Source organism: Jaculus jaculus, chromosome 1 (genome assembly GCF_020740685.1).
Source record: "Jaculus jaculus isolate mJacJac1 chromosome 1, mJacJac1.mat.Y.cur, whole genome shotgun sequence".
NCBI lineage: Eukaryota > Metazoa > Chordata > Mammalia > Rodentia > Dipodidae > Jaculus > Jaculus jaculus.
The window spans coordinates 197,483,137-197,555,225 of record NC_059102.1 but is presented as its reverse complement, the minus strand read 5'-3'; the positions used below and the strand labels follow the sequence as shown (position 1 = coordinate 197,555,225).

General features: G+C 36.1%; 2 non-coding genes across 2 annotated transcripts; one reads left to right on the top strand and one right to left on the bottom strand.

The window, feature by feature from the left end:
• The first annotated feature begins 54,649 nt into the window (after nucleotides 1-54,649).
• Nucleotides 54,650-54,775, top strand: LOC123457936. Its single transcript, XR_006635287.1, has one exon. It is a non-coding gene; the product is annotated as a U6atac minor spliceosomal RNA (small nuclear RNA).
• Nucleotides 54,776-64,550: 9,775 nt separating this feature from the next.
• On the bottom strand, nucleotides 64,551-64,657 carry LOC123458340. The gene has a single exon (XR_006635615.1). It is a non-coding gene; the product is annotated as a U6 spliceosomal RNA (small nuclear RNA).
• Between the last annotated feature and the right edge of the window lie 7,432 nt (nucleotides 64,658-72,089).

The window sequence follows — 72,089 nt, the reverse complement described above, 5'->3', positions numbered from 1 at the left end:
GCCTGCTACCTCCACGTGGCAATTGTAATTACCATTTCAATAGTTACAGTTTACTATTGGCCCTTACCTCTTTCCCCGTCCTAAAATCCCCGCCTTCATCCCCAACATGATATAGGTAACTGGTCAGAATAATAAAGCATTTTTTTTTTCTGTCAGTTCCTGCATCAAAAAGACTCCAGACTCAGTGTGGTTTTTCTCCAGTGGCCAGGAGAGGTTTCTGAGTCGTCCGACGCTCATCATCCTTCTCAACCCCTAGGGAGGAACCAGCAGGCCTGGTTCTTCCCTTGGCACTACCTACCTGACCAGGAAGGTGCCCTGCATGTTCTAATGACACACTTTACAACTGAACAAAAATAGCTCTGCAATGTCAATAGATTCCTGCTGAACAAAGTAGGGGAGTGGCAGTAGAGAAAATGAGCTTCTGTATGGGGGTGCACAGAGTGTGAGACTCCCAGAGACACCCAAGTGGGACAGGCAAGCTAATAGCACACTGAGTGCTTGAACTAGATACCACCTTCAAGGTATCCTTAGTCAGTGATTCATGACCCTCAAACCCAACTGGCCTCATGTTTTCCTGTGAGCATGTTTCCTCCCACACCTGTTCCATGCTAAAGATAGTTTTCTGAAATGGGACCAAACAGGCTTAGTTGTGAATGAGTCAGATTTGTTTGTTTCTTCAATGAAAGGTTGAGCATCTTCCCTGGGTATTTACTAATAAATTAGAAGAGCTGTATAAATACCTCTGTGAATCCAAATAACAAACAACTGTGGAATCTCTCCCTCCCTCCCTCTCTTTCTCTCTCTCTCTCTCTCCCTGGCTGCTTCCTTTCCCACAGCTTTGTTTCAGTAGCAATTGGTGCATCCTTGAAGATGGTATGGATGCAGTCACACTGGCTTTAGCCTCCCTCCTTGAATCACAAGGTGTACCAAATCATGGTTCTATATCTGTGTGGAAGCTTGAGGAACTATAGGAGCACAAGCTCTCCAGAGCAGACTTTTCTGGCTTGCAAGAGATAGAAAGTCATGGACAGGAATAGGCAAAGCTGAGGAGAAAATGCCTGGAGGGCAGAACATCTTCTTCCCCTCTTCATTGCTGCTTGTTCTGCTGGTTACAGGTAGACAAGCTATGGTATTGCTGATTCTGTTTCAAGAACCATCCATGTTTGAAAATAAGACTAACAGAACCGGGAAAAAAAAAAAAGTGACAAATGATAGAAAGGAAACAAAATGTGAGGCTAACAATAGCCAGAAAGGCATTCTAGCATGGCAGTGCAGCCAAGGGCTCCTCAGGTCTGTGAACATGGAATGGGACAGGAAGGAGGGTCCTCTGGTGTCAGCATCAACGTCAATGCCATGGTGAGAGAGTGCGTTGTGACATAACTCAGCCAAAAAGCCCCTGCCTGCAACTCTTAAAATTATTTTTGAAGATGAAATTAGAAACTCAGGTTCAGAACCATGTGCACTGTTTTAGGGGATTTAGAAAGCAATAAAAAATTCCACATGTACAAGGTATAGTTTATATACATAAGAAGTCCATAACCCTTGGCTTTTCCTCTGGGGTGGCAGCTAGAAGATTTTTGGATGCCCGGGGGGAGTACTGGCCAGGGAGCCGCTCTGTAGAGTGGCCTCTGCTCAGGGCCAAAAGGTATTCAGAAGTTGCCTGTTGGTCTGACCAGAATACGGTTCTCTCTCAAGTTTCTGGACTTTCTTGCAGCTGGAGGGTATTTTATTCTATGGGACAACTAGAGCTGGGGTGCTCCTCACATTGAAGAGCAGAGGCTTTGGTAGGAGTGGGACATTGAACTTCCAAGTCCTTCTCTGCATTAAATGGTTTCTGCTTCAGAAAAAAGTCCCTCTGCATCCTGGAACTTGGATCTGTACAACTTTGGACATCAACATTCCATTGTGATATGTCACATTTGACATCCATTATATGTTGTCTTCATTTTGAATAATGCCATTTTCTGATTGAATAGGTCCTAGAGGTCATGGTTCTCAGACTCTGCTTTCATGTCCTATATCCTCCTGCACTAGGGCAGAACTGTCTGGTTATTTTTCTCTACATGGAGCCTTCTAGCAGGCTTTCTTTCTGCACAGTTTATTTCTTCTGGCATGCTGAAGTTACATTTGATAGATATCAAATTTTCTGCTTTCTTTTCAGGACCTAGACATCTGTTGAGTAAACTTTAGCAGCTGTGCCCTGAGTATTCCTGTTACTTGGGTTAACCTCTAGTGGGTCCTTCTGGGGACATAGCACATTTACAAACTTCTAGGTCTCCCAGTGACACTCTGGAAGATCTTTCTCAGAGACATGTTGGATTTCCACACTTCCAGGTCTTCCATTGGACTTTCAGTTCTTACTCTGCAACTTTATTTTACTGTCCACTGGGGAGATGAGGTGATGCTCAGAACTGTTCTCCTTGGCACTGGATTGGGACCCTGCTATGAGCTAACCCCACCCCCGACTTCTGAGACCAGCCTTTTAACCATATCAGGCACACTGTTCCAGGGAAGGGAAGTATGCTTTGGTCCAGAATCTCAGTGTGGAATGAAATAGCTCCTCTTCATTTTCTCTCTTCTAAATGTTTCCTTCACTGTCCTCTTCATCAGCAAGAAAGACTTTGTGTCCTCTGTCCTATTACAAAGCAGCTTACTTTAAATGTCTCCTTTTTCCTTGCTTAAACATTTGACCATTATTTACAGTGGAAATGTCAGTAAAACTGAATTGAGATCTATTGCTTTCAGGGAGCTCCCAGAAATTTATGATTCCTTTGCAGAGAAACTTCCAGTTGCAGATATGTTCTTCCTAGTGGTTACTTGTAGAAGTTTATATGCAGTGAACATAACATCAAATGGAGAAGTATTCTTGTGTTCTTGAAGGCTGCATAGATACTTCTTTCTCTGGCATCACAGATTCCATTGTTGTTGTAGTCTGGTTCACATTGCTGGTAGAAATCACCCAACCAAGAGTAGCTTCTGGGAAAAAGAAATTTATTTTGGCATACAGGCTCGAGGAGAAGCTTCACGATAGCAGGGGAAAACGGTGACATGAGCAGAGGGTGGACATCACCCCCTGGCCAACAGAAGGTGGACCACAGCAACAGGAGGGTGTGCCAAACACTGGCATGGGGAAACTGGCTATAAAGCCCATGAGCCCGCCCCCAACAATACACTCCCTCCAGGAGGCATTAATTCCCAAATATCCATCAGCTGGGGAGCTAGCATTCACAACACCTAAGTTTATGGGGGACACCTGACTCAAACCACCACAATTGTAGAGCTATTCACCCAGTGACTTCTATTTTGGCCTAGGCTCTCTAACTGGTGATGTCACCATCATCCATTTTGGTTTTCTGCTCTTCCACAGTCTTTCAGGTAAAAAAATAGTTGATATACAGTCACTTCAAAAATGCCCTCAATGTGGTCTGTACCATTGTGTGGTCCTTAGTCTTCCCAGCAATTTTGCAGAATGAATCAATAAATTTGAAGTCCTTATCTGGTAAAATTCTCTCCCTCTCAAGATGAAAAGCTAATATAGCTGAATACCAATGAAATGGAATCCCATTCCTTTAGGAGACAGACTCTCAGGACGATAAGCTCTTTCATCAGAACAAGGAGGAGAAGCTTGATGTGGCTTTCTTCCCAACCATTCTATTTTAAAACTTGATGGGGGGGTTGGAGATATGGCTTAGCTGTTAAGCGCTTGCCTGTGAAGCCTAAGGAACCCGGTTCAAGGTTCGACTCCCCAGGACCCATGTTAGCCAGATGCACAAGGGGCACATTTTTTCAGTGGCTGGAGACCCTAGCATGCCCATTCTCTCTCTCTCTCTCTCACTGCCTCTTTCTTTGTCTGTCGTTCTCAAGTAAATAAATAAAAATGAACAAAAAAAGTTAAAAAAAAAAACTTGATGGGACTGCCTCATGACCAGAGCGATCAGCATTTACTCCTGCCATTCTCCATTCATATTTTGGTAGGAGGTCTGAATGAAGATGTGCTGAGCCATGGAACTGTTGGTGGCATGGATGTTAGGAAAGAGTGTTCTCTAGTTCCTGTTGCTGAAGAGCTCATCCTGAGCTCACGTGCACTAGAAGAGTCTTTTGTATATTTTTAGGAATTCTTCTTGAATGAATGCTCTATCTCCCTCGGAACTTTGATATTAGGTACACCTTTCTCACAGATGGGTAGAAAATGCTCTTGCTATTGGCAGCCAGAAAATGAGAAAACTAAATTTCTGTGGGCTGACTGAGTGTAGAACATCAACATACATGCTCTGTATCCTCAGCTATGTGGTGTTGCTCCTCATCTGATTTTTAATATTTAATTATATATAAAATATGGATAGGCCTCATGTATATATTTAGATATTCATTCCAGATTTAGAAATATAATTTTTTTGGTGTGTGTCATGTTAATACATGTGGGACCACACAAGTATGTAGATTTCATGCACTTGTGTGGAGGCCATAGGACAACCTGAGATACTAACTTAAGGAAAGCTATCTACCTCATTTTGAGACAGAATACCTCATTGACCTGGAGCTCAGAAATTAGACTACAGTTCAAAATCTTCATATCTCAATCTCCCTAGTTCTGGGTTTACCTGAGCAGGCCTGAAATATTACAAGATACTGGGACTTGAACTCAGGTCCTCATGCTTTTGTGACGCAAACATGTTACCCATTGAGCTATCTACTCAGCCTATTTATTTATTTAAATAATATTTATTTATTTATTTATTTACTTGTTTTTTTCTTATTATAGTGGCACAAACTGGTCTCAAATTAGTGATCTTTCTGCCTTATAGTCCAGAGTGATAGCATTATAGGAGCGCACCACTAACGTAAACTGTTTAATTTTTTTTAATTTTTTTTTTGTTATTTTTATTTATTTATTTGAGAGCAACAGACAAAGAGGCAGAGAGAGAATGAGAGATAGAGGGAGAGAGAGAGAATGGGCGCGCCAGGGCTTCCAGCCTCTGCAAACGAACTCCAGACACGTGCACCCCCTTGTGCATCTGGCTAACGTGGGACCTGGGGAACCGAGCCTTGAACCGGGGTCCTTAGGCTTCACAGTCAAGTGCTTAACCTCTAAGCCATCTCTCCAGCCCATGTTTAATTTTTTAATTAAACGTTTGTTAAACATTTAAACAGTGTTTTAAAGATTATCATATCTAATATAATTTAAATGTAGCTACTTATATTAATAGATTTAAATAAAATATGGCTAATAGAATAGCAATGACTAGCTAGTAATATCCTATGAATATCAATCTACCCCCAAATTAATTATTTTACCCGGAGGGAGTGTTTTTGTCAATAAGGAGTCAATATATAAATTTCCATTCTGAACTGATTTGTTCTCTTTTCTGCCTGTTTAATACAATACTGAAAGATCTTTGTAGATAGTGTTTCCCTCCTTCACTACAAATACACACATGTATAACACACTTATAAAAACACAATGGAAAGCCAGGCGTGGTGGTGCACGCCTCTAATCCCAGCACTTGGGAGGTAGAGGTAGGAGGATCGCTGCTAGTTTGAGGCCACCCTCAGACTCTATAGTGAGTTCCAGGTCAGTCTGGGCTAGAGTGAGACCCTACCTCGAAAAAAAAAAAAAAAAGAAAGAAAGAAAAAGAAAAAACACAATGGAAGCCAAAGCCCATTTTAGTCGGTCTAGTAGGAAATCTTTCTTTATTCATTCTAAAATAATTCCATATACATTCAAAGTGTAATGACTTAATTTTACTAAAACTTGTTAAATAACTTAGTCCCATACAAAATAGCCCAACTATGGGGTTTACAGAAATAAATCCTTATGGATGTACCTGATAATGTTTCAAAATCCCTGTCACATTAAATTGTAGTAGCATTAATAACTGTGTTTATAAAATCCATGACTTTTTTTAAAAAGAATGAAAAAGTACATTCTAAGTGAGTCTTATATCTACTTGATAACAATAGACCACACTTTTTACTTTCTTCTGAAATCTATTCAAATATATATATATAAAGTTTTTTGAATTAACACCCAACACACTTATGTATAGCCAACATACCATATTCCAGTATAATACCTAAAAATTGCCATAATGTTGGGTGGGCTTACTTGGGAGATTTTTCTGTCTTTAACATTCCCATTTGTGACTCTCACAATACATAACTTCAATATTGAATTTTCAAGAAATGTTCATAGAATACTTTTAGTTACTTGACATATATTATTTATGTGTTCTACAAATAAGCAGAAAGTTTGCCTAACAATCACAGACTCCTATGGACCCTTATTTCATTTACTTTAGTTTATTCTGCACTCACAATACAAGTCATTATTATTTAACTTTGACAATTAACACATGTTTTTAATAAGTGATAGTCAAATATTTGGTAATAGACTGTAGTAGTTTTTGCACCTCTATCTCTTACCCTCCTTATGTAAAATATGACATTTAAATTAAATATTTTTTCATAAGGTAAAATTTATTGTGAATTTCAACTCAATTGTTGATTATTTGCTGATTTAATGCTTGTTGGTTTTGAGATTAATCACAATAGAGAAATGTCATGGCAGCTATCTACAAGCCTTCATAATTTAAAAGTATGTGAACAATTTACTACGATTTCCAAATATTTATAAAAATACATTTACATAGATATGTATAGCTGACTTCTCTTTCATAATCAAATAATGCCTTATTTCTTTTCACTGTCAAATATAAAATGCATAAATTTATGGTGTACTTAAAACATTATAATAGTTCAGTTTTTAAATGCTATTTACTTCTACACCATTGATTTTAACGATGCCACAGATGATAAATAATAGTTTGATGATGCACCCATAGTCACTGAAAGTCATGGAATTTAAGATAAGTGGTGTGGAAATATTGCACATTTCAAAAAATCAATTTATATTTATCAAATTAAAAATTAAATATTTATCTTGACTTTAGGGTACTACTATAAACTGGCAAAATCGACTTGTCCTTTTAAATGTTATTTAATCTAGATTTTATGATTCAGCAATATTATTTTTTGTGTACATGTTTATATAAATTGCAGTATTTTTAAAATCATTTTACTGACTTCTTTTTCAGAGCCACAGGAAATTTAATACTTATGTAACAACAAAGTAGCAAATTGAAGTAAATATGTCAGAACAGAAAACTTACAGTTCTCATGGTAACATTATGTTATCAGCATTATACAGCCTGCACAATAAAATATGTATTTAGATCCCTAACTGGTAATTTAACATGCTGCATGTTATATATATTAAATGAGGATAAGTTACCATCCCTAGGAGAACCTTAACTTATCTGCATTTGAATTAGTATGCCTTAAATTAATAACAGTTACTATTAGCAAGTTTCAACATGCAGCTGCAGTCACGGTATGTTTGCATTCTTCAGCTCCTTCAATCTTTTTCATGGAATGGGTCCTACACTGAGTAAGTATGCTGTGACATGTGTGGATTAGCTTCAGTATTTTTGTAGTATAATGTTCTCTTGTTAAGATATTTTATGATAATATGGTAACACCATTTGATAGAAATAGAAATGACATGGGAAGCCATGCCATTCAGAAACAAAGCTTCTATTCTGGAATTTAAGTGAAATATGTATGCACTTATTTGAATAATAATAAGGTGGAATCTTCACAGCACCATCATTTAGTGATTATGGCACATATGTAATACTAGAGAAACTTTTCATTGCAGGAGGTCTAGGTTTCCAACTGAGACTGGTTCCATGTCATGTAGCTACAACCAACTAACTTGATTGCCAGAAATATTGTGATAAACATAACTCACTTCCACTTTATGACAGTGTTTGTTATGCAAAACCTTTTTGAAAAACTACAACACTTACAAGTATGACAATATTTCAATTCTTAGGTGATTTTTACAAATCTGACACTATTAGAACCAATTTAAAATACCATTTTAAACATACACATAATAAGGTATCACACATAAATCTGCATAGTTGAACTAAATAGAAGTTATAGGGAACTGTTTATCTTTTTGACAACTATGAATTCACATAATTTTATTTTTAGTTTTTACAAGTCGATTCAATACTCAGCATGGCATGTAAGGAAGTATGGCATATAGGAAGTAATAAAAATATCACATTTTATTTTCCACTACATTTAAGGCTGAAATTCAGACTTATTATTTTGACCAACTATGTCCTTTAGATAAGAACCTGACTACCTGTTTGTGTTCTTAGCCTTCATTTCTATACTGAGTGAACAGGTTATAAAAGGTAACGTGAATATATTTATTTATATTATTATTATTATCATTTTCTTTTTTGTTGTTGTTTTCTCAAGGTAGGGTTTCGCTGTAGCACAGGCTGACTTAAAATTCACTATGCAGTCTCAGGCTGGCCTCGAATTCATGGTGATCTGCCTAACTTTGCCTCCCGAGTGCTGGGATTAAAAGCATGTACTACCACATCTGGCTGAATTTGTGTTTTGAAAGAGTATGTGAACTAAAGTTCCTAGAAGAGTGCTGCCTTGTGCTGGAAAGATGGCTTAGTGATTAACGTGCTTGACTGCAAAGCCAAAGGACCCAGGTTTGATTCACCAGGACCCACATAAGCCAAATGCACAAGGTGGTACACGTGTATAGTTATTCACAGTGGTTTTAGGCAATGGGATGCCCATTCTCTCACTTTCTGTCTATCTTCTTTTCTCTTTTCCACTCTCAAAAGTAAGTAAGTAAGTAAATAAATAAGTAATATTTTTTTAATGTGCTATATCTGCTGCACATTCGTCTAGCAAGTTTGAATTGACTGATAAAGCTCCTATTATCACAGAGCGATGGGATATTAGAACATGAAAGCAAAATTACCTTGGACTATATTTAGCCCCTCAGTAGCCATTATCATTCATCTTTGTGTCTGACCTAGCATCCATGTGACTATCAGTTGATCAGGTGCAACTTTTTTGGAATGTGCTGACAGACCACAAGCTTCCACCAGTCCAAGGGCTAAGAATGTTATCAGACAGTATCAGAGGCCTATGGCGGAGATTTCTTTGCTTTGCTGTAACCCACCTACCTGATGGTCAGCCAATGTATTTGAAAGGTGCTTTGATTTATGACTTTCTTTTGTTCTGTAACTATAAAACTTGCATAAAATTAGTAATAAAACTGAACAAGGAATTTATGGTAACCTAAATCTGTGTTCCCTGCCCATGGTCACTCATTTTGCTCCAAAATAAATTATCTTTATCCACTTGAGGTGAGAGTTGTGTCTTTTGTATCAACAAGTAAAGTGCACCAAAGTTCAATTTTAGATACTAGAAATATTCAAGTATTTACAAATCTTCATTGAATAGTGTGATGGTCATGATTCTGAGTATGGATAGTAATACCATCATTCCAATTGTATATATATTTAGTTTTTCAAGGAAGGGCTTCATTCTGGTCCAGGCTGACCTGGAATTCACTATGTATTCTCAGGGTATCCTCAAACTTAGGTGATCCTTCTAACTCTGCCTCCCAAGTGCTTGGATTAAAGGTGTGTGCCACCATGCCCAGCTCATTTATATATTAAATTGAAAGTGCTGATAATGAGTAAATAAGAAAAAGAAATACCAAGCTAGGTTCCACTTCATTAACAAATACAAATATTTAATAGAATAAATATTTGTGAACTCTTAGAATAGTGTCAATAGCATTTAAATAATCAAAGCAGGGCTGAAGAGGTGACACAGTGGTTAAAGACACATGTATGCAAAGCCTGAGGGCCCAGGTTCAATTCCTCAGTACCCATGTAAAGCATATGAATAAAGGGGCACATACATCTGGAGTTTGTTTTTAATGGTAGGAGGCCCTAGCATGCCAGTTCTCTCTCTCCTCTATCTCATAACTAAATGAATGCATAAAAATAAATAGAAAATGAAAACAACTTGTTTTATATATATACATTTAAAAATGCCTAGTACTGAAACCATAGATGAATTGGGGAAATGAGCAAGAGTACTTCTTTCTTGGTGAACCTGATATCAGCATAAGGGTGAAGGAGATAGATGCTGAAGACACTCAACTCCTACCAAACCAGAGATCCAGATGCTCATAAGAGCCCATCACTAAAGTTAACTTGAAAACAAACTCAACATGGCTCAGAAAATTTCAAGGAAGAGGGAGGTGTAAAGACTGTTAGATCCACAAGTTGGGACATGTACAGAGACAGTGCCTCTTACACATAACTGATGGAAACCCCACAACTATGACCCACAATTCCCATGGGAACAACAGGCCTCCCCAATGAGGAGGATCCCTTTGGAGAGGGGCAGAGATGAGGTTAAGGATAGTAACAATATGTGCTGTTTACATAGTGAGTATGTTGATAACTAATAAAAATATTTTTAAAAGTGTAATAATTTTTATACAATGGAGCTCTACTCAGCAGTAAAGAAAAATGAAGTTATGAAATTTGCATGAAAATGGATGGACCCGGAAAGGATTATACTAAGTGAGGTAACCCAGGCCCAGAAACCCAAGTGTCACATGTTCTCTTTCATATGTGCATCCTAGCTACAGATGACTGGGCTTCTGTGTGAGTAGGAAGAAAACTCAGTAGCAAAGGCCAGTAAGCTAGAAAAAAGATATAAAGGGAAGAGAAAGGAAGGGAGGGGGGTACTTAATAGGATGGTATTGTATATATGTAAGTAGAAGAATGCATTAATGGGGGTAAAAAGGTCTAAGTGAGGTCAGGAGATGAGATTGAATAAAGGAAAGGCCGAGGAGGGCTAATCAAATAAATAAATCATATGAAAACCCACTTTTTTAGACAATGGAACACACAGGAGCCATAAACTATTAGTAGAAAATTTTCAGTGCCAGGGACAGGGTACCTTCCAGTGAGTTGTTGGCCAGGGATGTCCCCGATGACCCCAAAACATTACAGGCTATTGCTGAAACTCTTGGTTTCCCACCAGGAATAGATGGTAAGATCCTACTGCTGAAGACTTCACATACTTGGGCTGCAAGGCCACTGAGAAATCCTGTTGGAACTGAGCTGATAACCTCCTCCATGTAGACCAGCTGATAGAAAGCTAGAAGAAGCATGTAATTCAATGGGAGAGAGAGAAATCACCAGTGAAGATACTCAACAGTGGACACTGCAGGCCTTACGTTTGGCCAGCCAGGCCATGAGCCAATGGGTACAATAGTGACACACCTGTCAAGGGGGAAACCAACTACCCTCCAATTGGATTGGAGGCCCGCTCCACGGTAGGAATTACATCCTTGATACTGCAAACCTACAACAGGGGTAGTCATGAACCCTAGGGTTGTAATGTCTGCTTTTACTGGCTAAATGTATATACTATGCTCATCAAACTTCCCAGCAAGCACTTCTGTTAATGTTCATATATATATTTTAAATGTTACTCTCACTTTTGGCAGAGAACCTTCTCTTTTCAGATGGCAGTGACCTTGGGATGACTTAGAAGGCATCATGCTGCTGGGAAGAAGTGACAGGAGTGCTCAGCACGGCAGTATCTCTATCACACCTTCCAAGGCTAGGAGTCCATTGCGGAAGAGGTAGTGGAAAGAATGTAAAAGCCAAAGGAAGGGTAGGACTCCTTACAACATGATCCTCCAGACACAAAATAGCCTGGATATCCATGGCCTCACAGTTCCTGATACTACCTACACAAGATCATCATAACAGGAGGAAAAGATCATGACATCAAAATAAAATAGAGACTGATTGAGAGGAGGAGGGGATATAATGGAGAATGGTGTTTCAAAGGGGAAAGTGGGGGGAGGGAGGGAATTATCATGGAATATTGTTTATAATCATTGAAATTGTTAATAAAAAATAACTTTAAAAAGTATAGTACTTTTAAGTATGCAATGTATGTTTAGTATATGCTGTTATATAAAAAAGTTGTTATGAAATTGATTAATTGATATTGCTTTTCATTCTCTAATAAAATGAATGATATTTTACATAAAATGTCTTTTAAATATTATCAATATTATTATTATTAATAATGTTAATAAATATTAAATATTATTATGCATAATATAAATAAATAACTATAATCTTTATCATCACATTTCTAAGACATTAATTATTAATGTTACTATCAACATCTACATATAAAAGAGGATCCTGTGACAACTAACAACTACACCAAAATAACTTTCAAGAGTATATTAGTTTTCTAAAGGTGTTTTAATATTTTTACAAATTTAGTAGTGATAGAAAGGTGACAAGTTCCCCTTTCTTCTTTTACTTTGTATATACTTTTGACAATTTTTGGCTGATGATCCTTGGTTCCTTCTTTCAAATTGAAGAAAATGAAGCAGCGGTAGCCTCTGTCTTTGTGAGATTCTTACGTCTTCAAGCCTTCTGTTCTCCTGTACTTTTGTCTCTAAATCAGTTTTTTACCCCTCTCTCAGACCCTCTTGATTCTTTCTCATATCAGTGGTAAGAGATGCTTCTATTTGCAGATGGCTTGACTTGCAATCCCAGAGAGACTAAAGACACTTCTGGTAAAGAGAAGACAGTGAATAAGACATCCCTATGATACCTGCAGGTCACAGAGGATATTTTCAGGCAAGTAGCAAGAGAATATGAGTGCTTCTATCACATTTAGACAGAGAAGCCTCTGTATGGAGCTGTGGATAGATGCTGAGGAGACAAAATCTCATCCAAGAACCAAAAATAAGAAGTTGTGGGAAATCAGCACTAAATTTGACATCTCTATCACACCCTCCAAGGATCATGGATCCTTATGGAAGAGGAGGCCAAAAGAATGTAAGAGTACCAAGATGGAAATAATATTTGGGGCATATGAATTGACTAGAGCTTGTTTGATTGCATCTCACAATGAAGGGCATTACAGCCACAAGGCCTGCATAATAGTGATTCCATCAACATTTTGGCATAGACAATGGAAGATGGGGCGGAAAGAATGTCAGAGCCACATGTTGGGTCATGATACGCAGAGACATTTATCTTACCCATAACTGTGGGCTAACTCCTCAATGCACGACCCATATACCTCAATAAGGAGGGGCCAAGGGGGAGGGGGTAGGTCATGGATGAGCCTAATAATGGTACCAAACTGACTGTATTTGCTGAATACAAAACTAATTAAAAAAGAAAGAAAAAAAAAAAAAAACTAAAGAAGGTCTATTTGGAAAGAAGATATCTATTACCTCTTTAGACATATATGAATATGTAAAATATAGTACTTATGCATTTATTATGTTGCAGCGGATCAAGCCCTGTGATTGTGCAAGTTAGACATATGAACTATCATTGAGCTAAATCATAAACCCTTATTTTTTGAGATAGGAACATGCTATCTATTGTGGGCTGGTATAAAAATGTGCAATTCTCCCATTCACTTTTCCTAGTGCTGCTATTAAAAATATGAGATCCCATGTCTGCCTCAATAGTATTTTTCAAAACTCTAAAAGAAAAAATAATAACTCATACTAATATAAAATAATTAGGTGTTGAATGTTTGAACTAACATATTAATAAGAAATTATACAGTTTGGAAAGCTGGGCACATGCCTTTAATCCCAGCACTTGGGAGACTGAGGTAGGAGGATCACTAAGGGTTTGAGGCCACCCTGTGAGAACACATAGTTAATTCCAGGTCAGCCTGGAGTACAGTGAGACCGTACCTTGAAAAACCAGAAAACAGCAAAGAAATTATAGAGTTTGGGGTTGGAGAAATCGCTTAGTGGTTAAGCACTAGCCTGTGAAGCCTAAAGACCACAGTTCAAGGCTTGGTTCCCCAGGACCCATGTAAGGTAGATGCACAAGTTGTCACACGCATCTGGAGTTCATATGCAGTGGCGGCAATCCCTGGTGCACCCATTGTCTTCCTCTCTCTCTCTTCCTCCCTCTCTCTCTCCCTCTTTCTCTGTCTCTCTCAAATAAATAAAAATAAAATAAATTTTAAAAAGAAATTATACAGTTTGTGTATCCAACTCAATTTAGAAATCAAAGAACCATAAATTTATACAAAGGGATATTTAAAACATTATGTTTGAGCATAGCATAGTTTTGCAAACAGGATGGGAAGTCTTTTAAGCTTCCATGAGATAAAATACATTTATATACATATTTAGACAAGAATTGCTTTGCACTGTGTGGGAGTAGCTATTCCATCATAATTTAACATTTTTGCCTATAATTAAGTGATTAAACATTTTACACATTATGGGGTAAGAATTTTGGAGGTTATCTTTACATCTGTCCATAACTAGTATCTTAGACTCTTTCAAATACTTTCAGTGGTTATATAAAAGTTTGGTAACTTTAACATGTCTTACTTTTAAGTACATCTTTTTTGAACAATTAACATTTTTTTTTTCAAACAGAGAAGGAAATTTAGTGCTCAGAAATTGTATTTCTGACTTCAAAGAAGACTATATTGCTTTGAAAATGATCAGAAAATGTGCCTTCATTTTACTTCCAACTGAAGGTTTAAATCTCAACTTGAGTATGTCAAAATATTGCCTGACAGACTTGTCTACATGACTCCCAATTCCCTATCCCTTCAAAGATCTTTATAATTATATTTTCTTTGTAAATTTTGTATCTGCTCCAAACTTATTCATTTACTTGTTTCAGTTTCCACATTTGCAAATGAGAATCTTCAATAGTATGACATCATAGTTACATATGCATTTTGATAATCAAGAATGATAATTTTGAGCATATGTCATAATGATCCTTTTGCTTGTCAAAGCTTGGCAACTATGTCACTATTGTAGCACAGTATGTAACCAAGTAACCTGCAATATTTCTGCACTTTATTCTCATTTATCATCAAGAACATATATTTTGTTCCAATTAAAGTGTAAATTCTATTGGAAAAGAGTAAAGAAAATTGACTCTAAAGTAATGTGTCACCAATTGGCAAAATATGTCCAGGAGAATAATTGCAAAATTATATTATTGAAATTGAGGGAATAAGCAGATTACAGTTTCGTTAAGAAATGTGAGAGTTATAATCATAAATGTTAATTTGCCCCAAAATTCATTTGAGAATTCAAAAGTGAAACATGGAGATATTTAGGGAATTGAGACTAATATAATGATATGGTAAAATGTAAGGTACAAACACAAATGGATGGTAGGAAGGAATTGACTGTCTTCTGTATTCTGTATAAAATTATATCTGTTTTTGACCACTACCAGTTCTGTGTCTGTAAAGCCTAGAAAAAGTCATGTAATGTTGCCCTTAAATATAAGCTTTTTTATTTGATTGTAGTATTTAAATACTTCCTGTGTTTGGGGCATGCAAGCAATTTAGGTTAACATTTCATATTTTGATATATATTTATCTTTCCATTTAACATTGTTCAAAAATGTGCATGTGTCAAAACAATGAATTTCTGGAGGCTATTATTTTTCCTTTTATCTTTTTTTATGTGACTTTATTTTAATAAAACCTTGTATTTACACTCCTTTTATCGTTTTAAAAGCTCAAGTGTTAATATCAACAGAAGAAAAGAAACATAAAGTAGAAATAGTTTTTGTTCCTTATATGTAGCTGGCAGTCATTTAATTAATTTACTGTTGAAATAAGACAGAAATGACAACACTCTTCATAAAAGGGAAAAATATTTTCTAATAGTGGATAGGCCAAAATGCTAACATTTTTATTCACAAATCCCACTCACACAGCTTGATCCCAGATAAATGTATCAGATTATTTTACTATGTGAGTTATGATTTAAGTGCTCTGTAGCCTACTACAGTGAGAACAGATGGTTGGAGTTTATATCTTTTGTGCTTCTCATTTATTGATATAGATTATATGAGAAGATAATTGTCTGGGTTTTACACACAATGATATAAAATGCTGCTTAGGCTCTTCTCCTATTGGTCAAGTTTCTAGGACATCTGGAACAACAATCTCTTGGATTACCTATGGAGAAGATATAACGTTCACTCATCTGCTTGCAGCGAAGTGCAATACTGCTTTCTAATTCTTCTGACCATTTCAGAAGAATGAAACAGTCTTATTAAATAAACTTGATTCTGAACTTATAAATTACTTATTTATTTATTTATTTATTTATTTATTTATTTATTTATTTATTTGAGAGTGACAGAAACAGAGAGAAAGACAGATAGAGGGAGAGAGAGAGAATGGGCACACCAGGGCTTCCAGCCTCTGCAAACGAACTCCAGACACGTGCGCCCCCTTGTGCATCTGGCTAACGTGGGACCTGGGGAACCGAGCCTCAAACCAGGGTCCTTAGGCTTCATAGGCAAGCACTTAACCACTAAGCCATCTCTCCAGCCCTGAACTTATAAATTACTTATTCAACAAAGGAAATAGATTTTATTTTCCCATCATAGGGCAATAGAAAGATAATTTCAAAATAAATCTAGTAAAGAGTGGATAATTGAGAGAAGAGTATGTTACAGCTAAGTTCGTGAGACTCTGATATTTTCCAATGAATGTTTTCCTTTATTTTCTTTTTAAATATTGTTTTTGACAGCTTCCATTATTACAAACAATAAGCCATGATAATTGCCTCCCCTCCCCCACATTCCCTTCACAAATCCACAATCCACCATATCTCCTCCAAGAATGTCTTTCTTAAATGGAGACTATTATAATTAATTCCCATATATCAAAATCTGTTTTGAGTTCTGTAAAACATTGGTATAAAATTGAACACCTATAATCTTTATAGCAGCACACAGAATACATTTGCACCTACTTAAGTTGGTGAGATGTGTTATTTTGTTACTTCATCTTTCTGTGGTGTTTATTCTTCCCCATAATCATGCATGTTTTCTACTGGTAACACTTATTGTATTTTTACCAAATTCAAAATTCTTTGAGAGATATAAATAAGAATGTTGACCATCCTCTTTTGTTTTTGTTTCTTTTATTTTCTCTTCTCTTCAAGGTAGGGTCTCTCCCTAGCCTGGGCTGACCTGGAATCAACTATGTAGTCTCAAGATGGTCTTGAACTCACGCTGTTCCTCTTATATCTACCTCCCAAGTGAAGGGATTAAAGGCATGAGCCACCACACCTGGCTGCATTTGTTTTAAGTTTTATTTATTTATTTTGAGAGAGAGTGAAATTGCATTAAATCTGTATATTACCTTTGGTAGGATTGCCATCTTCACAATAATAAGTCTGCCTATCCAGGAACATGGGAGTTCTTTCCATTTTCTCAAGTCCTCCTCAATTTCTTTTTTGAGTGTTTTTAAATTTTTGTTGTATAGATCTTTCACTTCCTTGGTTCACATTATTCCAAGGTACTTTTGTTGTTGTTGTTGTTGTTGCTATTGAAAATGGGACCATGTCTGTTATTTCTTTCTCTGCATCACTGGGATTTGCATACAGAAAAGATACTGAATTTTGTGCATTGATTTTGTATCCTGCTACTTTGCTACAGGAGTTAATCACCTTCAGGAGTTTTGGAATGGACTCTCTCGGGTCTCTTAAATATATAATCATGTCATCATGGAATAGAGCTAACTTAACTTCATTCTTTCCAAATTCTATCCCTTTTATTTCCTTCTCCTGTCCTATTGCTTGAGCTAGGACTTCCAGTACTATATTGAAGAGCACAGGTGAGAGTGGACATCCCTGTCTTGTTTCTGATCTCAATGGGAATTCCACCAGTCTCTCTCCATTAAGTATTATTTGGGCCTTTGGAGCTTTGTATATTGCCTTTATTATGTTAAGATATGAAGCAACCATGCCAATTTTCTCCAATGTTTTGATCATGAAGTGATGTGTACTTGTCAAAGGCCTTTTCTGCATCTATGAAAATGATCACGTGGTTTTTGTGTTTAACCTTGTTTATGTGGTGTATTACATTGACAGATTTTTGTATGTTGAACCACCCCTGTGTTCCTGGGATGAATCACACTTGGTCTAGGTGAATAATGCTTTTGATATGTTGCTGGATTTGGTTTACGAGGATTTTGTTCAGGATCTTCGCATCTAAGTTCATCAGGGAAATAGGCAAGTAGTTTTCTTTTCTTGTGGCATCTCTGCCTGGTTTTGGGATTAGGGTGATATGAGCTTCATAGAAGGAGTTGGGTAGATTACCCTGTTCTCCAGTTGTGTGGCACAGTTTGAGGAAGATTGGTTTGAGTTTTTCCATGAAGGTTTGATAGAATTCAGCTGAGAAGCCATCTGGTCCTGGACTCTTATTTTGGGTGAAGTTTTTATTATTAATTTTTCAATCTCCATGAGTGTGATAGATTTGTTTAGGGGATGAATCTGCTCTGAGTTTAGCTTTGATAGATGGTATCCATCCAGGAATTTATCCATCTCCTCTACATTATCCAGTTTTGTGGAGTAGAGAATTTTGAAATAAATCCTGATGATTCTCCCAATTTCACTTATGTCGATTGTGATCTCTCCTTTTTCATTTTTCATTTTGTTATTTTGAAGCATCTATTTTTTTGCTTGATGAAATTGGCCAGGGGTTTGTCAATCTTGTTTATTTTTTCAAAGAACCAGCTCTTTGTTTTGTCAATTGTCTTAATTGTTTTGTTAGTTTCCAACTTATTAATTTCTGATCTGATTTTAATTATTTCTTTCCTTCTGAAGCTTATTGGGTTGGATTTTTCTTGCTTTTCCAGTGTCTTTATGTGGATGGTTAGGTTATTGATTTGGGATCTCTCTTTTTTATGAAGGCATTGAGTGTTATGTATTTTACTCTGAGGACCATATTCATTGTCTCCCATAAGTTTTGGTACAATGTGTTCTCATTGTCATTCACTTCTAGAAATTTTGCAGTTTCATTTTTTATTTTATCCACTATCCATTTATCGTTTAAAAGTGTGCTGTTTAGTTTCCAGGTGCTATTAGGTTCTTGGTGGATCTTTGGTTGTTAATTTCTAGCAATATAGCATTGTGATCTGATATCATGTAAGGAACTATGTCAATCTTCCTAAATATTTGGGGGCAGGCTTTGTGACCCAGTATATGGTCTATTTTAGAGAATGTGCCATGGGCTGCTCATAGTCTATGGATTTGGGGTGGAAAGTTCTGTAGATGTCCATTAGGTCTAAGTGATCAATGGTGTTGTTGAGCTCTTTTACTTCCCTGTCGAGTTTCTGTTTGGATTATTTGTCTATTACTGATAATGGTGTATTAAAGTCTTCAACTATGATGGTGTTGGTGCTTATTTCTGTTTTATTTTCAAGTAGGTTTTGGTTTATGAACTATGGTGCCCCTGTGTTTGGTGAATTCATATTTATGGTTGCAATATCCTTTTGATGGGACATACCCTTGGTAAGTAGGAAGGGGCCTTCTTTGTCTTCTTTAATTATTTTTGGTTTGAAATCTATTTTATCTGATATTAATATAGCAATGCCTGCTTGTTTCTTATTCCCATTTCCTTGGAATATTGCTTTCCACCCTTTCAACCTGAAGAGCTGTCTCTCTCTAGTAGTGAGGTGGGTTTCTTGAAGACAACAGATTGAGGGGTGTAAGTTTTTGATCCATCCTGTTAGCTTGTCTCTTGATGGGTTAATTAAGGCCATTAATAGTTAGGGTAATGACTGTGTGACTTGATTTGATCCCTGCCATATTGTGGTGGTAGATGTGTGATGGTGTTTTAATGGGCTTTGAAGTTTTTTGTGCCTACTCTGAGTTTGCTTATTGTGATCTGCTTCTTGTAAGCATTTGAGTTTGATTATTTGTTTCTTCTCTGTGTAGAATTTCCTCAAATACTCTGTAGATTTGGTTTTGTGTTCATATAATTGTAAAGCTGAGTTTTGTCATGGAAAGTTTTTCTTTCACCATCTATTATGAGGGATACTTTTGTTGGGTAGAGTAGTTTGGGTTGGAAGCCATAGGTTCTTAGACTTTGCAGTGTTTAATTCCAGGTCCTTCTAGCTTTGAAGATTTCCATTGAGAAGTCTGGAGTAATTCTGATGGAGTGTGGTGGTTTGATTCAGGTGTCCCCCATAAACTTAGGTGTTCTGAATGCTAGGTTTCCAGCTGATGGAGATTTGGGCATTAACGCCTCCTGGAGGGAGTGTAATGTTGGGGTCACGCTTATGGGTATTAAAGCCAGATTCCCCATGCCAGTGTTTGGCACACACTCCTGTTGCTGTTGTCCACCTTATGTTGGCCAAGGGCTGATGTCCACCCTCTGCTCATGCCATCGTTTTCCCCTGCCATCGTGGAGCTTCCCCTCGAGCTTGTAAGCCAAAATAAATCTCTTTTTCCCAGAAGCTGCTCTTGGTTGGGTGATTTCTACCAGCAATGCAAACCCAGACTGCAACAGTAAAGTGGTACCGAGGAGTGGCGTTGCTGCTAGACACCTGACTAGGTGGCTTCAGCCTTTTGGAGTTAATTTTCAACAGGAAAGTGGAAGGAGTTGAAACCTTGTCCTAAGAGATGCCTTTCAATGCTGTAAGTATGGCTTGATGGACTGTTCTGGTCTGAGCTTCAAGACCTGAATGCAGTAAGAATTATGGACTGTGAGGTTTGGCTTATGAGGGTAAGAAAGAGCTTTGCTTGGGCTGGGCTAGAAGTTTGTGTGAGAAGCTTGCTCTTATGCCCATGTCCTGAGAAGTTGTGCAGGGTTGCTTTGCGTAGAAATGAACTGGTGTGTGCAGAAAGATATGGCACAAAAAGAAAAATCTTTGGGTGAACTGTTGCCTGTTCAGCTGCAACTGAAAGATTACAACCTTTGAGACTGGGCTAGCTGACCTGTGCTGGGCTAACAGGAAGAATGTAGACTCTTTAGAAGGGGCTTGAGTGCTCAAGGAGTGTCCTGTTCTTCAAAGTCTGCTTTATTCCCCCCTGGATTAACAAATTGGCACCCTACCTGGTATCATGGAGTATAAGAAATGCTAGAACGAGTGTCATTGAGTTTGCAACACGGTCTTGTGTTTTGGAAATGGCCATGGGAAGTGTGAAGCGGGTTTGCTGGTTGCCTGCGTAGAGACCCCATGGGGCCATGAGGATGAACTGTGGGTTGCAGTGGAGACCCAGTGGAGATGCCGGGACCATGAGATGGCTGCTGAGGAGCTGCCGGGCCTGATGAAGTTTCCCAGGACCATGAGTAGCCTAGCTGGAGGGGCGGAATTGGAATGCCAGAGACTTGTTGCTGGTTAGAATTATCAGGCTTGATGATTTGTCACTGGCTAGAGTCCTGGACTTGAAACTACAGAGTTTGATGTTTGCCCTGGTTGTTTTAAATATTGTATTGGTTGAATGTTTCTTTGCTAGGCCCAATGCCATCTTTTGCAATGTGAATGTTTATTCTGTGTCATTATGGGTTTTTTGAGGTTATATTTTGGTATTATGGCTCAGTTAAAAGATCTTGAACTATGGGGATGTGTGAACATCATTGGAATTGATAAAAAGTATGGGACTTTTAAAGTCGGACTGAATGCATTGTATTTTACATCATGTATGGATATCAGTTTATGGGGGCCAGGGGTGGAATGTGGTGGTTTGATTCAGGTGTCCCCCATAAACTTAGGTGTTCTGAATGCTAGGTTTCCAGCTGATGGAGATTTGGGAATTAACGCCTCCTGGAGGGAGTGTATTGTTGGGGTCACGCTTATGGGTATTAAAGCCAGTTTCCCCATGCCAGTGTTTGGCACACCCTCCTGTTGCTGTTGTTCATCTTATGTTGGCCAGGGGTTGATGTCCACCTCCTGCTCATGCCATCATTTTCCCCTGACATCGTGGAGCTTCCCCTCGAGCATGTAAGCCAAAATAAATCTCTTTTTCCCAGAAGCTGCTCTTGGTTGGGTGATTTCTACCAGCAATGCAAATCCGGACTGCAACATGGGGTTACCTTTAAAAATGGTATGATGTTTATCGCTGGCTGCTTTTAGGATTTTCTCTTTGGTGTCAGTGTTTAGAGTCTAAATTACAATATGTCTTGACGCATTTCTCCTTTGGTCCAATCATATGCTCAACCATGTTTGTAGTGGCTCAATTCGTAATAACTAAGGGCTGGAATCAACCCAGATGTCTATCACTAGAAGAATGGATAATTGAGATGTGGTACATCTACACAATGGAATTCTATAAAGCAGTATGAAAAAAATGACACAATGAAATTTGAGGAAAAATGGTGGAACCTGGAAGAGATCATTCTCAGTGAACTTACCCAATCACAGAAAAAAAGTCACCACATAGTCTCATTCATCTACAGCACCTAACCTGAATCTACCCAAGATGATGTGATACCCAGAAAGCATCTCATGTACTAGACAATAGGATGGGTGGGGAGGGAGGGTAGGGCAATGAAGTGGGTTGGAAACACAAATCTAGACCCAAATGGCAATGGTACCATAAAATTCTACATCCTAAAAGGCAGACTTTTTTTTGATCAGAGAGACCTACAAGGTTTCCTAAATGAAAGACAGGTTTCTGTCAGAGTACTTGATGATACACCAAAGGTTAGTGGTAAGACCCTACTGCTGAAGGCACCTTATGGGGTTGACATGTAAAATGTAAGGGTATGGCTGGAACCTGGAAGAGAGTCAGTCCCCAGACAGCCAGTGTGTTTAGTACCAGAAGGTGCTACATGGGTGACTGGGGGGAAATGACCAATATATGTCCAAGGAACTCATGGTCTAACCTACTTAGCAGCAAATAAACTGTCATGATGCTCACACAAGTGCATATTGGCACACAGCCATGGTGGGAAACCAACTGCTCTTGATTTTGCTAACTGATCCCTCAGTGGTACAGGACCCATAGCAAACAAGTCATAAACATATCCAAACATAAGCCCGCTCTCCATTATCAAGCTACCACCAATCATGGGCTACAAGAGGACCTACACCTATTAAATTCTCTATAAAAAAAGTAAGGGTTATCTCATTTGTCTGGTGGTAACTGATTCTCTGTTGGAGAATCTGCTTCTCTTTTTCAGATAGATGCTGATCCTAAGGAGAGAGCCACCCCATCATACCTCAAAAGGCCCCAGATGAAACTAAGAACAATTGGTGAAACAAGCAAATGTTCTGTTTTCTTGGTGAACCAGGTACCAGCACAAGGGTGAAGGAGATCAACACAGTGAAAAATCAACTCCTACAAAATCAGAGATCTAGAGACCCAGAGGCCCCCAACACCTCATCACTGAAGCAGACCAAAAATGAACCCAACATGGCTCAGAGAAATTTTGTGGAGGAGGGGGTGGAAAGAATGTCAGAGGCACATGTTGGGTCATGATATGCAGACACATTTATCCTACCCATAACTGTATGCTAACTCCAGAATTAATGACCCATATACCTCAACAAGGAGGGGTCAGGAGGGAGGGGTAGGTCATGAATGAGCCTAGCAATGATACCAAATTGACTGTATTTGCTGAGTACAAAACTAATGAAAAAAAATTTAAAAAAAATAATATGCACTCAGTAAAGAAATCATGCTAAACTAATTTGGAATTCATATAATAGCACTATGATAAGTTAAATATGTAATTATAAAAAATTTGCAAAATATGGCATATGTATGTTATACATAAATTATATTTAAATTTATTTTTGCCATACTCAAAATATTATTAGGCTCCATACACATGTTTTTTTCTTAGAACCCAGCAAGTTTGGTAGACTGGCTGGCCAATGAGACCCAGTGATTCATCTCTTTCTATGTCTTCAGTACTGTGATGACAATTATATGCCATCATGCCTGGCTTTCTTATTTGGCTTCTAGGGATAAAACTCAGATCCTGTACTTGCAAAGCAAGAACTTTACTGACTCAACCATCACATTATCCCCTTAAAATTAATTTTGGTCTTATATAGTTTCCAACATAGTAGTCACTTCTTATTCACACATTATACACTATTAACTATTAGATGATAATGAATTCTGAAAATTTTATGCCAACATCAGCCATACTCCAAGAACACATTTTATTCCAACTCTCCTCTTCTGAAACCAGTAATAAGTTCTCATCTCCTGTAATTCTTTCAGCTTCTACTTAAATACAAAATGTCTGCTATCCAAATCCTGAATCTCTAAAACTTAGCTTTCAAGCTTCCTTTTTTTCATCCTTTTTATGTCATTTTCAGTTGCTGTGAAACAAGAGTGCAAGGCTGGCTGCTGGGTTTGCTATAGCTTATAGGATTCATTAAGGAACTCTCACAGAGGGGAAGCAAAAATTTACCCTAAAAATCAGGATTACACAGAGACAAAAATTCAGAAAAGTCATTGAGTTTATAAACTACATAAAGGTGCTAGAATCTATTCTCTTTTCTTGGTGGGGGGGGGGTCATTTGACATTTTGAGAAAGTCATCAGTATTTTATAGGACCTAGCTTAAATGTGTATCTGTCTGCAAGGAGGACTATTCTGCCCATCAGTTGTTTTCTGTACTCTGTGACAAAAAAATGTCATTACATTTAATGGTTGAATATAAACTTTATTTCAATAGCAGGCATTTCTTAAGACAAGGGAAATGGTATAATGGCTGAGATGTAACACTGAGTACCTGGGTTCGATATGTAGAGAGCACGTAAAAAAGCCAAAAACCTTAACAGGCTTCTGCAATTTTAGAATAGTGAAACTGGAAGCTGAGACAGGAGAATTTCCCAGAAGCTCCGTGGCCAGCTAGCCAGTGCTCACAGCAGTGAATGATGAACAATGAATGATACTGTAACTCAAAAGAGATGGAAGGCAAGGGGCAGCCTTGGAAAGTAGTCACCTGGCCTCCAGAAGCACTCTGTGGATCACATGTGCCCATATACATAAAGATGATAGAAAGAGAGAGAAAAAAAAAAAACTAAGCCACTAAAAGAACACTTATTTTTTAAAAAGCAATTCCTGAAAAAAAAAAAAAAAAACCTTTCCTCTGTGACAACCAAATAACAAATCATGGATATTTAGTGTGCACATGATGAATAAATAAATACATAACTAACCATATCAGTGGCAGTACGTTATGTAACATTACAAGAGGCATTACTGTAGAAAACAAGGCCTTATTGGATAAAAATCATCAAACATTAAATGGAGATGTCAGGTTGGAATTCGTTTTGAATGGCTACCTATGGTTTTGCAGTTTGGTCAGATTGCCTCTTATATGCTATATACTATAGCAGAGCTCTTAGAGTAGCTATATCTATATGCCAGATCATTGTACATGATTCAAACATCACTATGGCTTATCTAGTATGTGGTGTAGCTATGAACAGTGTGAAAGGAATTCACAAAACTGTAAGAAATAGTCTTAGCAAGGAGACTGTCAATACTCAAGACAAGTAATAAACACTATAATTAGAAGTCATGTTGAAATCAAGCAAAATTATAGTATGCATGAACTTGAGTGCTTAAAACATTGCTTAGCTAGAGTAGGGCCTCCATGATTATGTATTAAATGACAAGAAAATAATAGGAAAAAAGAGACATTAGAGAGAATGCCTAAAGGCGAAACATTTGGATTTAGATTACAAAGAAAAGGGGAAAATGGGAGAAAAAGTGATGAAGAGAGATGAATTTTAAAGACTGACATAGTAAATAGCATAGTATGCTTAAAGCAAAGAACGGAAGCAAATTCAGCTACATAGGGCCAATGGAGAGCAAAAATTTAATTCATGGCTCTTTTCTAGAAATACATTCCAAAATGAAAAATAAGTGTGTTATGTTGACCAATTTCCATATGTAGAAACATCTCTGCATTCCTAGGATGAACCCTACTTGATCAAGGAGGATAATGCTTTGATGTGTTATTGAATTCAGTTTTCAAGAATTTTGTTCAGGATCTTTGCATCTAAATTCATCAGGGATATAGTCCTATAGTTTTCCTTTCTTGTTGCATCTCTGTCTGGTTTTGGTATTAGAGTGATGCTAGCTTCATAAAAGTTGTAGGAGAGGTTTTCCTGGTCTCTGATTGTGCAAAACAATTTGAGAAAAATTGTTTTGAGTTCTTCAATGAAGGTTTGACTTAATTTGGCTAAAAAGCCATCCAGTTCTGGACTTTTCTTTTTGGGGAGGTTTTTGATTACCTTTTCCATCTCTGTGGATGTGGTAAGTTTGTTTGGGATATTAATCTGCTCTGAGTTTAGTTTTGGTAGGTGGTAAGTGTCTAGGAATTCATTTCTTCTAGATCATCAAATTTTGTGGAATATAGATTTTGAAGATTCTTCCAATTTCATTGATATCTGTGTGACCTCTCCTTAATACCAAAACCAGACACATCAAAGTATTATCAATGAAACAAAAAGCTAGTTTTTGAAAAAATAAACAAGATTGATAAATCCCTGGGTAATTTGATCAAGCAAAAAAAAAATGAGAGAGAGAGAGAGAGAGAGAGAGAGAGACAGAAAGGTACTGGCATATAACAGGAATATAGAGAAAGGTACTGGCATATAACAGGAGTATAAACCAGTGGAATAGAATTGAGGACCTGGACTTTGCTTCACGTAACTACAGCTACTTGATATTTGACAAAGGCCCTAACAATATTGGCTGGAAAAAAGATAGCATCTTCAAAAAAGTTGCTGGTCTAACTGGATAACCATATACAGAAAATTGAAACTTGATCCACACATCTCACCACGCACAACAATCAAGTCCAAATGGATCAAAGACCTCAATATAACATCAGAAATTTGGCTATTACTAGAAGAAAATTTAGGAGAATCATTCCATGATATAGGAATGGGAAAATACTTCCTGAACCAAAAACCACAGTAGCACAGGATCTTAAACAACTACTCAACCAATGGGATCTTATAAAGCTAAAATGTTTCTTCACAGACAAACATACAATGCAGAGCCAACAGATTACACACAGAATGAGAGAAAAAAAAATTGCTGAATATCCAATTGACAGAGGCCTAATCTCTAGAATCTAAAAAGAACTCAACAACCTAAACAATAAAAAGTCAAACAACCCACTCACAAAAAGGGAAATAGAACTGGACAGGAAGTTCACAGAGGAAGAAATACAAATGGCAATCACACACTTAAGAAAATGTTCATCATCCCTAATCATCAGGGAAATGCAGATTAAAACAACTATGAGATTCCATTTTACCCAAGTAAGGATAGCAAACATTAAAAAAGCAAATGAAAATAAATGCTGGTGAGGATGTGTAGAAATAGGAACCCTCATCCACTATTGGTGGGAATGTAAGATGGTATAACCACTTTGGAAAACAAAATGGAGACTCCTAAAATAGCTGACTATAGAGAGACCCAGTTATTCCCTTACCCTAAACACTCTATGCCTCAGTTCAGAGAGGTTTGCTCAATGATGTTTATAGCTGCTCAATTCAAATAGCCAAGAGTTGGAATCAACCCATATGTCCATCATTAGACAAATGGATAACTAAGATATGGTATGTCTATATGATGGAATTCTACATAGCAGTAAGGAAAAATGACACAATGAAACCTAAATTTGATTTCTTAAATTTAAATTTAGAAAGCTTGGAATAAACATCCTCATGATTATTTTAATATGGATATTAATACATATTTATGGTCACCTTGGGTATCTGAGAATTTCACTTTACACATGGAAGATATATGTAATATCGTTTTGAAACATACAACTATGTGTTTAAAGCATGTTATAATATTCACTTTTTATTTTGAAAAATTATTTTATTGATATGTTTAAATAATAAATTCATATGAACTGATTTTAATAAATTCAAATACAAAGAAATGATACATTAAATATTTATATCTCTCCATTTCTTTCTCTTTCTAGATTTTTTTTTAATATTGTATATATTGTTTGTGTCTTTTTATTTTATAAGGCACATATAGTGAAAATAACTCTCTTCATTGATTAAATCTCTTGTGGTATCATAGCAAACAGGATCTTTATGTTGGGAACCAATATCTCAGAGCAAGGTAACAGATTCACCTATGTTCATTTGCAAAGGTTCTACACTGGACACTCCAGAAGTTTAAGGTTGTGCTGTTTTATAACCATTTAATTACTGAGGCTAGAGAAGTAGCACAATGGGTAATGTTTTTGCAGTTCAAGCTAAAATTCCTGTATTCAGATTCCTAGCACTCAAGTAAATCCAGATGTCGTAACTGGCACTTTTGTATTCTCAGTGTGCCTAGAGCAAGATGGGGCTCAGGGACAAGCAATCTTACTCCATCTCAAAGATTATGGTTAGCAATCCTGGTGGAAGCACTGGTGAACTTTCCTCCAAGAAGGTGCACAGCAATGACTATCATTGAAGGATTTCCTCTGACCTTCACTTATACATACATGTAGCATGCACACATCCACACTTATATACATTAACACCCACAAACACACACACTGAAACAAAAAAGAAAAACATGCCAGGTTTCTATATGTCACCCAGATAGATTTAGATTCCTGCTCCTCCTGCTTATAGCTGTTGTATGCTATGATTACAGGTGTGGGCCCCCACAGCCAACTCTGTTTTTATTACACTGATAGATAAATTCATCCATACCCATAGAACATTTAATAACATTAAGAAAAGTCCTCATATCTTTTAGAAATTATCCCCAACTTCCATCCCATCCTCTCTTGAGCCATAAGTAATCTACTTAATAACTGCAGTTTTACATTCTAAAAACTTAATACAAATGTTACAATACAACAGTCTTTAATTGCTGAGCATATTGTTTGGTAACTGCCCATGCTAATGAAAGACTCAGAAACTAAATTGATGCCATGACAGGCTTCAGTAGGACACTGCCTTGGCTAAGCCTAAATTTCAAGTTCCTGACATATGTATGGGAAAAATATCCACCCAAAGGCCTGAGTCAGCCCCTAGACATGCCTGATACTAGCCCAAGACTTGTCCTTTTCACCTTTCTGCCCCAGCCAATCAGAAGCATACAGATGTTACTGTTGCTTGCTTAGCCAATCATGATGGAGATTACCTAATCTGCCTGGGAGTTCTCCTAGCCTGCCAATTTTGCCTGCCAATATCCTAAGCCAATCTGAAGAGAACAAGTGCAGTTATTGGTTAAATCAAACAATCATGTACTCCTCTCCTTCTTCTTTGTTCAAATCCCTATAAAATCCTACCCTCCTGCTATCCAGGGCTCTTGTATGGATACACTACATTGATGAAGTCAAGAGTCTGAGCTTAAGCTCCAAATAAAGCTCCTTGACATTGCATACGTGTTTGGGTCTCCTTGGTGGTCACTGGGGGTGCCAAGAACTGGGTATAACATTGTAACACAAATCAATATTCTGCTACCTTTTCAAGGTAAATAATATATTCTTGAATTGACAATACATAATTTGCCTGTAAGTTCATCAGTTTATATTTTTTGTGATATGTCTTTCAACTGCATATGCATATATATATGTATATATATATATATAAAATGAAATATATTTTCATTTCACTTGTCTAAGATATTAAAATCCATAAAATGTTCAATATTGTGGTATCTATATGCTTTATTGTTTTATTATTTGGAGAAGTGCTATACTATTTTCCAATACTGCTTCATAATTATATGTGCTCATGGAGTGGTTATGAATCTTTTTTAGAGAAATGCATATTCAGACTTATTTGACTATTTTTCTGTGGGAAATTTTTCTTTGTAATTTTAAATTATAATTATTGTCATTCCTTCTTGACATAATACCTTACAGATAAATGGATTGAAAATGAGCCCTTTCAATCACTGGTTTTATTTCCTTCATTGTAATTTCCTGAGGTAAATAGGTATTATTTTATCCTATTTATTCTGATATGAAATTCACTTTTTAATTTTGTTGGACATATTTCACTGCCACTTATGAGTATACATTGTCAATTTGAAGGTCATTGAGATTCATGCCTATATTTTGCTCAGAAGTTTTATGTCATAAAGGATAGTCATATCCAAATTTGTGGAAAAATCAAGACTACACTCACTTCTAAAAACAGTTACAAATTCATGGATGTTCTCATATTCTCCTTCCTAAGTTTCAAGACAACATCACTTTCTCAGCATCGGCCTATGACAATGTATGCAGTTTAGTAAACTACATAAATTTACCTAAGCTTTAATATACAGAGTACTTAAGGCACTTACTGCCTTGTGGCTGATCTCAGTTCCAGACTTTCAAGAATTTCTGCTAATGGTTGACCCACTGGAAGCCACAGTCTAATTCACAGATACTACACAACTATGAAAAGGAGACTATGGGACCAAACAAAGGTAATCCTAGCTTCATATTACCAGAGTATATAGACTATCCCCTTGAAACAAAAAACAAACAAAGAAAGAAAACATAAAATTTACTTGGACCAACGTGACTTACTTACCCCATAATAGTTCATGACAAACATTAGTTCTTTTCTTTTTTTTTCTTTTTTAAATTTCTTCGAATTTTTTTGGTTGTTTTTTTTTGTCTTTTCACAAATTTTATTAACATTTTCCATGATTATAAAAAAAATATCCCATGGTAATACCCTCCGCACCCCTGTAATTTCCCCTTTGAAATTCCATTCTCCATCATATTACCTCCCTATCTCAATCATTGTACTTACATATATACAATACCAACCTAATAAGTACCCTCCACCCTTCCTTTCTCTTCCCTTTATATCTCCTTTTTAACTTACTGGCCTCTGCTACTAAGTATTTTCCTTCTCATGCAGAAGCCCAATCATCTGTAGCTAGGATCCACATATGAGGGAGAACAGGTGGTGCTTGGTTTTCTGGGCCTGGATTACCTCACTTAGTATAATGCTTCCCAGATCCATCCATTTATCTGCAAATTTAATAACTTCATTTTTCCTTACTGCTGAGTAGAACTCCATTGTATAAATGTGCCACATCTTCATTATCCACTCATCAGTTGAGGGACATCTAGGCTGGTTCCATTTCCCAGCTAGTATAAATTGAGAAGCAATAAACATGCCTGAGCACATACTTCTAAGGAAATAAGATGAGTCCTTAGGATATATGACTAGGAGTGCTATAGCTATGTCATATGGTAGATCAATCTTTAGCTGTTTTATGAACCTCCACATTGATTTCTACAATGGCTGGACCAGATTGCATTCCCACCAGCAGTGTAGGAGGGTTCCTCTTTTTCCACATCCCCACCAACATTTATGATCATTTTTTTTCATGATAGTAGCCAATCTGATAGGAGTGAGATGGAATCTCAATGTAGTTTTAATCTGCATTTCCCTGATAACTAGTGACATAGAACATTTTTTTTAGATGCTTATATGCCATTTGAATTTCTTCTTTGAGAACTCTCTATTGAGCTCCATATCCCATTTTTTGATTGGCTTGTTTGATTGCTTATTATTTAACTTTTTGAGTGCTTTGTATATCCTACATATTAATCCTCTATCAGATATACAGTTGGTGAAGATTTTTTTTCCCATTCTGTAGGATGCCTCTTTGCTTTCTTCACTGTGTCATTTGCAGTGCAAAATCTTTGTGATTTTATGAGGTCCCAGTGATTAATCTGTGGTTTTATTGCCTGAGCAATTGGGGTTGTATTCAGAAAGTCTTTGCCAAGACCAATATGTTGAAGGGTTTCCCCTACTTTTTCCTCTAGCAGATTCAGAGTTTCAGGTCTGATGTTAAAGTCTTTAATCCATTTGGACATAATTCTTCTGCATGGAGAGAGAGGAGAATCTATTTTCATCCTTCTACAGATATATATCCAGTTTTCCCAACACCACTTGCTGAAGAGGCTGTCTTTTCTCCAATGAGTATTTTTGTCATTTTTATCCAGGATCAGGTGGCTATAGCTACCTGGACTTACATCTGGGTCCTCTGTTCTGTTCCACTGATCTAGATGTCTGTTTTTGTGCCAGTACCATGCTGTTTTTGTTACTATGGCTCTGTAGTATAGGTTAAAATCAGATATGGTGATAACACCAGCCTTATTTTTGTTGCTCAGTATTATTTTAGATATTCGAGGTTTTTTGTGATTCCAAATGAATTTTTGGATTGGTTTTTCTATTTCCATGAAGAATGCCTTTGGAATTTTGATAGGGATTGCATTAAATGTGTAGATTGCTTTTGGTAAGATTGCCATTTTCACAATATTGATTCTTCCAATCCAGGCACAAGGTATGTTTCTCCACTTTCTAGTGTCTTCTGCAATTTCTCGCTTGAGTGTTTTAAAGTTTTCATTGTAGAGATTCTTTACTTCCTTGGTTAGGTTTATTCCAAGGTACTTTATTCATTTATTTATTTATTTTTGATGCAATTGTGAATGGGAGTGATTCTCTGTTTTCATCCTCTGTGTGTTTGTTGTTAGTATATATGAAGACTAATGATTTCTGTGTATTTATTTTGTATCCTTCTACATGGATGTAGGTTTTGATCAGCTCTAACAGTTTGGTAGTACAGTCTTTAGGGTCCTTTATGTATAGAATCATGTCATCTATAAATGACGATAACTTGATCTCTTCCATTCCAATTTGTATCCCTTTTATGTGTGTCTCTTACCTTATTGCTATGGCTAAGACTTCCAAACTATATTAAATAAAAGTGGGGGGCTGGAGAGATGCCTTAGTGGTTAAGCGCTTGCCTGTGAAGCCTACGGACCCTGGTTCGAGGCTCGGTTCCCCAGGTCCCACGTTAGCCCGATGCACAAGGGGGCGCACACATCTGGAATTCGTTTGCAGAGGCTGGAAGCCCCGGCGCGCCCATTCTCTATCTCTCCCTCTATCTGTCTTTCTCTCTGTGTCTGTCTCTCTCAAATAAATAAATAAATATTTAAAAAAAAAATAAAAGTGGGGACAGTGGAAATCCTTGTCTTGTTCCTGATTTTAGTGGAAAAGCTTCCAGTTTTTCCCCATTTAGTAATATGTTTTGCTGTAGGCTTGTCATAAATAGCTTTTATTATATTGAGATATGTTCCTTCTATTCCCAGTCGCTGTAGGACTTTTATCATGAAGGGAAGTTGGATTTTGTTGAATGCTTTCTCTGCATCTAATGAGATGATCATGTTATTTTTGTCCTTCAACTCATTTATATAATGTAATACATTTATACATTTGCATATATAGAACCATCCCTGCATCTCTGGGATAAAGTCTACTTGGTCAGGGTGAATGCTCTTTTTGATATGTTCTTGTATTCTGTTTTCCAATATTTTGTTGAGAATTTTTGCATCTATATTCATGAGGGAGATTGGTCTGTAATTTTCTTTTTATGTTCTATCTTTGAGTGGTTTTGGTATCAGTGTGATGATGGCTTCATAGAAGGAGTTTGGTAGAAGTCCTTCTTTTTCTTTTTCCTAGAGAAGCTTAAGAAGAAATTATGTTAGCTCTTCCTTGAAGGTCTGGTAAAATTCAGCAGTGAATCCATCTGGGCCTGAGTTCTTTTTTAGTTTGGAGATTATTGATAACTGTTCAGATCCCCATGCTTGTTATAGATCTATTTAAGTGTTTAACCTCATCTTGATTTAATTTAGGTAGGACATATAAATCAAGGAACTCATCCATTTCTTTCAGATTTTCATACTTTGTGGAATATATGCCTTTAGAGTATGTCCCTATGATTTTTTGAATTTCTCTGGAATCTGTTGTGATGTTACCTTGTTCATCTCTGATTTTATTAATTTGTGTCTCTTCTCTCTTTTTTTTGGTCAGATTTGCTAAGGGTTTATCAATCTTGTTTATCCTTTCAAAGAACCAACTCTTTGTCTCATTAATTCTTTAGATTGATTTTTTTTTGTTTCTATTCCACTAATTTCTGCCCTAATCTTTATTATTTCTTCCCATCTACTGATTTTTGGTTTGCCTTGTTCTTCTTTTTCCAAGGCTTTAATGTGAAGCATTAGATAGTTTACTTGCAACCTTTCTAATTTCTTAATATAGGCACTTAAGGCTATAAATGTACCTCTTAGAACTGCCATCATTCTGTCCCATAGAGTTTGGTATGTTGTGTTCTCATTATCATTTGTCTATAAATTTTTTGATTTCCTTCTTGATTTCTTCATTGACCCATTCATCATTTAGTAGTGTATTGTTTAGTTTCCATTATATTGTGTATGCTCTATAGCCTTTCTTGCTACTGATTTGTAGTTTATTTCCATTGTGGTCAGATAGAATGCAAGGAATTATTTCAATTCTCCTGAATTTGTTAAGATTTGCTTTGTGTCCTAATATATGGTCAATTTTAGAGAATGTTCCATGTGCTGCTGAAAAGAATGTATATTCTGCAGCATTTGGATGAAATGTCCTGTATATATGTGTTACGTCCATTCCTTCTATGAACTCATTTAGTCCAGATGCTTCTCTGTTTATTTTTTCCTGTGATGACCTGTCAATTGTTGAGAGTGGGGTGTTAAAGTCAACCATCACCACTGTGTTTGTTGTTATCTGTGACCTTAGTTCTAATAATGTTTGTTTGATGAATTTGGGAGCCCTCATGTTAGGTGCATATATGTTTAGGATTGTAATGTCCTCCTGTTGGAGTGTGCCCTTAATCAATATAAAGTGACCTTCCTTATCTTTCTTGAGTAATGTTGGACTGAAGTCTACCTTGTCAGATATTAGGATAGCAACCCCTGCTTGTTTTCTAGGCCCATTTGCTTGAAACACCATTTTCTAACCTTTCAACCTAAGATAATGTCTATCTTTTGTAGAAAGGTGAGTTTCTTAGAGACAACAAATTGTAGGATCCTGCTTTTTAATCCAGTCTGCAAACCTATGTCTTTTCGTTGGGGCGTTGAGGCCGTTGATATTAAGAGATATTATTGAAAGGTGTGCATTTATGTTTGCCATTATTATTATTATTATTATTTTGTTTGTGGTTGTGATTCTACCTTTGCTCTCTTTTGTTAACTAGTATTTGAGTATTGCTTGTTTTTTTTTCCAATTTCCTTGCATATGTGCTTTTCCTTTTCTTCAGCATGGAGGATTCTATCCAGAATTTTCTGTAGAGCTCGTTTTGTCTTCAAATACTCCTTTAACCTGCTTTTGTCATGGAATGTCCTTATTTCTCTGTCTATTTGAATGGATAGCTTTGCAGGATAAAGTAACCTTGGTTGACAGTTGTTATCATTCAGAACTTGGAATACATCACTCCATTCCCTTCTGGCTTTTAAAGGTTGTGTTGAATAATCTGCTGTAATCCTGATGGGCTTGCCTTTGTATGGGACTTGATTTTTCTCTCTAACTGCTTTCAATATTTTTTCTTTGGTTTGTGTGTTTGCAAGTTTGATTATAATATGGCGAGGTGAGGTTCTTTCCGGGTTTTGTCTGACTGGGGTTCTAAAGGCTTCCTGTATCTGCATTGGCACCTCTTTCCCAATTTGGGGGAAGTTTTCTTCTATGATTTTGTTTAAGACACCTACTATGCTTTGGAATGGAATTCTTCTCCTTCTAATACACCCTGAATTCTTATATTTGATCTTTTCATAGTGTCCCGGATATCTTGAAATTCCCACTCATACTTTTCTATAAGTTTGTCTTTCTCTTTGTTGGCCTGTATTAGATCTGCCACCTGGTCTTCTAGCTTAGATATTCTGTCCTCTCCTTCATCCATTCTACTGGTGAGATTTTCTACAGAGTTTTTTTTTTTATTTTTTATTTTTTTTATTTCATTAAGTGTGTTCTTCATTGCTAGTAATTCTGACTGGTTTTTCTTTATTATTTATATTTTCTTATTTATGTCTTGTATTGCCTTCTTTAGTGTCTTCTTTGATTTCCTCTTTGATTCCTTTGATTTGTTCTTTGACTTCTTTGAACATATTTACAATCATTCTTTTGAAATCTTTCTCAGTCATTTTCTCTAACTCATTCTCAGTGGAGGTCATTTCTGATGCATTAATACTTTTAGGTGGATTTATATTGTCTTGCTTTTTAGTGTTTCTTGTGTTTTAATGTAGATATTTTTTGCATCTTGGATTAAGTTACCATTTGGATTTTCTAGCTAGCTGGGTATTCTTCGCTGCATTAATTGATTTGATGTTATATATCTTCAGGGTAGGAACTTAGGATGTTAGGTGTGGCATTTAAGACTCTGAGAGTATCTACAAAGGTGTTCCTAGGGGTTGAGTTTCCCTACTATAGGAGTATTCAAGTAGGCTGAGTCAAATAAAATACAGGTAGATTCTAAAATTTAACTGAACACTGTACACGTTCAATCAAAAACAGCACCAAGTATTTATGCAAGACTGGTTATTATAACAACCAGATCCTCTATCAACAAAAAGGTTAACATTTCTGGTCTGCTGAGGGATCCAAGTCAGCTTGTGACCAAGTGAGACCCTTCCCTGGTACAATCCCAGTTATCTTTTTGGATGGTTTTGGTCTCAGTCAAGTTGCTGGCTGGGTCGTTGGGCTGCTATTCTGATTTCTGGAGCTGGGCACTGGCTTTTCCTGTGGGGCAAACCAAGCCTGACAACTGTGGCACTGTAGATCAGCTCCCCCGCTGCTGGAACTTCTACTGCTTCTGCTGAAGCTGCTGCTGCTGGATCCACCACTGCTGCTGCTGCTGCTGTAGCAGCCAGTGCTGGAACTGCTGCTGCTGCCTCAGAAGCTGCCACTGCTGCTGATGCCACTGATATTGCTGCCATACTCTGCTCCTGCTTGTGTCCCGATGTCAGCTCAAGTTGTCATGACAGACCCAGGGACTGCTCTCTGTTTGCTGGAGCTGGGTACAGGTGGTGGGGGAGGGGAAGGAGCCACAGCTGCTCTAGTTCTCTTGCTGTTTCACGTTTTCTTGTACCTTGTGATCTGCTCCTCCGTTTTTCACTGCCGCTCTCCCTTCATGTTTCTTGAGTTGTGGATAGCTCCGGTGTGAGTGGAAGCTCCCCTCACCAGGCTTTTCCTGCAGCTCAAGCCAAGTCTGGTGGCTTTCTGGTGCACTGCCACTGCCGTGGTTGGGGGACCTGCCTTGGCCACTTTTGCCAGCGTGTTTGGGTTCTGGATGCTCTGCATCTCTTCTACTTCTCCACTGCCATTTCAATTTCCTATACACCTCACTTATTAGTAAAAATGTGTATTTTGCTGAGTTTTTTTTTTTTTTTTGGTCTCCCCCCCCCCCCAGCCTGCTTTGGTGTGGTGCCTACGCTGCCATCTTAAGAGGAAGTCCTAGTTCTTTTATTTTTCCATTTTTATTCCCTTGCCCTTTTGAGCTCCTCCCAAAATATGTTAAGTGGATTTAATGAGATCAGTCATCTTGCCAAATTCCTAGCATTAGGAGGAAATGTGTTATTTCCACTTTAAATAAGATACCATAGATAATGACTCATAGGTTTGAGAAAATATTTTTTGATCTACTTTGTCCATGTTTTCATCATGAGTGTTTGATATTTCACATGCACTTTACCATGTCCATTCAGATGGTCATGGAGTTTTTCTATTGATAGGATACTCTAAATCAATAGATTTTTCAGATGATACATAAATTTCTTAAAGTAATCCTTACTTGCCTCTTGCTCATTTTACATAACTCTTTGAATATGTTGCCAGATTTGGTTTACTGACATTTGTTGAGAACTTCTGTGTATGAAAATTAAAGACAATAATGTTCTGTTATTAGGTGTTAGAGTTTCTCTGTAGTTATATTTTCACTGTATGGTTATTCTACATGGAATTCAATGGAAATTGTTCCAGGAAATACTAGTCCCATCACACAAAGGGCTGACACATTCACTTAACTATAATCAGTGCACATTCTCTTGTCTTTTGCTTTTATACATTTTCAGTCCTGATGAGAATATTACCAGTACTTAATTGTGTCATACAACAAAATTAACAGTAGTAAATACAAAAACATTTGAAGTTAAAAAAGCAAAGAACAATTTAACAACAAAACAAAAAGACAGTAAAACAATAGAACTATTTTGGCCAGGCCTGCTGTTACTAGGAGACATTTGAAAGAATCATAAAGAAATAGGTAAAAATGAGGCTGGAGAGATGGTTTAGTTGTTATGGCACTTGCCTACATTGCCAAAGGACACAGGCTTGATTCCCCAGGACCCATATAAGCAAGATGTTCAAGGTGGCACATGTGTCTGGAGTTTGTTTGCAGCAGCTAGAGGGCGTCATGCAACCATTCTCTCTCTCTCTCCCCCTGCCTATTTATCTCTCTCTCTTTCAAATAAATACAAATAAAATAAAGAAGTAGGTAAAATCTAAAGGGTATTGGAGGAAGGCGAGGCACTGTCTTTAAACTTCTGTTCAGAAGTTTTTATTTTCCTCCACATGTCAGAGAAATTGATGCAAATCCTCCCAGTACAGCAATTCAGACTAAGAGACAAGGTCTTGACAGTAGTCTATTGGTGTGTTAGCAAAGAGCTTCCTATCACCACTGCCTTACATATACAGGGATCCATGTGCCAGTAATAAAAGAGAGACACAACTAAAACCAAAACAATTCAAGTGATGTACATGATTCTTTAAAGTCCTAACATAAAAAAAGAGCACAGAGAGACAGATGCTTCTTTGCAAATATTATCAATTGGGGCTGACACAGAAAGCGACCCTTCCAATGTCAAAGTGGTTTAGATCGATCAGCAGGGTTTTCTCTTTTTTCCCCCCCACCCTTTTATTTTCCTCAAGTGGGATACAGAAAAGATCAGGGTTATATTTGTGTAAATGCTGTATGAAAGGAAGCTAGAACACTGTTTTACTTGCAACACAGTTTCATGTCTAAATAATTTGTTTGAAGAGAAAATTTGTCAATACATCCACATTGAGGTAGGTGTACTACAAGTTATATAGTTTTATGTACATAGAGACTTCATAATGTAGGTCCTCTTTAAAATACAGATGAACATTTGCTATTGTCCTATTCATTTACTTAATAAAATTACAGGTATATTTTATTGAGAAAAGTATAGAAATTTGTCTGAAGTTGATGTAAAAATGGTCACAAAATGCTTTAAATTATTATATGCACATTTCATTGTTCATAAAAATGAATACATATATATGATATATACATATGTGTATACACACACACACACACACATATCATACAATGAAGGTAGGTAGCTATTATTAAGCCTGTTGTAATATAACAACAAATTCTTTTTTGTTCTCCTGGTGGTCTGCTTTTTATAAATTTTGCTCCTTCAGTACGTAACACTAGAAAGATAGCTCAAATATTATGTTTCCACCCTAAGTTCACCACTTCAAATTTATTGATCATAGTCTTGTTCTTGTTCTTCTGAAATTTCATATGTTGTTACAGTGAAACTTGTTCCAAACAGTATTATCTTTTCAAATCATTTATTCTGGCTCACATTGTCCATAAAATAGTTCTATAAAGATTACACAAATATTAATACAGATAAGAACATCATATATTGACAGATTATTCTGTCCTGAGAAAAGTATATTAAGAGTTACTTTGGTTCTGGAGAGATGGCTTATTTGCCTGCAAAGCAAAAGGACCTGGGTTTGATTCCCCATTACCCACGTAACCCAGATGTACATGCATCTGGAGTTCATTTACAGTGGTAAAGCCCTATTGTGCCTATTCTCTCCCTCTCCTTCTCCCTCTCTCTTTCTCACAAATAAAATAAATAAATATTTATAATGTTCTTTTGATTCAGTTTTGTTAAAATATATGTGTATATATCTGGCTTTATTTTAATTTCATACATTTTTAGCCTAATGTTGCACTTTTTACTAGTCAGTTTTATGTTGTTTTTACTTTTAGCTTATTAATATGGATTGAGATCTCAAATACTACAGTATGCTTCTAGTATTTGTGCCCTCTACCACTCGCCCATACATAATAAATTTTACTCTCTCTCTCTATTTTTTTTTTTTTTTACATCAAGTGAGCTTAGAGTTACCCAAGTGCAGAAAGTGGAGTGTGACAAATGTCATTGAATTACCTATGACACTATCCCATATGGAGTGACTTTGTAATTTTGAAGAGGTAATTTGACTATGTATTATAAAACCAAAAGACAAACAATTAGAGTAAGCACATTTCTGAATTTGAGATTTCATTTCACACAGAGTTATAAGTCAAAAGTTCTGAATTCTAAAACTGTTTTATATCTATCCTTGTATTGACTAGATAAATAAATTACTAAATACATTCCTTTATTCCGCATGCTGATAGAGCTTAGATACCGTGGCTCTTCAGCAGCAGTTGGTGGTGCTATGTGGGAAGTTTGTGGAGGCTTTTTGGGAAGTGGAGCCTTGCTGCCACTTGTGCCATTCAACTCATTATTTGTGCTTCATGCCTACTAATGTGAAGATGTAAGGCCTGGATGTCTGCCCCTGCCGTGGTTTACCCACCATGATGCAACTTCCCCTTGAAATTGTAAGCTAAAAATAAACTCTTTCTTTCCAAGAGATGCTTCTCACTGAGTGCTTGCCCTAGAAATGAGAAAGTAACTGCTACAGCAGGTTTTGATTTTTGAAGGCCATTCTTCCATTAAATGATTAAGAGCTCCTGAGAGATTTGGCTGACTTGGGGGCACATGCTCAGGGACAAAGGAGTAAAATCCACTTCCTGATGATTATGTTGGCTGGAAACAGACACAGAAATTACTTGGGTTTGTTGGTTGCAGCAGCAGAGGCAGTAACAGTCCAGCATTTGAGGCTACAGTCTGAGGAGTCCCTGGTAGAAACCTCCATGCAAGTGGAGCCATGATCTTGACTTAAAAGGCAGAAAAGAATGTTATGATGAGTCAGTATGAAGCTCAACTGCATTTCTCAAGTAAAAATAAAAGTAACATAATGAATATATTAGATTTAAATGTTAACAAACATCAAGGTCAGAGATGATCATTGTTGTCTTAATAGCCATAGGTAAGATTTTGTAACTTTTGAAGATATATTGTTCAAATAATTTAATTTTTAACAGGTTCAAAGACTTAGCAAGTTTAAAAAGTAAATAAAATTAAAAATTAGGTAAAAATATAAGGTATTTTACCTATTTCTGTCAAGAATATTTCTTGGAAGTTAGTTGATTAAAGTGCATTGTTTAGATTTAGAGATGAAAGAGGGGTGTTGATAAGGGTAAATGGAAGAATCACATGTATTTTGGCCCTAAGCAAGTATGGTTCATTGGTTTTAATGAAATTTCTGTAGTTTGTCAGGTAGGTTGAAGTTATTAACTTTCTAGCAGTAAGAAATATAAACCAGGTCACAGGGTGAGGAGTTTCTTTATCTTGCAATGTCTTCTTAATATTCTTGTCTTCATAACTTGCCTTAGGTCTTTCCTTTCTTGTTTTTCATTCATTCATTCATTCTTTCATTTCATTTGAAAGGGCCTCAGTACGTAGTGCTTTGCTTATATACTCCTCATCATCCTCTTGCATCAGCTTCTGGAGTACTGGCCTTATAGTTGTGTATCACAATATCTTATCTTTCTATGTTTATTGATTTGCTCATTTATTTATATCCATACTGATGTGTGAATATTTATTTAATGCTTTTTAATATGTATTTATGTGTATGTATAATTGTACATTAATGGGTCCATGTGTGCATGCATGAATACTATGTTGTTTGTGTGTTCAGAGAATAACCATGAAGGTGGGTCCTTTTGTTTTATTTATTTTATTTTTTTATCAGCAACTTCCATGATTGTAAATTATTTCATTTTTTGAAGGTAGGGTCTTTCTTATTTCCACCATGTACATGATGCTGCCTGATTCTACTGTCTGTAATTCCCTTCTCACCAGAGGCATGATGGGATTATAGACAGGTTTGGGGAATATTATTCAGGTCATCAGGCATGTGCAACAAGTACTTTACTCATGGAGCAATCTTCCTAACCCTATTTAATGCTTGTTATGATGCTTGTAGTGGTTTGATTCAGGTGTCCCCCATAAACTTAGGTGTTCTGAATGCTAGGTTCCCAGCTGATGGATATTTGGGAATTAATGCCTCCTGGAGGGAGTGTATTGTTGGGGGTGGGCTTATGTGTATTACAGCCAGTTTCCCCATACCAGTGTTTGGCACACTCTCCTGTTACTATTGTCCACCCTATGTTGGCCAGGGGGTGATGTCCACCCTCAGCTCATGTTTTCATTTTCCCCTGCCATCATGGAGCTTCCCCTCCAGCCTGTAAGCCAAAATAAATCTCTTTTTTTCCAAAAGCTGCTCTTGGTTTGGTGATTTCTACCAGCAATGTGAACCAGACTGCAAAAATGATGTAATATTTTTATAGTATGTTTAGGCCTTCAAATTATTTTCAAATATGGGAGTACTACCAGCCTGTCCACTATGCTCTTTTACATGCCCTAATCTTGGGCAGCAACAAAACGGGTGGATTATGAGGCCAAGCATGTTTCTTTAAGTGTGATGTCTCTACAGGGAACATGGCATGATTTTATTTCAGGAATAGTAGCCATTAGAAAGTTAAACTTTTCCCAATTACCTTGAATCTAAATCAAACATCACTATTCCTGTGATACTGGTAAAAATTGGAGCAAGTATGAACATTTTCCTCTATTGTTTGTTGTAGTTTTATTGAAGAGGAGCACACAAATATTCTGTTAACAATGGAAAATTAGTAAAATAAAAATGATGAACATCTGTTCTGATATAAGAACTTATATTCTAATGAAAACAATTTTACTTCTTAAATAATTCATGAAATGATACATGACTAGACTAAATATTTCTTGGTAAAAATCCAAATTTTATAAAACTCAGTTTGTTACATTCTAAACAATGAGGATTAGAAATTTTACATAGAACAATGCCTCGAAATTAGTGATGTTTAATTTAATACTACATATATATGCAGGGAAAAATGAGAAAATGGATTTGTTTTCACTTACTTGGGTATTGTTATACATTCAACAATAGTAAATGCCACTGGGAGTGGTGGTGCACACCTTTAATCCCAGCACTCGGGAGGCAGAGTTAGGAGGATTGCCATGGTTTGAGGCCACCCTGAGACTACATAGTTAATTCCAGGTCAGCCTGAGCCAGAGTGAGACCCTACCTCAAAAAAAACAAAAAACAAAAACAAACAAACAAACAAAAAGAAGAATAAATGCCAATGGTAATGCATGGGCCCTTATAACAAACATGGCCAATTAATTTCCTTAAGTAACATATCTGCTAATTTCTTGAAAGCAAATTATTATATTATTTAAAATTATATTTCAAGTATTCATATGATGCATTGAATATTAATTTTCAAATTATTAAATGTAACACATACATTACAGAGAACTTACTATTCAGGAACAGTGTCTTAAATTATTAAAAAATGTAATAGACTGGAAACCATTAGTCTAGTTAAGGTGTAAAAGAAGCATTGGAAGTGCCTAAAGTCTTCAAAATAATCTTTTCTACTTATATTCCTTTATTCTATAGGCAAACTCTCATGATGGTTATAATCATTTCATCTTATTCTCCTCAGTATAACCAACTAGATAATGGTTACCTAAAACATACCATAGAATGATTGTTTGGTGTTATATTCCTATATTTGTGAGGTCATTGAATAGATTTTTTCTAAGTTCTTTTGCCATTGTTATATCACTGTATTCACGTTCTTCTAAGTGATAGTAGAATTCCCATTGCTATTTCTTATTATGTGCAAACGTAAAATAAGAATAGAATAAAGTAGAAGTCAACTTATTAAATTATATCTTGTTTATGGTTGGTATGCAAAAATGGAGATAAACTGTTCTTATACAACAACTATTCTGATGGAGTATATCATTACTATTGGATGTATTCTAGAAATAGAATTGTTGGGATATGCATTGTGGCTAATCTACATAATCTCTGAACATGGGTGAGCTGAAGCAGAATATCTGAAATTTCCAAGAACAGGCTGAGCTATAAAGTCAGAACATGTATCAAAAATATACATAAATCTTGAATTTTGCTAAAATGATATACTGCTTTCTAAGATAGTTGTTTAAATATGTGTTCCTACCATCAGTTAAATGGCCCAACATCTCTGTATTTCTCACAACCATTGTTATGAGTCAGATTATTTATCTCATACTTTTCCTTTAACACAGGTCTAAATATGTGCCATTAATTCCATAGAATTATCAAACTGAGGAGCTCAAAGGAACACTTGATTTCTTGTGAAATGTGTGTATCCTGGGAACCCTCACATTGCATTTGGCATCTGAAGGAGCATTGTGTTATAGGTTTGCACTAATTTCAGTGGATAGCACCAGAAGTTTTCTTGTACTCTGATTTCTAACAATATGTTAGTCCTAAATGATCACCTAATATTCTCAAATCTGTCATTATTATGTATGTGTGGAAGTAAATTTAACATAATAGTGACAGGGATAGTATTTTTTTTCCTAAAACCACCTGTGCATGTTTAAGAAGAGAAACATATTTCTGTTTGACATTTTAAAGTGTATTTAGACATCTATTTGACATTTTCTAATTCTGGGACCTTTTATGTATTATTATTTGAAAAAAAAATTGTATATGCCCTTCACATTTCACTCTTTATTTTGTGAGGTTCTTTACTAATACTCCTGATACAACTGTATTCTTAAGACACATCAATGTTTTGGTCACCACAAGTCATGGTTGCCTAGAAGCAGTAGCAGTGATTAAGAACATTTCCATAGTACCAGATGACTAGGAGATATCACTCAGTATTCTCCAAAATTTATATCCTGATTTGTCTTAGTTCTTTTTTTCATACGTCCTCAAATCGTAATGCAGCTACATTGAATTAACTTCTTTAAATCATTCACCTGTTAGGTAAGTGCTTTACATGTTCATAAGGATTTTGTTCATTTGTTTTCCTATATCTGAAAGCACCACACATATTAAAAATTATTTTTTTAATATTTTTTGTTCATATTTTATTTATTTATTTGAGAGCGGCAGACACAGGGAGAAAGACAGATAGAGGGAGAGAGAGAGAATGGGTGCGCCAGGGCTTCCAGCCTCTGCAAACGAACTACAGACGTGTGCGTCCCCTTGTGCATCTGGCTAACGTGGGACCTGGGGAACCGGGCCTCGAACCAGAGTCCTTAGGCTTCACAGGCAAGCGCTTAACTGCTAAGCCATCTCTCCAGCCCTAAAAATTAATTTTTCTTGGCCTGGAGAGATGGCTTAATGGTTAAGCGCTTGCCTGAGAAGCCTAAGGACCCTGGTTCGTAGCTTAATTCCCTAGGACCCACATTAACCAGATGCACAAGGGGATGCATGCATCTGGAGTTCGTTTGCAGGGGCTGGAGGCCCTGGAGCTCCCATTTTCTCTCTTTCTATCTGCCTCTTTCTCTCTGTGTCTGTTGCTCTCATATAAATAAAAACAAACAAAAAAATTAATTTTTCTCAACACATCAATATAAAGTTTTAAATAGGTGGCACTGTTCTGTTACTGAACTCACTCAAGGAATTGTGTTGTGGAAAATTTATACAATCAGGGAAAGATTAATCCACAGGTTAAGCATAGGTTTTATTTTAGTGATTCCTTATTACCACTATACATTAATAGAGATTTGAATCATGGCTCATGCTTCAGTTTGCAAGCCTAGTACTCAGGAGGTTGATTTAGAGGATTTCTGGGAGGTCAAATTTAACCTGGGCGGCCCTTTTTTAAAAAGTGGTAGGAGGGCTAAAAATAAGATAAAATAATGCTTTGAGTACCATAAAGTAAAAAACAAAGTACAACGAATTTGAATATTCTTTGCAAATATGCCCTAGCTAGGATTTAAATTATATTGATAACAAAATAAAACTCTCCAGGTTGTTAGTTGAAACAGTTTAGGGGCTGTTAATCTAGGTGTGTGGGTGAGAGGTGTGTGTGTATGTGTGTGTGTGTGTGTGTGTGTGTGTGTGTGTGTGTGTGTGTGCGCGTGTGTGCGTGGTGGTGCTTGCAGGCGTGTGGGTGCATGTGTCTCTAGTAAATTTTCTCCAGATGGTGTGGTGGGTAGTGGGATTTGCTGCCTCTTTTTCACAGCCTTAAAGCCCTGGATATCCCTGTGGTTATGCATGAGGAAGGTATCCCTGTGGCTATGTATGAAGTTTAAAAGCTTTATTCTTGTTTTGTAAAAGTTTCTTTTAGCATAGAGACATTCAGGGATGAATCTAAAAGCAAAATAACTTTTAAGCTTGGAGTTCTGCTATGAAGATTACTTTCTTTGGTAAAAAGAATCCTAAATCGTGTCTGAAAACAGGTCTCCATGGGCACATTTTATGATTTGAAAGTCCTTTTTTCCCTTTTCCTTAGAAAGACGGTTTAGAAGCCTAAATATCTAACTTCAGTGACAGAGAAAAGGAGCTCATCAACTTTGGAAAGCGAGGAAAGTGCGTTGTATGGCCTTCTTGGCATTTTCAACTCAGCTTTTAGAGTAGATGCTACAAGCCCTGTGACCCAAACCACAAATTTACTGCAGGCTAATTTTCAGGAACTTTCAAAACAAAGATGATAATCTCCTCCTTATGTTATTTTAATTCATGTTGAAGACTTCACATTTCATTTTTATTCTGAATGGATGTTTCTTTAGAAAATTTGAAACCATATGCTATTAATTGAGATCCTCTTGATCTTGTCGACCTTTCTCTTATTTCAGCCATCATGATGTTTCTAGCTTGAGACTCTTGTCTCCTGATCCCCAGTTATACACCATGCTGTGTCTCATCTGTGCCTGTTTCTGTTCATGTAGAATGCGAGCAAATCTTACATTGTTCTCATGTATGCAGAGCCTACTGATGGGGTTCAGTTAATAATATCTGGGTTAGACATTGAGTAAAAGGGATTGTGACCTAGTATATAAATGATTACTTCTTTCACCACTTTCCACATAAAACATTTTTGTTTTAACTTTTTATTTCTTATTTATTTACTTATTTGAAGGAGAGAGAGGGAGAGAGACATAAAGGCAGAGAGAGACAGAGACAGATAGAGAGAAAGAGAGAGAGAGAGACAGAGAGAGAGAGAGAGTGTGTGTGTGTGTGCATGTGTGTGTGCCAAGGCTTCTATCCTCTGAAAACAAACTCCAGATGCATGTACCCCCTTGTGCATCTGGCTTACATAGGTCCTTGGTAACCTAAACAGGATCCTTATACTTCTCAGGCAAATGCTTTAACCGCTAAGCCATCTCTCTAGCCCACATAAAACATTTTAAAAGATACCTTACTCATCAGTAAGACAAGAAGATAGCCAACTGCCCACTATGAGATTTGTCACTTCTTCTGCATCTCTCAGGGCCCAAATTGAAATTGCAGAGGAAGTGAGGTTATGAATCCTTCTCTTACTGCTATCCTGACAAGCAGCCCCGGGGTAATGGTGACAGACATGAAGATCAATCAAAGCTTATCAAAGCAGAAATCCAGAGGCTACAAAGAAATCAACAGTCAATCAGACTGACAAAAGGCTTGCCATGGCTCTAGCAACATTGCTAAAGTGGGAACAGAAAGATTTTAAGAGCAGCAGAGTGGTCCTCCACTGCCTTATAGGAATTGAGTCCTTCATGACTCCACAGTGGTTACAATAATCACATGGAGGAGGATCTCCAGAGTAACAAGAGTTGGAGTGAGGGGATAAAATGGATAACCTGTTACAATATATATATAATAAATTTACAAAAAGATATTTTACAAAGTAATTTTTGGAAGGTCCCAAAAGACCAAGCATCAAGTTGTCCACAGGAAAGGCCACCTCAATGACCCGTCATAGCATCATTATAGCAATAGCTATGGCTCTGTCTGTCTCCTTTTATGTTTTCATGTCTTGACCACATTTTGTCCATGATAATTGTCATTTATGTATGCATTTGTTTTAATTCCATCTACCGTTCATTCACTTATGTATTATTCTGTCTCATTATTTCATACCAAGTATAACTTAATAAATGGAAAAATAGCACTAAGTCCCAAATGCTGCACATTTCTCAGAATGTGGCATCTTTCTCCTCTTCCTCCTCTTCTTACTCTTTTATTTATTTATTTATTTATTTATTTATTTATTTATTTATTTATTTATTTATTTTATTTAATTTATTTGAGAGTGACAGGCACAGAGAGAAAGACAGATAGAGGGAGAGAGAGAATGGGCGCGCCAGGGCTTCCAGCCACTGCAAATGAACTCCAGATGCGTGCGCCCCCTTGTGCATCTGGCTAATGTGGGACCTGGGGAACCGAGCCTCCAACGGAGGTCCTTAGGCTTCACAGGCAAGCGCTTAACCGCTAAGCCATCTCTCCAGCCCTTCTTTTTTTTTTTTTTATGTTTATTTATTTATTTGAAAGTGACAGGCAGAGAAAGAGAGAGAGAGAGAATGGGCATGCCAGGGCCTCCAGCCACTGCAAATGAACTCCAGACGCATGTGCCCCCTTGTGCATCTGGCTAACATGGGTCCTGGGGAATCGAGCCTCAAACCAGGGTCCTTAGGCTTCACAGGCAAGCGCTTAACTGCTAAGCCATCTCTCCAGCCCGTTACTCTTCTTCTTAACAACATATTTCAAACGGTTATATCATGTGTTAGTACACTCTTTTCTCTCATCCCTGCCTCCATTTTGTTGTGGATCCTTCTCAGTGGGGTTGCAAGTATTCTCTATGAGGTTGTGGTTTATGCATTATGAGAGCAGTAGTCAGTTATTTGTAGGGGGAGGGAATGACTCTGGGCATGTTTTCTCACCCTGTGGCTCTTACAATCTTTTTGCCCCATCTTCCACAAAATTCCCTGAGCCATGGTGAGTAAGTTTTCGTCTCCTTCAGTGATGAGCCCTCAGATGCTTCTGGATCTCTACTTTGGTAGGTGTTGAGTACCCTCAGGATCTGTCTCCTACACTCTGGTGCTGATTATCAGGTTCAGCATGGAAGCAACACTCCTGCTTGTCTCCCCAATTCCTCTGTGGTTTCAGCTGTGGAGTATGGGGCATCTTTTACTTTGCATTCAAAACCTGATTATATTTAGGACCTCCATATCCTCTTAATAATAATACATAATTAAAATTAAGATACATAAAAATTGTTAAAATTTCACTTTCTACCAAAAATCTTAGGGACTTTGCATAGGCTATGGAAAGGTTCCATGGCCTAAACACTCAACATTATAGGGCAATAGTCTCTTAACGCAAATAAGTATGTATGTATGTTTATATATTTTTCATTTTAGATTTTTAGTATATATCTTTATAAAGCATGTTTGGGCATAACTTTCTATATCTATATATGCCTATGTTTATCTCTATCTATATCTATATGTATATCTCAAACTATCTATACCTATCATCTCTATCTCTATCTATCTATCTATCTATCCATCCAAATTTATCCATCATTGTATTGAGTCAGTATAGCTGAATTTTACATGCAGAAAATAATAAAATTGATAATTTTAAAACATGAGAGAACTGAGCTTATTTTGCATGAATAAAAAGAATATTATAACTTAGAAATGGTACCTGGCATAACAGGCCAGATACATGACTGATAAAAATTTAATTAAATTTTATTCCTCATACAAATATAATTAACATATTAGCTACAAATTGAGGAAGAAATAGCAATAATTAAAATTATAAGGAGTGACTACATAGTATAAAGAAAACTACACAAATACAGTGAATATTTAACTGTTGTTTTTGAAGTCTTCATTTCAACAAAAAAGACACCATTTATACAATTTATTCAAACCTTTGTTGTCTTCCAAGCAATTAATTTTCTGGTCCAGTTATGCTGGTGGTAACATAAATATTGAAATAAGGAAGAAAAAACATTCCTAGCATTAATGAATTTTAGGGGACAATATATATACACATAACAACTCATTTTAGTTTGAAATTTTTCCAAGAATAGCATAATTTTAAGAAAAGATATTTATAAAATATCCCATTAAATTCATTTTACAGACTCATCACCTAAGGTTTTTGGTTTTGTTATCTGCATTCAGCTTTTATATGTTTAATGCCACTCTGCCATAGTTCATTAATATAGAGAAAATGAAATTTTAAAGAAAATATTTATTTGGGTTTCTCAGAATAAGCCAAATACAACCTACCAATTAGTTTTGTAAACAGAGTGCCCTCATAGCCACATATATTCCATATTCATTTTCCTTTTAAGAAATATGCAGATGGTGAACTACCTACATACAATGTAGTGAGACACATTTAAAACTGTAGTTTTCTTATTTGTTTAAAACCAGCAAATCATCCCTTACTGACATAATGATTTTCTGAATATTTACAAGTTCTATTCATGTATACAACACATAGAACAGTACTTCTTTTTCTTTTTGTATTTTTCCATGTTGTATATGTCATAAAATCATTGGATGGTTACATCCGTAGATCTAAACAAAACAACTAGGTTTTCCAGTAGGGAGTTTTATATCAGTCTTCACTTCTATTTCATACAAAATATGTAACATCATATATAGTTGGGTACCATAATAAAACATTTTCATATGAAATTCCTTTATTTGTCTAATGGTTATTTGTAATTCTCCTTTGAGAACTCTGTTTAATTCCCTGCCCCAGTTTTTGAAAGAGATGTTTAAATTTTTTATTGTTTAGGTTTTTGAGTTCTTTGTAGATTCTAGATATTTAATTTTTGTGTGAGATTTTTTTTTTGGAGGTATTTTTGATGGTAAAAATTTTCTCCTATTCAGTAGGTTGTTGATTGACTCGGTTGATGGTTTGCTTATATGTACAGTATCTTCTTATTTTCATGAGTTGCCAGTTGTTGAGAATTTGCATAATTCCCTGGGTAACTGGAGACTTTTTCATAAAGTCTTTCTCTAAGCTTATATTTTGCTGACCTTGGTGTGTTCTCCTTTCTTTTCTTCTAGTTGATTTAGAGTTTCCAGTCTTATATTGACATTCTTAATTCATTTGGAGTGGATTTTAGTACAAGTAGAGAGGAGGGGATCCAACTTCATTCTTATATAGGCGCCTATTCAGTTTCTCCAGCATCATTTGTTGAACACGCTGTCTTTACTCCACCGAGCACTTTCAGCTGCTTTGTCAAAGATCACATATCTATAGAAACTTGAATTCATATTTGGATCTTAAGTTCTATTCTATTGAGTGGTATGCCTATTTATAATATCAATACCATGCAGTTCTTATTACTATTGGCTTGGAATATAGCATGAAATCAGACAAGGTGATACCACCAGAGGGGTTCCTGTTTCTGAGTACATTTTTGGTCTTTTGTGCTTCTGTATGAATTTCTACACTGTTTTTTTTTCTAACTCTTTAAAGAATGTTTCTGGGATTTTGATTGGAACTACATTAAATCTATTTATTGCTATTCATAGGATGGTCATTTTAACTATTAAATCTTCCATCCAAAAGCATGGAATATCATTCCATCTTCTCATGTCTTCCTCCAGTTATTTTTTTAATGTTGTTATATTTTCATTGTATAGGTCTTTTACTTCCTTATCTTTACTCATGAGGGAAATGTAAATTAAAATGACTATCAGATTTGATCTCACTGCAGCCAGAAAGGAGACCATGAAAATATCAAATTACAGTACATGCATGCTGGTGGAGGTGTGGGGAGATAGGAACCCTCTTCCACTGTTGGTGGGAGTGCAAACTTTCACAGCCACTAAGAAAATCAGTATAGATACTACCAAACGCTGAAAATATAACTACCATTAGATATAGCTATACCTTTTTTGGTCTCCAAATACTCTACTGTATACCACAGAGACACTTGCTCAAACATTTTTATTGCTGCTCTATTCACAATAGTCAGGAACTGGAAGCAGCCCATATGACCACCAACAAATGAACAATTAATAAAGGTGTGGTACATATACACAATGGAATTCTACTAAGCAATAAAGAAAAATTAAACAACCAATTTTTTGGAAAAATGGAGGGACTTTGAAAAAATTGTGCTAAGTGGGGTTACAGAGGCTCAGAGAGACAAATGTCCCATGACTGCTGTCATATGCAGTTCCCAGTCTGGTCCAGTGTCAGGTAATTTGAAGTCATAAAAAATAAACTACAAGAAGGGGAAATAGTGAGGGAAGGGAGGAATGCCTTCTCAACAACCAGTCTATGAACAGCAAAAAGAACAAAAGAAAGGTATGGAAAGGCCTGGGGGTAGAGGAAAGGGGTATGGGGGAATACACAAACCAAATGCAGCATGAATCAATCCCATAGCAACCTTCTTCTGTGATACCATCCTACAAATCATTACCCTCAATAAAAGGGAGGAGACACCCAACAGAAGAACTGCATAAAATGTGGAGAAAGCATTATCCTCATTCCATGGGTAGTAGCTGTTAATTCCCGGGGCCAGAATTGGGTTCCCCCCTACAGTGAGTTGTTGGTCAAGAAGATGAGAGATCCTCAAAATAATACAGGATAGGGCTGAAGAGATGGCTTGGTGGTTAAGGCATTTGCTTGCAAAGCCAAAGAATCCAGGTTCAATTCTCCAGGATCCACATAAGCCAGATGCACAAGGGGGCACAAGCATCTGAAGCTTGTTTGCAGTGGCTGGATACTCTGGCATGCCCATTCTCTGTCTCTCTTTCCATTCTCTTTCTCTCTCCCTCTATAATAAGTAAATAAATAAATAAATAAATAAAATATATTCAAAAATTATAATACAGGCTATTGCCAAAACATTTGGTACCTGCAAGAACTAAAGGGTAAGTTCCTATTGCTAAAATCACCATAGCCTACAGACACAGGACATCAAGTGATATCAGATGCTCAAACTGAGAGGGAATTCAGGTCCCTCCCAGCTAGCTCTCATAGTGCTGGAAAGTGCTATGAAAGTGACTTGAGAATAACAGAAGCCAATTGATTGATTAAGCAGGAGATCCTTCCAGTTACAAAATCAACCAGCAAAGCAAGAAGCATATACTTTTTCTGTAGTGATACATAGATAATGTAGGTAACAAACTTCTCATGATTTGGACATAGGACCAGTTCAGTGGGGGGTGAGCTCATATATGGTTCTGTGAATCAAGCCATATTCCACAAAACAAGAAACCAGGAGACAGGCCCAGAAGTCATTACAAGGAAAGTGGTGAAATGAATATTGCTCTCACAGATAGCTTGAGAATCAGTTCCCGGGAAATGGCAACAAACACTGCTGTCATACAAACATCATAAAAACAGAGATCCAGAGTCCACAGAGAAAACAACACAAACTCAGATCTCTGTCTTGTCCACCAAGGCTCAGGGAGCATTGTGGAAGATGGGCAGAATGATTTAAGACACTCAGGATGAGTGGGAGTATCTTGAGACACCATGCTACCCTCATCCATGCAGAGACTGACTGAGGCCTGTTGGACCCCACCAAAGACTCTCAGCAAAATTGGGGCAGGGGAAAGGAAGTCTATGTGTGTAACCCTTTAATTAAAAATCAATTAAATTACTTTATAAAGTTCCCAGTTAGCATTTTTAGAATACAACCAAAAATAGCACAACAAATATTAGAGAACTGTAGTGTAATTATTTGGATTTTCAACTCAATATCATAAATGATACTACTATCTGTAAAAATATAAGATTGTAATTCTCATTTAAAATAAAGATTAGGTTTTGAAAAGAGATGTTATTGGTTAAGAACTTTTTCCCTGGCAAGCATGATGGTATGAGGAAGAGGTCTGAGAGACAGGTGCAATTGGTCCCCTGGATCTACATAAATAGTTGGGCATAGCCACACATGTCCTTAATCCTATTCCCATAGGGAGACAGAGATTAAATATAGCAACCTCAGAAATTAGTAAGGAATTCATGCTCAAGTAAGAATGAATAGGCAAGGGCTGGAGAGATGGCTTAGCAGTTAAGCACTTACCTGTGAAACCTAAGGACCCTTGTTCGAGGCTTGATTCCCCAGGACCCATGTAAGCCAGATGCACAAGGGGGCGCACGTATCTGGAGTTCATTTGCAGTGACTGGAATCTCTCTCTCTCTCTCTGCCTCCTTCTCTTTGTCTGTCACTCTCTAATAAGTAAAAACAAACAAACATACAAACAAAAAAATTTTAAAAAAGATATAGGAGGATACACACAGGTTACATTACAGTTAATCTAGTAATCTTTAAAACAAAAAAGAAAAGAAAAAGAATGAAGAGGCAAAACAATTGTGGAGTAGGGCACTTGAAGCTTCCTCCTGCCCAAGCAAGGTGAGAACACCCTGCCACAAGATAGCAAACAGGGTGCTGCATAGACACATAAAACACACATACACACACACACACACACACACACACACACACACACACACACGTTAAAAAAAATAAAGATGCTATTAAATATCAAGTATATACCATTTTGCCATTCAGTTAGAAATAGTCACAGTATTTATATATGTTTTAAGTAACATATGTTTGTTTCAATTTTATTGTTACAACTGATTTTAATGGAAATACCATTTGTAAAATGTATAGCCCCATATTGAATCTCTTCAGTGTAATCAAATGGAAGTTCAAGTTTTTTCCTCAATCATGTTACTTATACATAAACACTGCAATCATACAGAAACTTGCTTAGCTTCTGAGTGACAGGTATGATTCTTCAAACATCAAAAGTACCAGCAGCTTTAAAAATCCCTTTGGTATCCTACTTATACAAAAAGTGATAGAGAAACGAAAGGGAAATGCATTTTTTTATTGTGAAACTATACTGAGTCCGGAGTGGCCAGAGTGGCCAAAAAGTTCTAATGATGCATTATTATGTGCTATCCAGAAGTTTGAACATATATGTGCTTGTCTTTCTAGCATTACAAAATAATCTTGGCACCCACATCCAAGACTTTAAAACATGGTCCAGTTAAATAAAGAATAAATGCTATAGAAGTGAAATGGCAAGCATCATTTATCTTTGTATAGATGTGTTTTTCTTAATATAATTTGAATGCCATATGAAATGAGAGAAAGTTAGCACTCCTCTTGACAAAGGTGGAAGTGGACCTTGGGCCTTATAGCATACCACCTGCTATAGCATTGCCACCTACATTGTGGCATCAAACCACTGTTTTAAAAATACTAATAAAATTTAAAATATTTTAAATTTATAGCAATGACTATGCTTTACAATACATACAAAAAGAAAATAAAATATTTAAACTACTGGATATACATATCTATTAATTTCAAAATTCATGCTAAATGTAGCTTATATACTTAAAATGTGATACAAAATATAAAATATGTTTACATAGATTCTGACTCATATCACTTCTAAGAAAAAAAATGATAAGACATTAGAAACTAAACTCCCTTCAAAACATTTTTTCTGTAAACTGAGAAGGCATGCCCACTGTTTAAGTTATAATTGTATTGACATCACAAAATTCCTAAGATAAAAAACTTGAGTAAAGGAGATTTTTTTTTTTTTTTTTTTTTTTTACTTTAGTTCATGAGGGCAAAGATTACTCAGTACAGGTACAGATCAGATGGAACCCTGGATTTGTAGCAATGATGAGCATTACAGTGATAAGGATGTGGTCAGGAATAGGTGGACAGAGGGAGAGTGAGAGGGAGAAAGGGAAGGAGAGAGAAAGGGAGGAGAGGGGAGAAAGTAAGAGGAAGAGAGAGAGAGGAAGACACAGAAAAGAGATCATAGATATCCTATTTTTCAACATATCTTTCAAGAATACATACCTAAAACCTTACTTTGTCCAAAGACATCTGTTGTAGTCAGGTTCACATTGCTGGCAGAAATCACTTGACTAAGAACAGGGAAGGTTTATTTTGGCTTGTAGACTCGAGGGGAAGCTCCATGATGGCAGTGGAAAATGATGGCATGAGCAGAAGATGGAAATCACCCCCTGGCCAACATTAGGTGGAAAACAGGAACAAGAAAGCGTGCCAAACAGTTGCAAGGGGAAACTGGCAATAATACATATAAATTGGCCTCCAACAATACACTTCCTTCAGGAGGTTCAGGAGGTGTTAATTCCCAAATCTCCATCAGCAGAGAACCTAGCATTCAGAACACCTAAGTTTATGGGGGACACCTGATTCATACCACCACACCACCACATCTCTAAATTTATTCCTCCTGTCAATCCTGACAATGACACCTTCAGCACTATGGCATGAGCTTTCAATATATGAAATATGACAGGAAATGTACTGTCTGAACTGTAACACAAATCACAGAATTGTAATATGTAGTCAACACCACCAGTTTGGGAGGTTGCTAGGTACATATGGTTTTTAAAGGAGTGTAGGTATTATATAAAAGAAAAAGGAAATTATGAAAGTCCAATTAGTGATGAAGCACTTGCTATCACGAAAGGCTTACAAATCTGACAAAAAGCTGTCTCACTTTGTATTAAATTCCTAGGACTATGTTTGAAAAAGATTGATGAATATTATCATACACACTATTAAACAACTTTGGGGTCCTCAAAAAATTTATTTAAAGATCAACACATTCAAAAAGTTGAAAAATTTGGGCTGAAAGAAGGTGGATAATTCCTATTTTTCTAAATTTATCAGAGCAGGGAAAGAATACTTGGAGTATAGAAGACAGGCCCTTTAAATGTGATAGGAATTGTTGAGAAGCGAGAGTAATTGGGTGGACAAACAAAAAGGCCATAGAAGCTATAATATGACTATGTAATGTTCACTGTTATACAGGAGTGTGACCTTAATCCAGGAAGAGAATATCAGAGACATACTGGAAATCCAAAAATATGGACCAAAACGCACAGTATTACAGTGAAAAAGCAGGGTTCCCTGCTCTTCCAAAGGAACCCAGGAGTGTGCCAACAGCCTTTGCCAGCATGCTTCTCTAAGCAACAACTGGATTTCTTTCTCCTACAGAGTTTGTTCTCCACGTTTATAACTTTTCCTCCACTTCATAATTCATAATATTGATCTCACTTGAAATGTGGGTTTTGAGTAAACCTTTCTTCCTTCAGTTTCCTTCTTCTATTCTCAAAAAATGACCTTTGAGAGGTGGGAGGATTGTGAGTTCGAGGCCACCCTGAGACTCCATAGTTAATTCCAGGTCAGCCTGGGCTACAGTGAGACCCTACCTCAAAAAACCAAAAAAAAAAAAAAAAAAAAAAAAAGAAAAAAAGAAAGAAAAAGACCTCTGAATCCTCATATCTAAGGAAATATAATTGCTATAATCTCTTATCACATATTGTCTTTAATTAAACTAGTAAGTTCACCTCTATCCTGCTCATGATTTTCAAAACAAACCCATCTTTCTTAATACCTGGAACATCAAGTTGGTCATAATTTTAAATAAATTTTTTTAAATTTTTTTTTTATTTATTTGAGAGCAACAGACACAGAGAGAAAGACAGATAGAGGGAGAGAGAGAGAGAATGGGCGTGCCAGGGCTTCCAGCCTCTGCAAATGAACTCCAGACGCGTGCGCCCCCTTGTGCATCTGGCTAACGTGGGACCTGGGGAACCGAGCCTCGAACCGGGGTCCTTAGGCTTCACAGGCAAGCGCTTAACCGCTACGCCATCTCTCCAGCCCGGGTCATAATTTTAAATAGTATCAAACATCAATATACTCTCTTAGACAATAAGACAAATGCAGAGTACAAGGATGAATCTCAGTTATTCTAATATTTTCCCTTGTGCCTTGAGTTAAAAGAAACACATTCAGGGAGGCTGTCAGCACAATGAGTATAAGGTGATGTTCTGATCTAGTTCTTGTGCAAAAGATGGTGTCTAGTCTGCTAAAGAGTTAAATAGGAATGTTGAATAATAATTTAAAAAACAGATGGATGTTTGCTGCAGTGTTTGATGTTATTGACAGATTGGGGACTGGATTGAAAACAATGATACTTGACTCTATCAAATGTTCTTTCAGTAATTTTCACTTTAATGTCCTTTATTTCAAACTTAATTTCAATTCTAAATGTCTTTATAATCCTCAATAGTAATTATGTTAGAAGTAAGAAAAACTAATAGGACGGGTCAAGAAAACATTATTTCTTCATTTTCCATTTCCTAGTTTTAAGGAAGGCTTATGATTTTCTGTTTTGATTTCTTGTTAGTTGTGTTGTTTCTTTGTTGTTACTTTACCCATCATTCTTGAAAATTCCTAGAAAAATAAAAGTTTTATTCATATTTCTAAGTAAGCAAGTGAGGCAATTTTCCCTCTGAATTTGTATGCTTTGGCAGTTACCAGCTGTTATTAAAGAAAGCCTCTGACAAGCTGCCTGCTGGATATAATGCACACATTGTGGTTATAGCTACACATCTGGCAGAAAAAATGTTCACTTTGGGCCAACAGACATTTTTGGTCATCTGGAATTAAGCTATCAAATAACTAAAATATAGATGAATAAATTGCATGACTAGTACTATCAAAAGTGTTCTAAGTTTTTTCATTGTTAAAAAAGTAAAGGGGAATGTCCAACAGACTTGGAAAATTTTCAGGGTCAACTTTCAGAAAAATGTTACAGACTAGGAGCCAAATTATGGGTGTTAGAAAGTTTCTCCAGTATTATCTTGCATTTCGTTTGCCTCTGAGACTTTCTTAGTGTACATGAGCTCAGAAACCCCTGCCACCTTGCCCACCCTGTGTGTCAGTGACAATTCAAGGTCATTGCTTCAGTTCTCCTGTTATATTGAGCCTTTTCTTATTTAGGATAAGGTCATATATATATATATGACATTAAAAAAAAAAGAAAGAAAAAGACCTCTGAATCCTCATATCTAAGGAAATATAATTGCTATAATCTCTTATCACATATTGTCTTTAATTAAACTAGTAAGTTCACCTCTATCCTATATATATATATGGTAAATGCTCAGGCAGAGTGGGAAATCCAGACGCATTTAAAGTGAGAGAGTAATATCCCCTTAAGGGAGAGCATAAATACTTTGTCAAAGTGATCAGATGTTCTCATTCATATCCTAGGTTCTTCTCTATGCTTATCAGCTTGTTTGTCCTTGGAAAAACTTTTTATCCTTTTTTAGACAAGACCAATAATTCACATGAAAACTAGGAACACAAAACAGTTCTTTCTATTCCCAGCTGAGCATCTTTGCCAAGAAATTATACTGAGTCCTTACACACATTAGCCATTTCACTCACACATAGAAAGAGATCAGTATATGTGATTGAGTTTGACATTTTGAAATTTAACTACAATAGCTTGCCCCATAAACAGGAAGTGACTGTAAAACAGATGTTCTTATTTACAGAAGATGTTACCAAAAGAGCAAGTCACTAAATTTGTCCTTGCTGTAATTATGCCCTTTTAACCAAGAGGAAAAAAGTCAGAGTCCTATCTGAAGAAACCCTGATAGGAAAATTATGCCATCCTTCAATGTTATAAGATGTCACCTGAAGAAAAAAAAGTGATTTAAGGTTTAGCACTGTTTCCATGTGATACGAATACCAATTTCTAAATTCTGTTATGCTATTACTGAGCAAAAAGCTTCCAATATGTGGGAAAGTAAAGATATTTGGATGGTTTCAAGTGAGTTATCAAAGCATGGCATCCTCAACCTCTGGAATCCAATGATTTAATTTTAAATTTTTGTAGGCATAGTATTTCTCTTTATTCATTAAGCATAAGCTTTATCTCTATTTATTTATTTGGGGGAGTAGATAAAGAGAGAGAGAGAGAGAGAGAGAGAGAGAGAGAGAGAGAGAGAGAGAGAGAGAGAGAGAATGGGCATTTCAAGGCCTTTATCCACTGCAAATAAACTCCAAATGCATGTATTACCTTGTGTACCTCACTTACGTGGGTCCTGGAGAATCAAACCTGGGTCCTTTGGCTTTGCAGACAAATACCTTAATCACTAAGCTATCTCTTTAGCCTGCATAAGCTTTATCAATGAAAATTCAGAAAATGTCTTTGACTGTGGTTGTTAAATGAATTTAAAGATAATTTTGAAAATGGAAATCAATTATTGAATACATGGTTGAGTGATTTTTTTTTTAATTTTTAACTTTTTTTTTTTTTTATCTTAGTTACTTGATTGAAAGAGAGGCCAAGAAAGACAGAGAGGGAGAAAGTGGGTCCATGAGGGCCTCCAGGCATGGCAAATAAGCTCCATATCCATGTGCTACCTTGTGAATCTGGCTTATATTGGTAACGGGGAATTGAACTTAGGTCTTTAGACTTCACAAACAAGTGCCTTAACCACTAAGCCCTTTCTTGCCTGAGTGGAATGTTTCAGAAAAACCAAAAATATTATTTTCAGGCAATAAAAGTTGAAGTATTTGCTGAATACCCAGTGAATCTTTTAGGCCACCTACCTTCATGCAAATATTAGAAATGTTGGTCTTGGGGACTACATTTGTACCTAAGAACTTTACTTGTATTATCACATAGGACACAATGGTGGACAAGATTTGGCAGTGTACACATTGAAAAGTTACCCAGCAAAAGCCACATTTACAGGACAGAAATATGAATCACAGTTAAAAAAATTCTTTAATTAAAGATTCTGTAGATCAGATATAATCTGACATACTTAATTTCTGGTTTAAATGATATAGCAATTTTTAATTTCTTCCTTACCAAAAAGGTTAAAATGAAAATAAAAAAAAAACTTTTTCTCTATTACTAAATTCAAATTGATGGATATATTATTCTCTTTGTAATAGGTATAATATTCTGGAGATTCTAGAATCAATAAAATTCAGGCAGGGAGTCTTAAAGTTAGATTTTCACAATTTACCTTAGCTTTTGACCTTGAAATAGCTTCATACAGACAAGTTAATCTAGATCCTATCAGATTTTATATATATAAATGATGTATTCATGGTACATTAATTAAATATAGGTAATTTTAGAAAGTTTATTTTAGGTATTCTCTGCTGCTGCTATTATTAATGTTCTATTGAAAAACATGGGCCTACCAAGGAAGCTCTCAAAAAATCTGCTTATGGAAATTAAAGAAAACGAGATACATTATAGGTCCAAATAGGATGTCATCAGCTATTAGTTCTTCTCTTCATCATTTTGGATTAAAAAAAAAAGAGAGAGAGAGAGAGAATCATCAGTGATTCATCAAAGTTTGCTGCATTCAAACTTTGATTCCCCACGTGTAACTGGCAACTTGATTTATCCTCCTTGATCCAATGACCTTGGTCCCTATTTCTCTTGTGTGTGATTCTACCACTATGGAATGCTAAAACAAACAAATTCTTACTATATTTTTACTTCAATACATAAAAATGCAGCTATGTTTTTTATTAAATATCGATTTGAGAGACAGAGAGGAAGAGGCAATAGATAAGAGAGAATGGACGTGTCAGGGTCTCTAGCCACTGCAAATGAAATTCAGATGCTTGTGCCTCCCTGTGCATCTGGTTTATATGGGAACTGAGGAATCAAACCTGGGTCCTTAGGCTTCGTAGAAAAGTGCCTTGGTTGCTAACTCATCTCTCCAGCCACACTTTTCATACATTAGGATACATAAATCACAAAGATAGTGATATCAGGAGCAACTTCATATAGCCCTATGTGCATCATATACAACTGTATGATGTGGTTGTTCTCACCAGTAATATAGAAACTTAGTAGTGAAATTATTCACTCAAAATTCTTCAGTTTTCACAGGTAATTCTTAACATTCAGTAATATCATGATTTAATACATTACTGTTTATATTTGTAGTACCAGAATAAAAATTTTGATCTTCAGATTAGTTATTTTAGAAGTAAATGTGTGGTCAACCATTGTCCTTGATATTTCTTTGAGGTCACTTTATATTCATCTCAATTCAATAGGAACATTTTGAACACATCAAGTTATCATTCATAATGTAGATGAACCATATCCAACTAATGGTCTCATTTTAAACTAAGACTGACTATCTTACTTTTCACTCAGTCATGATTCCCACCTTCAGAAAGAAAAAAAAAAATGTGGTAGACTTCCCTCAGATTCTATATGCAATTCAACCTCAGTGATTACTGGTTCCCAATTGCTTTATCATCTACATATCAAGCTACCAACCTATCTATCATCCATTTATACCTCCATCAATCTATATCTCTATATATCTACATATATATCTGTACATCTATCTATATACCTATCTCTATACATACCAAATTTATAAATAGATATAAGAGTATACAGAATTTATTTGCAACACTTATATTGCGTATATATATATATATATATATATATATATATATATATATACACACACACACACACACACACACACACACACACACACATGCTATGTATTTTCTTTCTCTGGAAAACCTTGGATATTTGAGAGCTCAAAAACTTGTTCCTTTAGTTTTCCTGTGCATGTACATATTTCTAGATAAAATATCAGAGCAACTAATAATCATCAGTTGAATAGTTAAATAGATGAAGCATTGTTACACTTTTACAAGATTACAGCCTTGTAGCAAAATGATTTGAATGTTCTTGCTCGTATAAGAGTATGGATACAAGTGACAAAATAGTTGACTGAAGAAGAAATAGATTTTAAAACAGAAAATAGAGGAAAGATAAGGATAATAACAAGAGACAAAAATACCAATAAAAGTCATTTATGTTTATTTAATATTTGCAAGGACAAAATGTAAGCTGCAGTTTAGATGGTCCTACCAGCTTCTTGTCTATTCCTGTAAGTGTCCATTATAATCATGTTATGGCCACAATCTAGCATATTAGTCATTTTGCAAAGTATATCAAAATACTGTATATCCATGGTGATTGCTTTTCAAACTTTATTCTCAGAAAATTGATTGTCCAAGCTTACTATGAAATTTTTCTTCCTGCATCTCACATCTCACTTGCTCATCTCTCCTCCTTAATGTAGATATATTAGGTCTGAGATTACTTGGGAAAGACAAACATAAATACTACAAAAGAAGTCATGTTCATCTATTCAAAAGAAGAAGTGGGTGCCACATAGAATGTGTGTTCTGTACTTTTGAACTGTTTTCTCTATCAATGATAACCATATATCCAATACAATAATGGACTATAGAAGAAATAAAAAGGTATTACAAATCCATATATCATCTCATTAAACAGGCATAGTTAATTTATTGCTGACATCTAAAATCCTTCAAGTAATGAGGGTTTCATTGTGTCTCAGCTGAAGCAAATCTAAATAACTATAAAATCAAGTAACATATAGTTAATGGTACATCAATTATTTTACTAGTATAATTACAAGTGTTTTCATTAAAAGCAGATTTCTGCTTTCAAAATTCAGTAAATCATATTTATAGCTTGCTAGAGGCATGTCCAATCTAAAATAAGCAGTATTTGACAAAAAATTCCAGGACTCTGAACTACACAGTAGGAAAAGTATGTTTATTAATATCATAGTTAAATAAAATTTTATAGTATTTTATTAACTTTTTTAAATATTAAATTTTTTTTAACCTTCAGTATCTCCTACATGTGAGTACTGTAGCTATATGTCAATATATCTATATCTATCTATATGTGTATGTATGTATATACATATGTGTGTGTGTGTGTGTGTGTGTGTGTGTGTGTGTGAAACCATTTATTTACCATAACCTTAGTATGATAAAGACTAACCTTAATCTTCTACATCTTCCCTCTCTCTCTCTGTCTCTCTCTCTCTCTCTCTTTTCTCTCTAACTCTTGTATATTAGTTACCTTTTTTCTCCTTCTCTTAGTGGGCACTGACTTGTAACTCCCAGTACCAGCATGTGGCTATCATCCACAATGAGCTTTTGATCAGAGAGACCTACAAGGTTTCCTAAAAGACAGACAGATTTCTGTCAGAGTACTTGATGACCCACCAAAGGTTAGTGGTAAGATCCTACTGCTCAAGACACCTTATGTGGTTGACATGAAAAATGGAATGGCATGGATGGAAGTTGGAAGAGAGTCAGTCCCTAGACAGCCAGCGTGTCTAGTGCCAGAAGGTGCTACATGGGCAACTGGGGGAAAATGACCAATATCTGTCCAAGCAACTCATGGTCTAACCTACTTAGCAGCAAATAACCTAGTGTGATGCCCACACAAGAGCAATAGTGGCACACAGGCACGGTGGGGAACCAACTGCTCTTGATTTGGCTGATTCCCTCAGTGGTATGGGACCCATAGCTGGAGCTGGGAAACAACTCAGAACCATGCCCAAACATAAGCCCATTCTCTAGTATCAAGCTACCATCAATCATAGGCTATAAGAGGGTCTATACCTATTAAATTCTCTATTTAAAAAAGTAAGGGTTATCTCATATGTCCTGGTGCTAACCTACTCTCCGTTGGAGAATCTGCTTCTGTTTTTCAGATAGATGTAGGTCCTAAGGAGAGAGCCACCCCATCATACCTAAAAAGGGTCCCAGATGAAACTAAGAAAAATTGGCAAAACAAGCAAGAGTGCTGTTTTCCTGATGAAATGGATACCAACACAAAGAGGAAGGAGATCAACACAGAGAAAAATCAACACCTACCCAATCAGAGAGCCAGAGCCTCAGAGGCCCCCAACACCTCAGCACTGAAGCAGACCAAAAATGAACCCAACATGGCTCAGGGAAATTTTGTGGAAGAGGCGGCGGAAAGAATGTCAGAGCCACATGTTGGGTCATGATATGCAAAGATATTTATCTTACCCATAACTGTGGGCTAACTCCACAATGCATGACCCATATACCTCAACAAGGAGAGGCCAAGGGGTGGGGATAGGTCATGGATGAGCCTAATAATGGTACCAAATTGACTGTATTTACTGAATACAAAACTATTTAATTAAAAAATATTCAATGAAGACAGATGACATTATGCATACATAGCAATTGCCAACACCTTTGAAAATTATATTTAAATTTACTTGATATTTAATGTGATTCAAGATTGGTTGCTTTTTGAAAGTATTTTGTTCTTCAACAATTGGTAAGTCATTCTTGCTCAGGAGCCATGGTAATTTTCTATGACCTATTCCAATTTCATTATATGTGCTGCCAAAATGAGCACAACATTGTGATTTTTTATGTTTTTGTAATTTCTAGAGCCTGGTAAGAGGACCAAAATAAAGTTTTAGTTTTAATTCTGACAATGTTGGACCAATTGCAAATTTGATGAACTTTTGTATTTTGAGCAAAGAAAAAAAGCTGAATGACTTGAGAAGAAAAGTAGTCTAAACATTTCATTATTCATATTAAAATCCTTTAAATATATCATGTAGAGCTTCTATAATTCCTCTCTTCTTGTGTACACACTGAGAAAAAAATGTTGCTGCCTGCAAGCAAGGAAAATCCCCAAGGCTGATGAAGGTAAAGTGAATTTAGTGAATCTTCATCTACTTGTAATTTCCATGTCATGGAAATTCTGCATGAACTGACCTCTGTCTCTTAATTGGCTTCCTCAGTATTTACTTTAGAGGAAGAAATAAATCATATAGTATCTTTTTTTGTTGTTGTTGATGTTGTTGTTATTAAAGGTAGTGACTCACTCTAGCCCTGGCTGACAGAGTATTCACTAAGTAGTCTCAGCATGGCCTGGAATTCATGGCAATCCTCCTATCTCTGCCTCCAAGTGCCAGGGTTAAAGGCATATGACACCATGCCCTACTAATATGGTATATTCTTGCTCAATTTCCACTGGCTTCTTTGCTTTTCATATTTTCCTCAAAGTCTTTACAGAATGATGTTTGAGAATATGATATATATGTGTATGTATATATATGGGTACATATATATCTATAATATATATGCATATATATTATATGTAAGGTATATATATATATATATATATATATATATATATATGTGTGTGTGTGTGTGTGTGTGTGCGTGCGTGTGTGTGTGTGTGTGTAGATATATATATATATATATATATATATATATATATATATATATATACCAAGAGAAATATAAAAATAGAGATATAGCGATAAATGTGACACTGAGATAGATAAGAGATGGAGATAATACAGAATACAAAGATGTGGATAGGTGATGCAGAAAACTGTGTAGCTCTTCTTAGGGAAGTCTTTCTTTCTTTCCTTTTCTTTTTTTGGGGGAGTAGGTAGTGGTTTGTTGTTATTGGTGCTTTGTTGTGTTCTTCTCTCACACACTATCTTTTCAAATCCCATTTTTATTTCTTTCAGGTGAATATCTTAAAGCTTTTGCTGTATTTTTCCCCTCCACACCCTACTAATGAGAAGCAGCTCCCAATGACAGCTCCTTAGTATGGGGGAACAGAAATACATGTTTCTTGATACTACGGGGATACTAATATAAAACACAATGTTGTAATTCTCCAGAATGAAAGAGAGAATAGAATATGGTTCATTGGATACTTGTTATCACAGATCCCAGCAGGCATGAAATAGACAATGCTTTCTTGTTAACCTCTGGTTACATACATGTACACTTTGGCCAATGCAACATAAATTGTGAATGTATATGAGCTCAATAATTGATAACATCTAAATAATGAGTAACTTTCTAGGTCTGAGATGACTTGGGAAAGACAAACATAAATATTTCAAAAGAAGTCATAATCATCTATTCAAAGAAGAAGTGGGTGCCACACAGAATGTGTGTTACCTCAGATAATACCAAAATCTATAATTTAGAAAAACTTTTATAGATGAAAGGTAGGTTTGTTGGGTTATGTTATACATACTTCTTTTTGTATTTTCATATTTTAGCAAATATATGTAAACAGTAAAATACCACAAAATATAAAATTAGATGGCATGTTTTTAATTTAGGAATGAATGTTTTCTTTCCATCTCAGTTTTAATGGACTTTCTTAAAAATAGACTAGACAGATGGCTCGGCGGTTAAGGTTCTTGTCTGCAAAGCCAAAGGACCCTGGTTCAACTCCCCAGGACCCACATGACCAGATACACAAGGGGGTGCATGCATCTGGGGTTTGTATGCAATGGTTGGAGGCCCTGGCATGCCCATTTTTTCTCTCTCTCTCTCCTTATTTCTGTATCTCTCTCTCAAATAAATAACCAAAAATAAAATATTAAAAATTATATAAAGACAGAAAGCCTCACTTATTTTCTGAAGTGATTTTTCTCAGTGTTTATATAAAAAATAACAAGGTATAATATCATGATTTATATAGACTATAATATAATAATCAAGATGTAAAGGTTGTCCAGGATTTAAATACATATAAGGAAATTTTCTCCCCTAAAATTATGGCTTGACTTTAAATTCTCCTAAATCAATTTGAAAACCACCTCTCTTATTCAGAGTCTGTTCAAACTGATTTTCCAATCTTCATGCCTATTTAATAGAGGTAGACAGTCTATTCCTCATTCTACTACAAAAACTATATTCTCTTTATTTCCTTTCAACATATACCACCCTAGATTTGCTTAAAAAAAATGAAAGGATTATAGACCCATGATAGCTTGAATCCACCTTGAGCCCTCTATTCACTTTGAATGCCAAATCGTTTTCTTTTTTTTCTGTCCTTTTAGTTTCATGAAAGATTTTGAACTATGGGGAAGAAGATCGAAGAACTGTTTAAGATTTTTCATATAAGAAAAAAAAAAACTTGTGACGTTTTAGCTACAGTAACCATGAACTTTGGTCAAGAAAGGACTATAAATATAATCTACAATTGTTTTCTTGTATATTATTTATTTATTTATTTGAGAGAAAGGAAAACAGAAGAAAGAAAGGAAGGAAGGAAGGAAGGAAGGAAGGAGGGAGGGAGGGAGGGAGGGAGGGAGGGAGGGAGGGAAGGAAGGAAAGAAGGAAGGAAGAAAGAAAAGAAGGAAAAAGAGAAAGAGAAGCAAAAAACGAAATAAAGAAAGAATGGGCACTCCAGGACATCCAGCCGCTGTAAATGAACTCCATACATTTATGCCACCATACTTACATGGGTCCTGGGGAAACAATCCCAAGTCCTTAGGCATTGTAGCAAGTGCCTTAATGGCTAAGTTATCTCTCCATCCCAGCCCAATTGTTTTGAAAAGTTTCTAAATGTATACATTTTCTGCTGTTGTTATGAATATACCTTCCAAATTTAATCCAGATGCATTGATTAAAGATCATTATTGGGTGGCTAGAGAGATAGCTTCATGGTTAAGCAGTTGCCTGTGAAGCCTAAGGACCCTGGTTCGAGGCTCAATTCCCCAGGATCCATGTAAGCAAGATGCACAAGGTGGCACATGCATCTAGAGTTTGTTTGCAGAGGCTGGAGGCCCTGGCATACCCATTCTCTCTCTCTCTCTTTCTCTCTCTGTCTCTCTCTCTCTCTCTCTCTGTAGCTCTCAAACAAAAAATTTAAAAAACTTAAAAGCAATATTGGGTATGTACATAACATTCCTATAATTTAAAGTTCTATTTGTCAAATGAGGGCATAACGATATTTATAGTTTGGTGTGTTTAGTTGAACGAACACACACACACACACACACACACTACAGAAACCTGTCCCTGAGATACTTGTTGGAATAACAACTTTCTCATTTATAATTTTTCTCCTGACTTTCTAAATAATAGGTCTGTCATGAGAGTTTTGTTTTTTCTGATAAAGACAAGTATTTTCTATTTCTTACATAAACAAAGATAAGACATGTAACTATACCAACATTTATTTTCCTGCTTTATACCTATCTGTCTATCATCTATCCATACTTTTCTATTCTTTCAGAAATACACATTGACTTTGTGGCAGAGTGAAGCTGTTTGTGAAGCTGTTTGTGTCTTTGATATACTGTTCTTGCCTTTTGAACTTAGAAATGGATATGCAATTTCTTTTGGTTAATGAAAATTAACATGTTTATATCTAAGGATAAGCATTAATTTTCAGCACTAAATATTTCAAATTGTTTTTCTCTTAACATTGCAAATGGAGATGTTTTTCAAAATCTAAGTCTTTGACTATTATCATGATTTTTTATTTATTTGGGGATAGATATAGGAGGCTAAACTTTTGTGGGTTACAAGGTTTTTTTTTTTAATAACAATTAGGCATTTATAGATACACATATACTTAATTCCCCCACATATTTATTAATTTATTTTAGAAAGGAAACAGTTACATTTTAATATAAGTATAAAATTAAAATTGATAAACTATGGGACTTAATATTTATTTCAAAGAAGATATGCTTTAGTTTTAGTCCAATCTCACATTATTTGTATCCATAGGCCAATTTAAGAGAAATCTGTCACTAACTAGGAATAAATATCTCCATAGCAAATATATATGTGTGTGTATATTTGTGAGTCACTGAGGAAAATCCCTTCATCATACTGTGTTAACATGATATAAATGGTGTTAATAAAATGAATAAGGGATGTAAAACATTGATTTAGTGTAATTATTCATTTTGGATTTAAATTATTCATTTGGATTAAAAGACTTCCCTGAAAACTGAAATTAAGTGATGAAACTGGGAAAACATTACACAAAATGGGACAGTCACACATATTAAATTATCTGGAAGTCTTTCTGATAGAGATGTTGCCATTTAAAAGGTAGAATTATTTGGTAATCCCTAATGTTTCTTATGTCACACAAAAATATACATCTCCTCTGTTATCCCATAAATACTAACTATATTTTTGCTTGGATATATTATTGAAGGAGTAACTAAGGCCCCAAGGAAGCTGGTGTTTTGATGGGAATATCATCTAGATGTATTTCCCTAATCAATGTTCTCTTTTTAAAATTTTGTTTACTTTTATTTATTTGAGAGTGACAGACAAAGAGACAGAAAGAGGCAGATAGAGAATGGGCACATCATGGCCTTCATCCACTGCAAACGAACTCCAGATGTATGTGCCACCTCATGCATCTGGCTTAAGGGGGTCCTGGGGAATTGAGCCTTGAACTGCGGTCCTTGGGCTTCACAGGCTTAAGCACTAAGCCATCTCTTCAACTCCATGATCAATGACCTCTTTAACTCTAGGTCTGGAGATCAGTGACAGGGGAATGAGAAGATAAACGCATGAGAAACTCATGGTACAACAGTTGGGTTTAAAGAGGAAAAGAATGTATGGCAAAGAATAAAGACAGCCTCTGTTGTATTGTAACTTCCTCCTGATTGAAACATTTTATCCTGGAAGGAGACTAAAATCTTTCAAATTGAAATATGGGTTCCAAGCTGACTCTTTAAGACTTATAAAGGGACTGGATTAGTTGGCTCAACTGTTAAAGGCACTTGGTTACAAAGCCTGCTAGTCTGAGTTCTATTCCTCAGAACTTAATTAAAGCCAGGTGCAAAGTGATGCATGCTTCTGGAATCTGTTGTCACAGAAGAACACACACACACAAACATGTAAAATCTTTTTTTAAAAAATGACTCAGATGATTCCTATGCTAAACCAGATATACACACCTTGCAAGTCTCAGGAAATTATTGAATTTATAAGATTCACAAGGCCCTTTCCCAAGGAGATAGAAAGAGTAAGAACTGCTTGGTAGAACTGTTCATCCATGATGCCTGAAGGCCATTTGGTGAATTCTAAATACAGCTTCCAGGGATCATCACCTACATAATGGTGAGCTTCTTAGCAATAGATACAGCTGCCTTTGAGTCCTCCATACTTATAAAACTCCAATAAGCTCACTTTTTAACTAAGCTAGATTTAGGAAGAATTTTTTATTTGGTCTGCTGTCAGCACTCTAGCAATGGGTGAATAGATAATTTGCTGTATCACCCATAAAACATTTAACATAGCAGCCTCTTAAGACCAGCAAGAACATAAGACCTTAGTTGTACAACTTCAAGAAACAGGACTCATCCAACCCCAGAATGAGCTTGGAAACTAATGTCTCCCCAGAACTTATAACCAAGAAGCCAGTCCTTCAAAAGATTTTCCTTCCATCTTTGTGGTGACTGAGCAAGAAGCAGAGTTATGCATACTATAATGCACCTTGACTTACTGATCCATGACCTAATAAATCATTATTGTTTAATTTAATCATTTTTACTGATTTGTTACAACAGAAACCTAATATAGAACTTTATTTTCAATGCTTCTATTTTAATAGATCTGAAATGAGGAGTGAGAGTTTCTAATACTTAGAATATTTCCTGGTTACATCATTTCTATTTACCTAAAACTTAAGTATGACTGTCCTAGGGTATTAGACTTCAGTAGTGTATTGAGCCATAAGTGATTTAAACAAGAAAGATGAAGTAGATGGTAGTTGGGTTTTGCCGTACAGTAAATTTGTCCTGAACCGACCCAGTTGGCAGTGTGGTCGAGTGTGAATAAACTGACAATTACTAGTATAGGTTTGCCTTGTATTCTTTCCTTTTTAAAAAAAATATGATTATTTATTTGAAAGAGAGAGAAAGATAGAGAAATAGGCAGATAGAGAGAAAGTCAGAGAGACAGGGAGAGAGAATGGGCATGACAGGGTCTCCAACCACTGCAAACAAACTCCAGATGCATGCATCCCTTTGTGCACCTGCCTTTCATGGATCCTAGGGAATCAAACCTGGGTCCTTTGGCTTTGCATGCAAGCACCTTAACTGCTAAGCCATCTCTCCAGCTCTGCCCCAAATTCTTTATTCCTGTTGGAGATATGACTGTTAGATCAGAACTAAGACACATGTTGTTTAGATCTTCTTCTATTGCTAGCATCATTATTATTGTCACCATCAAATAAACACACATTTTTCTGGTAACAGTGACATAAACTGCAGTAGAGATTGACTGTTGCATACATTACATGATAAAAACTCCATGAAACCACTGATAAAACCAATCTCACTTAGACTATTATACATCTTGACTTCAAATGAAGTTTTATTTTGAATTCATATTGCGCAAATACTAAAATTTAGCAAAATCAGACAATTGTGAAATGAACCTCATATATTCATGAAGCCCAACACTAACTAACCTTTAAAAACAATTCACAAATAGCTCACATTGCATTTGCATATTTATATCCAATTTCTTTCTCCTTGAATGATCATCTTATTTCATTTTAGTTATTTTGTACTTTTTGCTAATTTGATCTTTTGGAAAAATAACCACAATATTATTACAAACTTGAAATACAAATAAGACTGGTAGATGTCTATAATACCATGTATACTAACATTATTGTGACCTGATTACAATGACTTGTTATTAAGTAGGTATATATTTAAAAGAAAATGCTTGTACATAAATATATTTGTATTTATTTGCATATAAGTGCACTTATTATTATGTGGTTTCAAATGAGTAATAATATAAATATCTACAAACCAGATATTTTATAAATGAATTTCATTCCTATATAGCATCATCTCTCCATAGACTGTCTAACTTATGTTTAAGCCTATTGGAGTACAATTTTTTAAAAAACTATTATATGTAATATATTTAGTTTTAGCATGCTATCCTCCCTTTCCTCATTTTTTTCTGGGTCTCATTCTTATTATGGAATCATTTAAAATATTGTTTATTTAATTTATTTATTTATG